The sequence below is a fragment of the Lepisma saccharinum genome, chromosome 20, assembly GCF_977018435.1.
Source record: "Lepisma saccharinum chromosome 20, izLepSacc3.1, whole genome shotgun sequence".
Lineage (NCBI taxonomy): Eukaryota > Metazoa > Arthropoda > Insecta > Zygentoma > Lepismatidae > Lepisma > Lepisma saccharinum.
The window spans coordinates 25433755-25505843 of NC_139248.1; the positions used below are offsets into that span (position 1 = coordinate 25433755).

A 72089-nucleotide genomic window follows, 5' to 3' on the forward strand; every position below is an offset into this window, starting at 1 on the left:
CCTCGTATTGAAGCTTGACTACTGCTTATATCTTCTATGAGAAAATTAGGGTAAGGAAACTTGTATTTAAGGTGCTTTTCATACTAAATGACGTTAACTTTTATAATGCAATTTTCTAGTATTATCACTCATTGTGACATCTAATTGCCTGAGGAGTTTCGTTGTGTGCGCAGAACACCAAGTCAGCAGAGTTTAGTCGCCCTCATAATTAGATTCTCTGCAATGCATCTAAGAGTTTCTTGTTATGGAATATGTACACAGTGGGTTAAACTTCTCCAATACGAGTGAAAATAGAAAATAGTTAGGCAAGGTTGACTCAACGGTTCATATCGTTGAAATAAGGAACAAAAGGCTGTCCCGAAGACTTTTGTCGGGACAACGGTGCGCTTTAACGAAAAACGGGACGTTCCCGTATTTTACGGGATGTCTGGCTGATTCCAAAGAAATAACATAGGGTGGAATTAGCTAAAAGTTTGCTCCAACCAGGAATTAAATACTACAGAAATTATTTTTTGTAGGAATGTCCCCCAATGTTAGGACAACTCAAATCCAAAATGCCAAAGAATGGAAGCTTGGGGAAATCATTCTACATACGAGGATCGGTCGATAATTATCTGCACTTTTGCTTTTTCTTTGGGTTGGCCCCACTTGTTTCTCCGCGGGCATGTCAATGGAGTGTACATTGGTAATTTATTTAATTAATTTAGTGACCAAGGAAATAGAGAAGAAAGGTGAAGAAGACACAATGAACTGGAATGGGGGACTGAAGATAAGCAAAGAATGGAAGAAGGTGTTAGAAAGAGTGGAAAGGACAAGAGAGAAAGAGGAGAGAAGAAGGAAAAAGAGCGTGAGATAAAGAGTTCAACTAATTCTAGATGAAAGAAAATATGTTTAACCCTTTAGTTGAAAGTACAGTTGACAAGGGAAAGCCACCGGCTAGAATGTTCCAGAACAACTTTCTAATAGTCTGGAGGGGAGTAATGTTTGTGTATATATATATATTGTCCTGTTTTTGTACCTTGTTACATTTGTACTTGGTGCAGAGTCTGAAGAAGACCTTGCTAGAAGGTTGAAACGTTACGTTTAGTTTATAAAATAAATTTCTGCCTTGGTCACCATATTGAGTTTTTCATATCATGGAAACAAGGCTTAAGAGCCCGTATCACCGCTGGTGATGATACCTAAAAAATAGGTTCTTGCATCGACCTTCTGTGCTCGAACAGTCAAGTGTGTGGCATTTAAATTTTACTGAGTTAAAGATCAAATATGAAGTTAGTTATGTCGCGCAGCCTTTTTTTAAATATATTATTTATTACGTAGTTTTCCTGATCTCAATTTCGTAAAATTCACTTGCTCGCCAATTGTATGTAATAACTTAAATCAACATTTTAAAGCGCAAGAAAGCTTCAACTGTTCTTCTACAGCAAAGAAATGAAACTGATCTTACATAATTTTCTTTAGAATATCTGTAGTTTGTCGACGTACAGAGCAATGTATGTAAATTTTAACTTCGACTTTTCTCAGCTGGTCGCGCTAGCCTTTCCCCCTCTGTACCGCTCGCGCTCAACCCCGCCCCCCTCCACAATCATCCGCCGTCCCTTTTTTCTTTCACAATCAGCCAGTCTTCCAAGAAAACCGCATGCTGAGAGCTAGGAAAAGAAAAAAGAATGCAGGGAAAGGTTTTGGGGGAGAATCATTGGTTTGGGCGATGCTTGTAAACAGTTCTTCACTACGCTATATCCTAATACTAAATCACGATGGGGTTGTAGTGCAATGACAACAGTGAAGAACGGGGGATTTCCCCAGTATATTGTTCACAAATGGGAAGGGCTGGTTGCACAGACTCAAGTACACCTTTACAAAAGGTTTGCCTGCAAAAAGAAAAATTGTGCCAAATTATAACTTTTTTTTTTGTGAGAACACAAAAGTTCATTACCAAGGGATTTTTTTTAGGGGGAAGGTGACTTTACTCAAAGTTTTTAGGTAAATATTGTGTAAATTCTATCTGGTGGTGGATTATCAACCAGCCACGCAAATGAATAACTTTTTAGCTGTCGATCATAAATAAGTTCAATGAACGTTCATTGTCAGTTTGAGATATTTCTGAGGGTCAATGGTAAAAAATACTTGATGATGTGTTATGGAAATAGTGCTATTTTTAAACATTTTGAACGTCCGTTCAACTTAATTTCGAATTTGGCTCCTTTCATGATTTGTAAGTAGGGGGATAAAATATATTTACTTAATACTTTACTAAGTTATTTTATCACCAATTATATATATATATATATATATATATATATATATATATATATATTACAGTCAGAACCAAAGAGGTCACAACATAAGATAGTTCTGTGTCATCATATACAAAAATACTTTTAGGCATAGGTCTTATGTAAAATAAAATACATTAATTCTATGTTGTTTTTTCTTTTCAAAAGACATTATTTAGTTGAGTAATATGACAGACTTACTATTGATAATGACCATACAAAACACACCATAAAAATTTCATTCACTTTCAACTTTCTGGGGCCGGCCACCGTGGGGGAGTGGTTAGCACATCGCGCTACGACGCCAGGGGTCCCGGGTTCGAATTCCGGCTTGGCCGTGGATGTTTGTGAGTGTCCATTCATCAATTTCATCATATCATCACTTATTCCCTTCTTCGCAAATTGGCCAAAAGTGGCACAAAAAGCGAATTAAAATAAAGCAAATCAATCAACTTTCTGGATATACGACAAATAACACTATTTCTGTATAAGGAATTTTAGGCGTGCTCAGATCCTCCGATTATGGGGAGCAAGGGCCTTGATAAGAGTTCAGCTGCGAAATAAAGTCTTCATTCCATCTCACTGTTTTTATTACATTGATGGGAACAAAACAGGGTCGTGTGTGTCCCGACGTACCTGAAATCACTTTATTAGATGAATTTCAACTTCAGTGGCACCATTGTTCTCTGCTGGCGTTTTATTTTCCATCTCTGCCGTTCAAAGACTAATGTACGTATAAACGTGGTTTAGTACCGCAAATTCAAAAGAACTACACATAATTTATTCATGTGCAATATATGGGCAATTTATTCTGCAGACACATACAGATAATACAACTAAAGAATAAAATATGTGGAGGTGTTAATAAGAAATTTGCTAGTGGGAGAGTCCAATTACATAGGAAGTAATACACTACCCTTTCCTTACGTAGTTACTTGGAACTTTCGTAGGTTTGAAAATAGTATATACTTGTATTTCTATAAAAGCATAATGTTGTTTAAGAACTGTTATTAGATTCCTCTGCACTAAATTTCTAAGTGAGGCTATTAAGGGGCAACTTCTCCCACCCCCCCCCCCCATTTACTCATCGTATGCAAAGAGTGTGAATACTTTTTTGCTGAAATGGGAAAATGAACTACAGCAAGAAACTAATAAAATACGTCTGTTTTTATGAACAGCTGCAGAATTATCTACAAACTTGTTGAAATTCACAGTTTTGCTAGCTTGTACTCATTGGACGAAATACATACAGCCAGGGACGGTGCTACAAGGAGGTTAGGGGGGATGAAACCCCAACAACAGATCTAAGCTCCCTGTAGCCCCCAGATTTTTATAGTACGGTAGACGCCTTTCGATCGAAAATTAAAGAAGTAGAAGCTATCTTACGTAATATTTTCCATTATAAAACTTCCCTTAGGGCAAGGCCATTGCAATGTTCAAGTACATTTCCTGCTTTTATAAGATCGCAAGATTATTACAACGTGTTGTACGTAAAATCGTGGTTGGAGGTGGCAGCTGCAGATCTGTATGGATCAACAACGGACATTGATTATTTAATACGTACTAAGTAATTGTTAAATCACAAGTCTCCAAACTTGCCAAAAAAAATTTGCAGATACTCTGCTGCCTATCTGGTAGGTGGATGTGTTCAGTGGCTGTGGGATTGCTGTTTGGTTGTTGGAGGGTCAAACGATGATAATACGATGCCTACGAAGTTAAATGATAACAATTATTATCCTATGTAAATCATGTCACTATTTTTGGAACGAGTGTTAAAAATTAATTTTTATAAGTTGGAGGATGTTACCAATTGTGTTGTGAAGGTAACACTGAGAGAACAAACATATTTTCAGTGCAAATTCACCTAGGAGACAAAAGCATTGACTATCAATATCATTGACATAAATCAATGGATACAGTTGCAGCTCTCGCACTGGGCAGATGTGATTAGTAGTGAAAATAACTACCAATAGTTTTATATATGTTTCACATCTGATTCTTCTCCATGGAATAGAAATTGGCCACTCGGCATAAATTATTTTCCAACGTCATAAATAATAATTTATTAACATGAAGACCTAGGCTTACAAGGAATAAAACTGCCCAAGCTTGCTGATTTTTGCACTAAATTGCAATGTTTAGTTGCACAAAGGCTAATCGGGACAAAACCTACAGCCTATAGTGGAATCCGAGCCACTTAATTAAATGTCCCTAACCGTGGATCGAACTCGTGACCCGTCGATTACAAAGCATAATTATTACCGCTAACCGAGGCGGGAAAGTTCACTTATAATCTTTCTAATTATTAACATTTAAGAGTTAGTTTCTTTAGTCTTTTTAATTCCTTAATGTCGTATTTTTGCCTCTCGGATGTTTTCAATAACGATGTAAGGATTGAGAAAACATCGCTGACAATTATGTTCATTGCAAATACTCGAATGAGAAACTACAATCAGAAAAGCTGCCCCCCGTGGCGTGGCGGAGTGATTCAGTTCTTTTTCACATGCATGCTCGGATCCGGAGAGAGAGTTCGCAACTATGAATAAGAGGAGTGTACAGTTAACAGAATGAAGCAAATCTGGAAACTAGTAAGCTGCGTGAAAACTGACATACGTATATTTCAGGATAACTATGATAGATATGAACAAGAAACTGTATTAGCCTTATCTGCGGATGTTTGAAAAGTCCTGTAGTAAATTCACAAATTCGTCGTTCCGGTTCAATATGAGTAATATGCATTGGCTGTAAATAGTTTTAATTGTATCAAAAATGCTAAAAGTACACATTTTACTAACAACACGACTTTCCCAATGATTCCAAATGGCTAACTTGGATTGATATTCATGTGCATTAGCACTGGCCTCCGTGATGAAGTGGTTAGCACATCCGGGAGTTCGAATCCCGGCATGGATGCTCTTTGTGGGTGTCCGTTCATCAGTTTCATCATACAATTCATCCTCAGGCGGAGCACAAAGCACGACGCCTTAGGTTGTAAGACACGTTTTTATTATGTTAAGAAAAGAAAGAACATCAAAATCATCCCACTTAGGATAATCCACCAACTGCAGAAAACACAAAAGAATGTTTTGTACTGGCTCCAGTGCTTTCCCGAGTTGTTTACACAAGGAGAGTGCCTCGCATTATCCTACTCGCTCCAGCTAATCGCCTGTCTACTCGACCAGGCTTAAGAAAATCATGCAGTTTTATACAAAATCTAGACATTCCAGTTCCGAGCACAGCCGAAGCAGGCTCGAAGCCCACCCGATCTCAAATCGGTCACGTTGCCGCTATGGATGATGGTAAACCATTGCCTGTAATTCCGAGTCGGACGTCGTTAGAAGCTTTCTCTTTGCTCGATTTTCTACTTCATTTATTCTTTACATTCTCATGTGTAAGGTATGTGTTATATATAGACGCATTCTTCGAAATCTCATCTTTACATTGATGTAGGATGCGCTTCACAATTTTGCTTCATAACTGCTGTCACAATTCTTAAAGCTAACCCTTCCGATGGAAAATTCAGAGGCTCGGGATAGGAAAAAAGCACGTGCTATATTTGTTTGGACTCATGACGCCACACAAATATGTTCCATTGACCTTGTGATCTTGGATCAATATTGGAGGTCCAGTTCAACCTCCACAACTGAAATAGTAAGTTTGCTTAAATATATTAGCCACTATTAGTAGGGTGAATGTCAGCCACTTTTCCTTGAATCTTGAGCTGGTGCAGCCAAGAAGATGGCCATTGTGGCTGAAGCCCCATCCACCGCAAACTACAAACCTGAACAATTAAACAGTTCCTCACAAGACGGTATTTTTTTTTTCAATATCTGTCTATGTATTTAAAACCTAATTGTTTTCTTGTATCAGGCAACAAATGCAAAAGATCATGCACTACATACATGGCTGCATAAAGCGTCCCCCTCCCCTCCTCCAAGAAAGAGTCCTGATTGCGCCACTGCGTTGACGTCTAGAAAATATTTCCAGTTTATCAGAGATTGAGACCATCCTGATTTATTTTCAAGAAGCTACTACACTGATACATAAGTCGATGACCAAAAAAGTGGTGGGGTACAATTTTATTTCTTGTACAACTATTGGGGAGGGAACTAGCTAACTATTGTACGTGCGTCCTCCTCTGACATTATCAATAGTATATGCGCTACAGTATTTTCGATAACTTTTGTCACATAGGAGCCACCAATGTTTTATTTGCGGAGGGCACAGAAAACTGCGATACGCCAAGGCTAATTTCATTACGTCTGTACAACACATTTTTGCTTCATACTGTACAATATGATTCTACAATGGATCAACAAAATATTTTGAAAATAAACAATAGATAATAGCTATGTTTAATGAATTTATTCCTTCAACCTGCAGCGTTCTGATCATATCACAAAAATATTATAGCAGTGTGACGTCATTGGTCTATTAACAGCCATAAGGAAGAGATTTTTCTAGGGTATCTGAAGCTGTTTATGGGCTGACACAAATTGAATGGGAAATTGTCCCCCTTATGGCTATTGGCAGTGAAGAAATCAGCTATTGAACACTTATTGTTATGTCTGTGGTGATGCGGTGCTACCCAAAGACGATGAAGAGAACAAGACACCTCGATTATCGAATACCCCATATATCGAAGGGTATCACATGTGCAGTGCTTTCATTTCTCGTCAAGCGCAAAACTACTTCCAAGTAGTCCAAAGTAGGCTGCTTACGATTGGCTCTATCTAACCTTATAAATGTGATTGGTTTGTACACTTTTTTCTTCAAATGGTGTCTACGGGAGAGGTGGTTAATATCGCCATTGCTGCGCTTACTTACGTCGTATGTTAACACGCATGGCAGATTGACAATTTCATGTTTCTTTTGCTTGAAACGTGTTTCAAAACAGCTCGAAACAAATGCCTTACAATAACAGGACTTCCGGACGAGAACGAGTCCATTCATCCATTCTTCTCGAAGATTTATTAGCAATGTATTTGCACGAAGGAAGAACAACGCTTAACAGAGACATCTGTTGGGCTACTGCTAAACTACTAGACTGCTGCATAGGATGCTTCTGGAGGCCGGTTGAGGAGTCTTGTTCTCCACCGTCTTTGATGCTACAAGAAGAGAATTAACCGAGCACAACCAGAACCACCATCTTCGTCGAATTCACTTCTTGACAGTTTGCAAGGCTGTAGGAATTCGACAAATACAAGCACAAAACTAGATATTAATACAGAGGAGTCGTCACACGTATTTGAGTTAAGAATCAATTTAAACAGTTAACATCTAGGCTTATCCTCCTACATCACTCAAACTTATGACACGTGTATTGCTCTTAATTTTGCACTCGTTTTTAATTAACCCTTGAGGATAGGCAAGATTTATCACACAACCAGTTTGCGTTACTTTTGTTAATGAAGCATGTATCAAGCAGGTGTCCTCACGTGATATCTGATACCAGAAACCGTAGCCAATCACGCGCGACTGAGGGAATTCTGGGTACCCATAATTCCTTCGGCAGCGTCAGTTTGTGCTGTGATGCCGTACAGGTTGGACGCGTGTTCCTAAAGTCCGATGTTAAGACTCCCCGAACGCTTAACTCTGTAGTTGTGCATTTAGCATTGCTTCAAGCGTTTTCAACCTTCGACAATTACGACTTTGCTCCTTTGCCCTCGTGTCTTCTCCAAATCGTTTCCGGTTCAACCACTCAAAGAGAAACACAAGAACTGACACTACCTCACCAGCCATCAGCAGTAAGAATGCACCAGCAACGTGCAAGAGCTTTATCGGCCGTGGCTTTCCCGTGTCTTGATCTCTGAATGTGAAGGGAAGGAAGAGTTTTCTGTTCATGAACTAACGAAACGTCTCCTTGTCCCATTGAACAACAACACCGGAATCACGGAGCCACATAATAACGCCGTTGAACTTTTCAGCAACAGGAGAAGCTCTTTCGTACATGACACTCACATGGAAGTTCATGACGTCATCTTTCATGAGGTACAGTTCGCTGAGAATGCTCTCGGGAAGGTCTATGGTGCAGATGTGCTTATAGTAGTACCTTTCCACCAACATAGCCATCTTGTGGTCTCTCACAAGGCGCAGAACCTCGTCTAAATCCGTCATTTCGAAATATCTGTCCTCAATTTTCTTAATATGTTCGTCATTGGTGCCGTAGAAGACGGCAACCCAGGACAAGTCCCGAATCCCGTATCTCAGTCCTGAGTCTGCAAAGTCCTCCAAGGTTTCTATTGCTTTCTCGAAGAGAGGAAAGGTCAAGAACGATACGAGGTTGCAATTGTAAGCAGTGATCAACAACATAGATGCAATGGACAGCCAAATAATCATCATTCTCACTGAAGACAGAGTTGGCTCTGCAACACTCAGACCCACGAGAATACTGACAGAATTCATCAGCTGATAAATGTAGCTAGAATCCTCGGCTCTCTCCTGAACAGAAAGGAGCTTCAATATAATCCAGTGTAAAACGTAAAGAACGACGGACATGGCAAGACAGTAAAAGAAAATGGCGATCCACATTGACGTCGTAAACGGATTCAAGACGGACGATAGGTTTTCTCTGAGTCTTGGCTTCGGGGTGAGAAACGTTATGCCTGATTGTGCATAGTCTACAGACAGTTCCATGATGACATTATGAAATTCTGTGATGTAGGCGCAAGGTATCCCAGCATGCACTTCTCCCTTGAAGACAGACCCAACCACACCAACTGATGAACCGTTTTCTAACACTGCACCGAAACCATAATTGTCAATTTTGACATTCCAGGTGAAGTTGTGTTTAATTGCAACTTCGCGAGCTACCCTGAAATCCCTTCCTTCAATTAGATCTCCTTGCACTATGGTCACGTGACTGTGATCCACGAATCCCAAGCCCATGGACAACCCACCCAGGTTATCCAGTTTGTCTTCGACCTCAAAACGATCCGACAGCTTCTCCTTCCAAGTTGCCACAGTCAGCAACTTTCCTGGATATAAATTATTGGCCACCTCAAATGTGTATAGTTTGTATGTGAATACTTCACGCATCTCATCAATTTGCTCTCTTGTTAAGATGAACGTATAAGGAGAGAATTTCAAAAAGTCTCTGTCGATTCCATGAACTAGATGTTCGTGACCTTCTGCCAAAACAATCAGATATTTCCTGATTTCCCTTTGAAATGCACGCCGAATCGCACTGTAGAGGTTTTTAGTGATTGTACCAATTTCTAGAGTTGCTATTACAAAATGTCTACAACCCAAATCCATATTCCTAATGAACAAATTGTCCTCGACATTGATTTCGAGTACACGAGAGGCTTGAATCCATGCCACGGACCCGTTTTGAAATGTGTAGCCACTTCCATTTTGCAAAGGGGAGTCGGCATCTTCAATCACAACTACGCAATAGTCGCTCCAGAAGTATTCTCTGATTACGGCTTCAATGTTTTTTTCAAAATTCCGATCTGCTTTTGTAGTAATAGACGAGATGTAGTTAAGTACTGCTCCTCCATGTTGGACCATAGAGATGAGGAAAAGAAGTTGCAGTCTCATTCCCACAACTAGAAAAGTCAATAAACTATATGTAAGAATGTTACAGATATGTTCAATAATAATAATTTATTAATTATTATTTATTAATTATAATTTTTAAATAATAATAATTATTATTATTCAATGGTAATTATTATATTACTGCAGTTAGCAGCGACAACACAACTTCCGATTATTAGTTTTTAGGCTATGGTTACCAATTAAACTACAACTTTTATGTCTCTACTATTCTAGGGTTTCCAGATATTTCATGAAAAAGGACGGGGCACTTATTTTTCAAGGATACGATGCACAATACGTATTTCTTCTAACGGAACGTGTTATACCTCGTATTGAAGCTTGACTACTGCTTATATCTTCTATGAGAAAATTAGGGTAAGGAAACTTGTATTTAAGGTGCTTTTCATACTAAATGACGTTAACTTTTATAATGCAATTTTCTAGTATTATCACTCATTGTGACATCTAATTGCCTGAGGAGTTTCGTTGTGTGCGCAGAACACCAAGTCAGCAGAGTTTAGTCGCCCTCATAATTAGATTCTCTGCAATGCATCTAAGAGTTTCTTGTTATGGAATATGTACACAGTGGGTTAAACTTCTCCAATACGAGTGAAAACAGAAAATAGTTAGGCAAGGTTGACTCAACGGTTCATATCGTTGAAATAAGGAACAAAAGGCTGTCCCGAAGACTTTTGTCGGGACAACGGGGCGCTTTAACGAAAAACGGGACGTTCCCGTATTTTACGGGATGTCTGGCTGATTCCAAAGAAATAACATAGGGTGGAATTAGCTAAAAGTTTGCTCCAACCAGGAATTAAATACTACAGAAATTATTTTTTGTAGGAATGTCCCCCAATGTTAGGACAACTCAAATCCAAAATGCCAAAGAATGGAAGCTTGGGGAAATCATTCTACATACGAGGATCGGTCGATAATTATCTGCACTTTTGCTTTTTCTTTGGGTTGGCCCCACTTGTTTCTCCGCGGGCATGTCAATGGAGTGTACATTGGTAATTTATTTAATTAATTTAGTGACCAAGGAAATAGAGAAGAAAGGTGAAGAAGACACAATGAACTGGAATGGGGGACTGAAGATAAGCAAAGAATGGAAGAAGGTGTTAGAAAGAGTGGAAAGGACAAGAGAGAAAGAGGAGAGAAGAAGGAAAAAGAGCGTGAGATAAAGAGTTCAACTAATTCTAGATGAAAGAAAATATGTTTAGCCTTTTAGGTGAAAGTACAGTTGACAAGGGAAAGCCACCGGCTAGAATGTTCCAGAACAACTTTCTAATAGTCTGGAGGGGAGTAATGTTTGTGTATATATATATATTGTCCTGTTTTTGTACCTTGTTACATTTGTACTTGGTGCAGAGTCTGAAGAAGACCTTGCTAGAAGGTTGAAACGTTACGTTTAGTTTATAAAATAAATTTCTGCCTTGGTCACCATATTGAGTTTTTCATATCATGGAAACAAGGCTTAAGAGCCCGTATCACCGCTGGTGATGATACCTAAAAAATAGGTTCTTGCATCGACCTTCTGTGCTCGAACAGTCAAGTGTGTGGCATTTAAATTTTACTGAGTTAAAGATCAAATATGAAGTTAGTTATGTCGCGCAGCCTTTTTTAAATATATTATTTATTACGTAGTTTTCCTGATCTCAATTTCGTAAAATTCACTTGCTCGCCAATTGTATGTAATAACTTAAATCAACATTTTAAAGCGCAAGAAAGCTTCAACTGTTCTTCTACAGCAAAGATATGAAACTGATCTTACATAATTTTCTTTAGAATATCTGTAGTTTGTCGACGTACAGAGCAATGTATGTAAATTTTAACTTCGACTTTTCTCAGCTGGTCGCGCTAGCCGTTTCCCCTTCTGTACCGCTCGCGCTCAACCCCGCCCCCCTCCACAATCATCCGCCGTCCCTTTTTTCTTTCACAATCAGCCAGTCTTCCAAGAAAACCGCATGCTGAGAGCTAGGAAAAGAAAAAAGAATGCAGGGAAAGGTTTTGGGGGAGAATCAATGGTTTGGGCGATGCTTGTAAACAGTTCTTCACTACGCTATATCCTAATACTAAATCACGATGGGGTTGTAGTGCAATGACAACAGTGAAGAACGGGGGATTTCCCCAGTATATTGTTCACAAATGGGAAGGGCTGGTTGCACAGACTCAAGTACACCTTTACAAAAGGTTTGCCTGCAAAAAGAAAAATTGTGCCAAATTATAACTTTTTTTTTGTGAGAACACAAAAGTTCATTACCAAGGGATTTTTTTTAGGGGGAAGGTGACTTTACTCAAAGTTTTTAGGTAAATATTGTGTAAATTCTATCTGGTGGTGGATTATCAACCAGCCACGCAAATGAATAACTTTTTAGCTGTCGATCATAAATAAGTTCAATGAACGTTCATTGTCAGTTTGAGATATTTCTGAGGGTCAATGGTAAAAAATACTTGATGATGTGTTATGGAAATAGTGCTATTTTTAAACATTTTGAACGTCCGTTCAACTTAATTTCGAATTTGGCTCCTTTCATGATTTGTAAGTAGGGGCATAAAATATATTTACTTAATACTTTACTAAGTTATTTTATCACCAATTACATATATATATATATATTACAGTCAGAACCAAAGAGGTCACAACAAAAGATAGTTCTGTGTCATCATATACAAAAATACTTTTAGGCATAGGTCTTATGTAAAATAAAATACATTAATTATATGTTGTTTTTTTCTCTTCAAAAGACATTATTTAGTTGAATAATATGACAGACTTACTATTGATAATGACCATACAAAACACACCATAAAAATTTCATTCACTTTCAACTTTCTGGGGCCGGCCACCGTGGGGGAGTGGTTAGCACATCGCGCTACGACGCCAGGGGTCCCGGGTTCGAATTCCGGCTTGGCCGCGGATGTTTGTGAGTGTCCATTCATCAATTTCATCATATCATCACTTATTCCCTTCTTCGCAAATTGGCCAAAAGTGGCACAAAAAGCGAATTAAAATAAAGCAAATCAATCAACTTTCTGGATATACGACAAATAACACTATTTCTGTATAAGGAATTTTAGGCGTGCTCAGATCCTCCGATTATGGGGAGCAAGGGCCTTGATAAGAGTTCAGCTGCGAAATAAAGTCTTCATTCCATCTCACTGTTTTTATTACATTGATGGGAACAAAACAGGGTCGTGTGTGTCCCGACGTACCTGAAATCACTTTATTAGATGAATTTCAACTTCAGTGGCACCATTGTTCTCTGCTGGCGTTTTATTTTCCATCTCTGCCGTTCAAAGACTAATGTACGTATAAACGTGGTTTAGTACCGCAAATTCAAAAGAACTACACATAATTTATTCATGTGCAATATATGGGCAATTTATTCTGCAGACACATACAGATAATACAACTAAAGAATAAAATATGTGGAGGTGTTAATAAGAAATTTGCTAGTGGGAGAGTCCAATTACATAGGAAGTAATACACTACCCTTTCCTTACGTAGTTACTTGGAACTTTCGTAGGTTTGAAAATAGTATATACTTGTATTTCTATAAAAGCATAATGTTGTTTAAGAACTGTTATTAGATTCCTCTGCACTAAATTTCTAAGTGAGGCTATTAAGGGGCAACTTCTCCCTTCCCCCCCCCCCCATTTACTCATCGTATGCAAAGAGTGTGAATACTTTTTTGCTGAAATGGGAAAATGAACTACAGCAAGAAACTAATAAAATACGTCTGTTTTTATGAACAGCTGCAGAATTATCTACAAACTTGTTGAAATTCACAGTTTTGCTAGCTTGTACTCATTGGACGAAATACATACAGCCAGGGACGGTGCTACAAGGAGGTTAGGGGGGATGAAACCCCAACAACAGATCTAAGCTCCCTGTAGCCCCCAGATTTTTATAGTACGGTAGACGCCTTTCGATCGAAAATTAAAGAAGTAGAAGCTATCTTACGTAATATTTTCCATTATAAAACTTCCCTTAGGGCAAGGCCATTGCAATGTTCAAGTACATTTCCTGCTTTTATAAGATCGCAAGATTATTACAACGTGTTGTACGTAAAATCGTGGTTGGAGGTGGCAGCTGCAGATCTGTATGGATCAACAACGGACATTGATTATTTAATACGTACTAAGTAATTGTTAAATCACAAGTCTCCAAACTTGCCAAAAAAAATTTGCAGATACTCTGCTGCCTATCTGGTAGGTGGATGTGTTCAGTGGCTGTGGGATTGCTGTTTGGTTGTTGGAGGGTCAAACGATGATAATACGATGCCTACGAAGTTAAATGATAACAATTATTATCCTATGTAAATCATGTCACTATTTTTGGAACGAGTGTTAAAAATTAATTTTTATAAGTTGGAGGATGTTACCAATTGTGTTGTGAAGGTAACACTGAGAGAACAAACATATTTTCAGTGCAAATTCACCTAGGAGACAAAAGCATTGACTATCAATATCATTGACATAAATCAATGGATACAGTTGCAGCTCTCGCACTGGGCAGATGTGATTAGTAGTGAAAATAACTACCAATAGTTTTATATATGTTTCACATCTGATTCTTCTCCATGGAATAGAAATTGGCCACTCGGCATAAATTATTTTCCAACGTCATAAATAATAATTTATTAACATGAAGACCTAGGCTTACAAGGAATAAAACTGCCCAAGCTTGCTGATTTTTGCACTAAATTGCAATGTTTAGTTGCACAAAGGCTAATCGGGACAAAACCTACAGCCTATAGTGGAATCCGAGCCACTTAATTAAATGTCCCTAACCGTGGATCGAACTCGTGACCCGTCGATTACAAAGCATAATTATTACCGCTAACCGAGGCGGGAAAGTTCACTTATAATCTTTCTAATTATTAACATTTAAGAGTTAGTTTCTTTAGTCTTTTTAATTCCTTAATGTCGTATTTTTGCCTCTCGGATGTTTTCAATAACGATGTAAGGATTGAGAAAACATCGCTGACAATTATGTTCATTGCAAATACTCGAATGAGAAACTACAATCAGAAAAGCTGCCCCCCGTGGCGTGGCGGAGTGATTCAGTTCTTTTTCACATGCATGCTCGGATCCGGAGAGAGAGTTCGCAACTATGAATAAGAGGAGTGTACAGTTAACAGAATGAAGCAAATCTGGAAACTAGTAAGCTGCGTGAAAACTGACATACGTATATTTCAGGATAACTATGATAGATATGAACAAGAAACTGTATTAGCCTTATCTGCGGATGTTTGAAAAGTCCTGTAGTAAATTCACAAATTCGTCGTTCCGGTTCAATATGAGTAATATGCATTGGCTGTAAATAGCTTTAATTGTATCAAAAATGCTAAAAGTACACATTTTACTAACTACACGACTTTCCCAATGATTCCAAATGGCTAACTTGGATTGATATTCATGTGCATTAGCACTGGCCTCCGTGATGAAGTGGTTAGCACATCCGGGAGTTCGAATCCCGGCATGGATGCTCTTTGTGGGTGTCCGTTCATCAGTTTCATCATACAATTCATCCTCAGGCGGAGCACAAAGCACGACGCCTTAGGTTGTAAGACACGTTTTTATTATGTTAAGAAAAGAAAGAACATCAAAATCATCTCACTTAGGATAATCCACCAACTGCAGAAAACACAAAAGAATGTTTTGTACTGGTTCCAGTGCTTTCCCGAGTTGTTTACACAAGGAGAGTGCCTCGCATTATCCTACTCGCTCCAGCTAATCGCCTGTCTACTCGACCAGGCTTAAGAAAATCATGCAGTTTTATACAAAATCTAGACATTCCAGTTCCGAGCACAGCCGAAGCAGGCTCGAAGCCCACCCGATCTCAAATCGGTCACGTTGCCGCTATGGATGATGGTAAACCATTGCCTGTAATTCCGAGTCGGACGTCGTTAGAAGCTTTCTCTTTGCTCGATTTTCTACTTCATTTATTCTTTACATTCTCATGTGTAAGGTATGTGTTATATATAGACGCATTCTTCGAAATCTCATCTTTACATTGATGTAGGATGCGCTTCACAATTTTGCTTCATAACTGCTGTCACAATTCTTAAAGCTAACCCTTCCGATGGAAAATTCAGAGGCTCGGGATAGGAAAAAAGCACGTGCTATATTTGTTTGGACTCATGACGCCACACAAATATGTTCCATTGACCTTGTGATCTTGGATCAATATTGGAGGTCCAGTTCAACCTCCACAACTGAAATAGTAAGTTTGCTTAAATATATTAGCCACTATTAGTAGGGTGAATGTCAGCCACTTTCCCTTGAATCTTGAGCTGGTGCAGCCAAGAAGATGGCCATTGTGGCTGAAGCCCCATCCACCGCAAACTACAAACCTGAACAATTAAACAGTTCCTCACAAGACGGTATTTTTTTTTCAATATCTGTCTATGTATTTAAAACCTAATTGTTTTCTTGTATCAGGCAACAAATGCGAAAGATCATGCACTACATACATGGCTGCATAAAGCGTCCCCCTCCCCTCCTCCAAGAAAGAGTCCTGATTGCGCCACTGCGTTGACGTCTAGAAAATATTTCCAGTTTATCAGAGATTGAGACCATCCTGATTTATTTTCAAGAAGCTACTACACTGATACATAAGTCGATGACCAAAAAAGTGGTGGGGTACAATTTTATTTCTTGTACAACTATTGGGGAGGGAACTAGCTAACTATTGTACGTGCGTCCTCCTCTGACATTATCAATAGTATATGCGCTACAGTATTTTCGATAACTTTTGTCACATAGGAGCCACCAATGTTTTATTTGCGGAGGGCACAGAAAACTGCGATACGCCAAGGCTAATTTCATTACGTCTGTACAACACATTTTTGCTTCATACTGTACAATATGATTCTACAATGGATCAACAAAATATTTTGAAAATAAACAATAGATAATAGCTATGTTTAATGAATTTATTCCTTCAACCTGTAGCGTTCTGATCATATCACAAAAAAATTATAGCAGTGTGACGTCATTGGTCTATTACCAGCCATAAGGAAGAGATTTTTCTAGGGTATCTGAAGCTGTTTATGGGCTGACACAAATTGAATGGGAAATTGTCCCCCTTATGGCTATTGGCAGTGAAGAAATCAGCTATTGAACACTTATTGTTATGTCTGTGGTGATGCGGTGCTACCCAAAGACGATGAAGAGAACAAGACACCTCGATTATCGAATACCCCATATATCGAAGGGTATCACATGTGCAGTGCTTTCATTTCTCGTCAAGCGCAAAACTACTTCCAAGTAGTCCAAAGTAGGCTGCTTACGATTGGCTCTATCTAACCTTATAAATGTGATTGGTTTGTACACTTTTTTCTTCAAATGGTGTCTACGGGAGAGGTGGTTAATATCGCCATTGCTGCGCTTACTTACGTCGTATGTTAACACGCATGGCAGATTGACAATTTCATGTTTCTTTTGCTTGAAACGTGTTTCAAAACAGCTCGAAACAAATGCCTTACAATAACAGGACTTCCGGACGAGAACGAGTCCATTCATCCATTCTTCTCGAAGATTTATTAGCAATGTATTTGCACGAAGGAAGAACAACGCTTAACAGAGACATCTGTTGGGCTACTGCTAAACTACTAGACTGCTGCATAGGATGCTTCTGGAGGCCGGTTGAGGAGTCTTGTTCTCCACCGTCTTTGATGCTACAAGAAGAGAATTAACCGAGCACAACCAGAACCACCATCTTCGTCGAATTCACTTCTTGACAGTTTGCAAGGCTGTAGGAATTCGACAAATACAAGCACAAAACTAGATATTAATACAGAGGAGTCGTCACACGTATTTGAGTTAAGAATCAATTTAAACAGTTAACATCTAGGCTTATCCTCCTACATCACTCAAACTTATGACACGTGTATTGCTCTTAATTTTGCACTCGTTTTTAATTAACCCTTGAGGATAGGCAAGATTTATCACACAACCAGTTTGCGTTACTTTTGTTAATGAAGCATGTATCAAGCAGGTGTCCTCACGTGATATCTGATACCAGAAACCGTAGCCAATCACGCGCGACTGAGGGAATTCTGGGTACCCATAATTCCTTCGGCAGCGTCAGTTTGTGCTGTGATGCCGTACAGGTTGGACGCGTGTTCCTAAAGTCCGATGTTAAGACTCCCCGAACGCTTAACTCTGTAGTTGTGCATTTAGCATTGCTTCAAGCGTTTTCAACCTTCGACAATTACGACTTTGCTCCTTTGCCCTCGTGTCTTCTCCAAATCGTTTCCGGTTCAACCACTCAAAGAGAAACACAAGAACTGACACTACCTCACCAGCCATCAGCAGTAAGAATGCACCAGCAACGTGCAAGAGCTTTATCGGCCGTGGCTTTCCCGTGTCTTGATCTCTGAATGTGAAGGGAAGGAAGAGTTTTCTGTTCATGAACTAACGAAACGTCTCCTTGTCCCATTGAACAACAACACCGGAATCACGGAGCCACATAATAACGCCGTTGAACTTTTCAGCAACAGGAGAAGCTCTTTCGTACATGACACTCACATGGAAGTTCATGACGTCATCTTTCATGAGGTACAGTTCGCTGAGAATGCTCTCGGGAAGGTCTATGGTGCAGATGTGCTTATAGTAGTACCTTTCCACCAACATAGCCATCTTGTGGTCTCTCACAAGGCGCAGAACCTCGTCTAAATCCGTCATTTCGAAATATCTGTCCTCAATTTTCTTAATATGTTCGTCATTGGTGCCGTAGAAGACGGCAACCCAGGACAAGTCCCGAATCCCGTATCTCAGTCCTGAGTCTGCAAAGTCCTCCAAGGTTTCTATTGCTTTCTCGAAGAGAGGAAAGGTCAAGAACGATACGAGGTTGCAATTGTAAGCAGTGATCAACAACATAGATGCAATGGACAGCCAAATAATCATCATTCTCACTGAAGACAGAGTTGGCTCTGCAACACTCAGACCCACGAGAATACTGACAGAATTCATCAGCTGATAAATGTAGCTAGAATCCTCGGCTCTCTCCTGAACAGAAAGGAGCTTCAATATAATCCAGTGTAAAACGTAAAGAACGACGGACATGGCAAGACAGTAAAAGAAAATGGCGATCCACATTGACGTCGTAAACGGATTCAAGACGGACGATAGGTTTTCTCTGAGTCTTGGCTTCGGGGTGAGAAACGTTATGCCTGATTGTGCATAGTCTACAGACAGTTCCATGATGACATTATGAAATTCTGTGATGTAGGCGCAAGGTATCCCAGCATGCACTTCTCCCTTGAAGACAGACCCAACCACACCAACTGATGAACCGTTTTCTAACACTGCACCGAAACCATAATTGTCAATTTTGACATTCCAGGTGAAGTTGTGTTTAATTGCAACTTCGCGAGCTACCCTGAAATCCCTTCCTTCAATTAGATCTCCTTGCACTATGGTCACGTGACTGTGATCCACGAATCCCAAGCCCATGGACAACCCACCCAGGTTATCCAGTTTGTCTTCGACCTCAAAACGATCCGACAGCTTCTCCTTCCAAGTTGCCACAGTCAGCAACTTTCCTGGATATAAATTATTGGCCACCTCAAATGTGTATAGTTTGTATGTGAATACTTCACGCATCTCATCAATTTGCTCTCTTGTTAAGATGAACGTATAAGGAGAGAATTTCAAAAAGTCTCTGTCGATTCCATGAACTAGATGTTCGTGACCTTCTGCCAAAACAATCAGATATTTCCTGATTTCCCTTTGAAATGCACGCCGAATCGCACTGTAGAGGTTTTTAGTGATTGTACCAATTTCTAGAGTTGCTATTACAAAATGTCTACAACCCAAATCCATATTCCTAATGAACAAATTGTCCTCGACATTGATTTCGAGTACACGAGAGGCTTGAATCCATGCCACGGACCCGTTTTGAAATGTGTAGCCACTTCCATTTTGCAAAGGGGAGTCGGCATCTTCAATCACAACTACGCAATAGTCGCTCCAGAAGTATTCTCTGATTACGGCTTCAATGTTTTTTTCAAAATTCCGATCTGCTTTTGTAGTAATAGACGAGATGTAGTTAAGTACTGCTCCTCCATGTTGGACCATAGAGATGAGGAAAAGAAGTTGCAGTCTCATTCCCACAACTAGAAAAGTCAATAAACTATATGTAAGAATGTTACAGATATGTTCAATAATAATAATTTATTAATTATTATTTATTAATTATAATTTATAAATAATAATAATTATTATTATTCAATGGTAATTATTATATTACTGCAGTTAGCAGCGACAACACAACTTCCGATTATTAGTTTTTAGGCTATGGTTACCAATTAAACTACAACTTTTATGTCTCTACTATTCTAGGGTTTCCAGATATTTCATGAAAAAGGACGGGGCACTTATTTTTCAAGGATACGATGCACAATACGTATTTCTTCTAACGGAACGTGTTATACCTCGTATTGAAGCTTGACTACTGCTTATATCTTCTATGAGAAAATTAGGGTAAGGAAACTTGTATTTAAGGTGCTTTTCATACTAAATGACGTTAACTTTTATAATGCAATTTTCTAGTATTATCACTCATTGTGACATCTAATTGCCTGAGGAGTTTCGTTGTGTGCGCAGAACACCAAGTCAGCAGAGTTTAGTCGCCCTCATAATTAGATTCTCTGCAATGCATCTAAGAGTTTCTTGTTATGGAATATGTACACAGTGGGTTAAACTTCTCCAATACGAGTGAAAACAGAAAATAGTTAGGCAAGGTTGACTCAACGGTTCATATCGTTGAAATAAGGAACAAAAGGCTGTCCCGAAGACTTTTGTCGGGACAACGGGGCGCTTTAACGAAAAACGGGACGTTCCCGTATTTTACGGGATGTCTGGCTGATTCCAAAGAAATAACATAGGGTGGAATTAGCTAAAAGTTTGCTCCAACCAGGAATTAAATACTACAGAAATTATTTTTTGTAGGAATGTCCCCCAATGTTAGGACAACTCAAATCCAAAATGCCAAAGAATGGAAGCTTGGGGAAATCATTCTACATACGAGGATCGGTCGATAATTATCTGCACTTTTGCTTTTTCTTTGGGTTGGCCCCACTTGTTTCTCCGCGGGCATGTCAATGGAGTGTACATTGGTAATTTATTTAATTAATTTAGTGACCAAGGAAATAGAGAAGAAAGGTGAAGAAGACACAATGAACTGGAATGGGGGACTGAAGATAAGCAAAGAATGGAAGAAGGTGTTAGAAAGAGTGGAAAGGACAAGAGAGAAAGAGGAGAGAAGAAGGAAAAAGAGCGTGAGATAAAGAGTTCAACTAATTCTAGATGAAAGAAAATATGTTTAGCCTTTTAGGTGAAAGTACAGTTGACAAGGGAAAGCCACCGGCTCGAATGTTCCAGAACAACTTTCTAATAGTCTGGAGGGGAGTAATGTTTGTGTATATATATATATTGTCCTGTTTTTGTACCTTGTTACATTTGTACTTGGTGCAGAGTCTGAAGAAGACCTTGCTAGAAGGTTGAAACGTTACGTTTAGTTTATAAAATAAATTTCTGCCTTGGTCACCATATTGAGTTTTTCATATCATGGAAACAAGGCTTAAGAGCCCGTATCACCGCTGGTGATGATACCTAAAAAATAGGTTCTTGCATCGACCTTCTGTGCTCGAACAGTCAAGTGTGTGGCATTTAAATTTTACTGAGTTAAAGATCAAATATGAAGTTAGTTATGTCGCGCAGCCTTTTTTTAAATATATTATTTATTACGTAGTTTTCCTGATCTCAATTTCGTAAAATTCACTTGCTCGCCAATTGTATGTAATAACTTAAATCAACATTTTAAAGCGCAAGAAAGCTTCAACTGTTCTTCTACAGCAAAGATATGAAACTGATCTTACATAATTTTCTTTAGAATATCTGTAGTTTGTCGACGTACAGAGCAATGTATGTAAATTTTAACTTCGACTTTTCTCAGCTGGTCGCGCTAGCCGTTTCCCCTTCTGTACCGCTCGCGCTCAACCCCGCCCCCCTCCACAATCATCCGCCGTCCCTTTTTTCTTTCACAATCAGCCAGTCTTCCAAGAAAACCGCATGCTGAGAGCTAGGAAAAGAAAAAAGAATGCAGGGAAAGGTTTTGGGGGAGAATCAATGGTTTGGGCGATGCTTGTAAACAGTTCTTCACTACGCTATATCCTAATACTAAATCACGATGGGGTTGTAGTGCAATGACAACAGTGAAGAACGGGGGATTTCCCCAGTATATTGTTCACAAATGGGAAGGGCTGGTTGCACAGACTCAAGTACACCTTTACAAAAGGTTTGCCTGCAAAAAGAAAAATTGTGCCAAATTATAACTTTTTTTTTGTGAGAACACAAAAGTTCATTACCAAGGGATTTTTTTTAGGGGGAAGGTGACTTTACTCAAAGTTTTTAGGTAAATATTGTGTAAATTCTATCTGGTGGTGGATTATCAACCAGCCACGCAAATGAATAACTTTTTAGCTGTCGATCATAAATAAGTTCAATGAACGTTCATTGTCAGTTTGAGATATTTCTGAGGGTCAATGGTAAAAAATACTTGATGATGTGTTATGGAAATAGTGCTATTTTTAAACATTTTGAACGTCCGTTCAACTTAATTTCGAATTTGGCTCCTTTCATGATTTGTAAGTAGGGGCATAAAATATATTTACTTAATACTTTACTAAGTTATTTTATCACCAATTACATATATATATATATATTACAGTCAGAACCAAAGAGGTCACAACAAAAGATAGTTCTGTGTCATCATATACAAAAATACTTTTAGGCATAGGTCTTATGTAAAATAAAATACATTAATTATATGTTGTTTTTTTCTCTTCAAAAGACATTATTTAGTTGAATAATATGACAGACTTACTATTGATAATGACCATACAAAACACACCATAAAAATTTCATTCACTTTCAACTTTCTGGGGCCGGCCACCGTGGGGGAGTGGTTAGCACATCGCGCTACGACGCCAGGGGTCCCGGGTTCGAATTCCGGCTTGGCCGCGGATGTTTGTGAGTGTCCATTCATCAATTTCATCATATCATCACTTATTCCCTTCTTCGCAAATTGGCCAAAAGTGGCACAAAAAGCGAATTAAAATAAAGCAAATCAATCAACTTTCTGGATATACGACAAATAACACTATTTCTGTATAAGGAATTTTAGGCGTGCTCAGATCCTCCGATTATGGGGAGCAAGGGCCTTGATAAGAGTTCAGCTGCGAAATAAAGTCTTCATTCCATCTCACTGTTTTTATTACATTGATGGGAACAAAACAGGGTCGTGTGTGTCCCGACGTACCTGAAATCACTTTATTAGATGAATTTCAACTTCAGTGGCACCATTGTTCTCTGCTGGCGTTTTATTTTCCATCTCTGCCGTTCAAAGACTAATGTACGTATAAACGTGGTTTAGTACCGCAAATTCAAAAGAACTACACATAATTTATTCATGTGCAATATATGGGCAATTTATTCTGCAGACACATACAGATAATACAACTAAAGAATAAAATATGTGGAGGTGTTAATAAGAAATTTGCTAGTGGGAGAGTCCAATTACATAGGAAGTAATACACTACCCTTTCCTTACGTAGTTACTTGGAACTTTCGTAGGTTTGAAAATAGTATATACTTGTATTTCTATAAAAGCATAATGTTGTTTAAGAACTGTTATTAGATTCCTCTGCACTAAATTTCTAAGTGAGGCTATTAAGGGGCAACTTCTCCCTTCCCCCCCCCCCCATTTACTCATCGTATGCAAAGAGTGTGAATACTTTTTTGCTGAAATGGGAAAATGAACTACAGCAAGAAACTAATAAAATACGTCTGTTTTTATGAACAGCTGCAGAATTATCTACAAACTTGTTGAAATTCACAGTTTTGCTAGCTTGTACTCATTGGACGAAATACATACAGCCAGGGACGGTGCTACAAGGAGGTTAGGGGGGATGAAACCCCAACAACAGATCTAAGCTCCCTGTAGCCCCCAGATTTTTATAGTACGGTAGACGCCTTTCGATCGAAAATTAAAGAAGTAGAAGCTATCTTACGTAATATTTTCCATTATAAAACTTCCCTTAGGGCAAGGCCATTGCAATGTTCAAGTACATTTCCTGCTTTTATAAGATCGCAAGATTATTACAACGTGTTGTACGTAAAATCGTGGTTGGAGGTGGCAGCTGCAGATCTGTATGGATCAACAACGGACATTGATTATTTAATACGTACTAAGTAATTGTTAAATCACAAGTCTCCAAACTTGCCAAAAAAAATTTGCAGATACTCTGCTGCCTATCTGGTAGGTGGATGTGTTCAGTGGCTGTGGGATTGCTGTTTGGTTGTTGGAGGGTCAAACGATGATAATACGATGCCTACGAAGTTAAATGATAACAATTATTATCCTATGTAAATCATGTCACTATTTTTGGAACGAGTGTTAAAAATTAATTTTTATAAGTTGGAGGATGTTACCAATTGTGTTGTGAAGGTAACACTGAGAGAACAAACATATTTTCAGTGCAAATTCACCTAGGAGACAAAAGCATTGACTATCAATATCATTGACATAAATCAATGGATACAGTTGCAGCTCTCGCACTGGGCAGATGTGATTAGTAGTGAAAATAACTACCAATAGTTTTATATATGTTTCACATCTGATTCTTCTCCATGGAATAGAAATTGGCCACTCGGCATAAATTATTTTCCAACGTCATAAATAATAATTTATTAACATGAAGACCTAGGCTTACAAGGAATAAAACTGCCCAAGCTTGCTGATTTTTGCACTAAATTGCAATGTTTAGTTGCACAAAGGCTAATCGGGACAAAACCTACAGCCTATAGTGGAATCCGAGCCACTTAATTAAATGTCCCTAACCGTGGATCGAACTCGTGACCCGTCGATTACAAAGCATAATTATTACCGCTAACCGAGGCGGGAAAGTTCACTTATAATCTTTCTAATTATTAACATTTAAGAGTTAGTTTCTTTAGTCTTTTTAATTCCTTAATGTCGTATTTTTGCCTCTCGGATGTTTTCAATAACGATGTAAGGATTGAGAAAACATCGCTGACAATTATGTTCATTGCAAATACTCGAATGAGAAACTACAATCAGAAAAGCTGCCCCCCGTGGCGTGGCGGAGTGATTCAGTTCTTTTTCACATGCATGCTCGGATCCGGAGAGAGAGTTCGCAACTATGAATAAGAGGAGTGTACAGTTAACAGAATGAAGCAAATCTGGAAACTAGTAAGCTGCGTGAAAACTGACATACGTATATTTCAGGATAACTATGATAGATATGAACAAGAAACTGTATTAGCCTTATCTGCGGATGTTTGAAAAGTCCTGTAGTAAATTCACAAATTCGTCGTTCCGGTTCAATATGAGTAATATGCATTGGCTGTAAATAGCTTTAATTGTATCAAAAATGCTAAAAGTACACATTTTACTAACTACACGACTTTCCCAATGATTCCAAATGGCTAACTTGGATTGATATTCATGTGCATTAGCACTGGCCTCCGTGATGAAGTGGTTAGCACATCCGGGAGTTCGAATCCCGGCATGGATGCTCTTTGTGGGTGTCCGTTCATCAGTTTCATCATACAATTCATCCTCAGGCGGAGCACAAAGCACGACGCCTTAGGTTGTAAGACACGTTTTTATTATGTTAAGAAAAGAAAGAACATCAAAATCATCTCACTTAGGATAATCCACCAACTGCAGAAAACACAAAAGAATGTTTTGTACTGGTTCCAGTGCTTTCCCGAGTTGTTTACACAAGGAGAGTGCCTCGCATTATCCTACTCGCTCCAGCTAATCGCCTGTCTACTCGACCAGGCTTAAGAAAATCATGCAGTTTTATACAAAATCTAGACATTCCAGTTCCGAGCACAGCCGAAGCAGGCTCGAAGCCCACCCGATCTCAAATCGGTCACGTTGCCGCTATGGATGATGGTAAACCATTGCCTGTAATTCCGAGTCGGACGTCGTTAGAAGCTTTCTCTTTGCTCGATTTTCTACTTCATTTATTCTTTACATTCTCATGTGTAAGGTATGTGTTATATATAGACGCATTCTTCGAAATCTCATCTTTACATTGATGTAGGATGCGCTTCACAATTTTGCTTCATAACTGCTGTCACAATTCTTAAAGCTAACCCTTCCGATGGAAAATTCAGAGGCTCGGGATAGGAAAAAAGCACGTGCTATATTTGTTTGGACTCATGACGCCACACAAATATGTTCCATTGACCTTGTGATCTTGGATCAATATTGGAGGTCCAGTTCAACCTCCACAACTGAAATAGTAAGTTTGCTTAAATATATTAGCCACTATTAGTAGGGTGAATGTCAGCCACTTTCCCTTGAATCTTGAGCTGGTGCAGCCAAGAAGATGGCCATTGTGGCTGAAGCCCCATCCACCGCAAACTACAAACCTGAACAATTAAACAGTTCCTCACAAGACGGTATTTTTTTTTCAATATCTGTCTATGTATTTAAAACCTAATTGTTTTCTTGTATCAGGCAACAAATGCGAAAGATCATGCACTACATACATGGCTGCATAAAGCGTCCCCCTCCCCTCCTCCAAGAAAGAGTCCTGATTGCGCCACTGCGTTGACGTCTAGAAAATATTTCCAGTTTATCAGAGATTGAGACCATCCTGATTTATTTTCAAGAAGCTACTACACTGATACATAAGTCGATGACCAAAAAAGTGGTGGGGTACAATTTTATTTCTTGTACAACTATTGGGGAGGGAACTAGCTAACTATTGTACGTGCGTCCTCCTCTGACATTATCAATAGTATATGCGCTACAGTATTTTCGATAACTTTTGTCACATAGGAGCCACCAATGTTTTATTTGCGGAGGGCACAGAAAACTGCGATACGCCAAGGCTAATTTCATTACGTCTGTACAACACATTTTTGCTTCATACTGTACAATATGATTCTACAATGGATCAACAAAATATTTTGAAAATAAACAATAGATAATAGCTATGTTTAATGAATTTATTCCTTCAACCTGTAGCGTTCTGATCATATCACAAAAAAATTATAGCAGTGTGACGTCATTGGTCTATTACCAGCCATAAGGAAGAGATTTTTCTAGGGTATCTGAAGCTGTTTATGGGCTGACACAAATTGAATGGGAAATTGTCCCCCTTATGGCTATTGGCAGTGAAGAAATCAGCTATTGAACACTTATTGTTATGTCTGTGGTGATGCGGTGCTACCCAAAGACGATGAAGAGAACAAGACACCTCGATTATCGAATACCCCATATATCGAAGGGTATCACATGTGCAGTGCTTTCATTTCTCGTCAAGCGCAAAACTACTTCCAAGTAGTCCAAAGTAGGCTGCTTACGATTGGCTCTATCTAACCTTATAAATGTGATTGGTTTGTACACTTTTTTCTTCAAATGGTGTCTACGGGAGAGGTGGTTAATATCGCCATTGCTGCGCTTACTTACGTCGTATGTTAACACGCATGGCAGATTGACAATTTCATGTTTCTTTTGCTTGAAACGTGTTTCAAAACAGCTCGAAACAAATGCCTTACAATAACAGGACTTCCGGACGAGAACGAGTCCATTCATCCATTCTTCTCGAAGATTTATTAGCAATGTATTTGCACGAAGGAAGAACAACGCTTAACAGAGACATCTGTTGGGCTACTGCTAAACTACTAGACTGCTGCATAGGATGCTTCTGGAGGCCGGTTGAGGAGTCTTGTTCTCCACCGTCTTTGATGCTACAAGAAGAGAATTAACCGAGCACAACCAGAACCACCATCTTCGTCGAATTCACTTCTTGACAGTTTGCAAGGCTGTAGGAATTCGACAAATACAAGCACAAAACTAGATATTAATACAGAGGAGTCGTCACACGTATTTGAGTTAAGAATCAATTTAAACAGTTAACATCTAGGCTTATCCTCCTACATCACTCAAACTTATGACACGTGTATTGCTCTTAATTTTGCACTCGTTTTTAATTAACCCTTGAGGATAGGCAAGATTTATCACACAACCAGTTTGCGTTACTTTTGTTAATGAAGCATGTATCAAGCAGGTGTCCTCACGTGATATCTGATACCAGAAACCGTAGCCAATCACGCGCGACTGAGGGAATTCTGGGTACCCATAATTCCTTCGGCAGCGTCAGTTTGTGCTGTGATGCCGTACAGGTTGGACGCGTGTTCCTAAAGTCCGATGTTAAGACTCCCCGAACGCTTAACTCTGTAGTTGTGCATTTAGCATTGCTTCAAGCGTTTTCAACCTTCGACAATTACGACTTTGCTCCTTTGCCCTCGTGTCTTCTCCAAATCGTTTCCGGTTCAACCACTCAAAGAGAAACACAAGAACTGACACTACCTCACCAGCCATCAGCAGTAAGAATGCACCAGCAACGTGCAAGAGCTTTATCGGCCGTGGCTTTCCCGTGTCTTGATCTCTGAATGTGAAGGGAAGGAAGAGTTTTCTGTCCATGAACTCACGAAACGTCTCCTTGTCCCATTGAACAACAACACCGGAATCACGGAGCCACATAATAACGCCGTTGAACTTTTCAGCAACAGGAGAAGCTCTTTCGTACATGACACTCACATGGAAGTTCATGACGTCATCTTTCATGAGGTACAGTTCGCTGAGAATGCTCTCGGGAAGGTCTATGGTGCAGATGTGCTTATAGTAGTACCTTTCCACCAACATAGCCATCTTGTGGTCTCTCACAAGGCGCAGAACCTCGTCTAAATCCGTCATTTCGAAATATCTGTCCTCAATTTTCTTAATATGTTCGTCATTGGTGCCGTAGAAGAAGGCAACCCAGGACAAGTCCCGAATCCCGTATCTCAGTCCTGAGTCTGCAAAGTCCTCCAAGGTGTCTATTGCTTTCTCGAAGAGAGGAAAGGTCAAGAACGATACGAGGTTGCAATTGTAAGCAGTGATCAACAACATAGATGCAATGGACAGCCAAATAATCATCATTCTCACTGAAGACAGAGTTGGCTCTGCAACACTCAGACCCACGAGAATACTGACAGAATTCATCAGCTGATAAATGTAGCTAGAATCCTCGGCTCTCTCCTGAACAGAAAGGAGCTTCAATATAATCCAGTGTAAAACGTAAAGAACGACGGACATGGCAAGACAGTAAAAGAAAATGGCGATCCACATTGACGTCGTAAACGGATTCAAGACGGACGATAGGTTTTCTCTGAGTCTTGGCTTCGGGGTGAGAAACGTTATGCCTGATTGTGCATAGTCTACAGACAGATCCATGATGACATTATGAAATTCTGTGATGTAGGCGCAAGGTATCCCAGCATGCACTTCTCCCTTGAAGACAGACCCAACCACACCAACTGATGAACCGTTTTCTAACACTGCACCGAAACCATAATTGTCAATTTTGACATTCCAGGTGAAGTTGTGTTTAATTGCAACTTCGCGAGCTACCCTGAAATCCCTTCCTTCAATTAGATCTCCTTGCACTATGGTCACGTGACTGTGATCCACGAATCCCAAGCCCATGGACAACCCACCCAGGTTATCCAGTTTGTCTTCGACCTCAAAACGATCCGACAGCTTCTCCTTCCAAGTTGCCACAGTCAGCAACTTTCCTGGATATAAATTATTGGCCACCTCAAATGTGTATAGTTTGTATGTGAATACTTCACGCATCTCATCAATTTGCTCTCTTGTTAAGATGAACGTATAAGGAGAGAATTTCAAAAAGTCTCTGTCGATTCCATGAACTAGATGTTCGTGACCTTCTGCCAAAACAATCAGATATTTCCTGATTTCCCTTTGAAATGCACGCCGAATCGCACTGTAGAGGTTTTTAGTGATTGTACCAATTTCTAGAGTTGCTATTACAAAATGTCTACAACCCAAATCCATATTCCTAATGAACAAATTGTCCTCGACATTGATTTCGAGTACACGAGAGGCTTGAATCCATGCCACGGACCCGTTTTGAAATGTGTAGCCACTTCCATTTTGCAAAGGGGAGTCGGCATCTTCAATCACAACTACGCAATAGTCGCTCCAGAAGTATTCTCTGATTACGGCTTCAATGTTTTTTTCAAAATTCCGATCTGCTTTTGTAGTAATAGACGAGATGTAGTTAAGTACTGCTCCTCCATGTTGGACCATAGAGATGAGGAAAAGAAGTTGCGGTCTCATTCCCACAACTAGAAAAGTCAATAAACTATATGTAAGAATGTTACAGATATGTTCAATAATAATAATTTATTAATTATTATTTATTAATTATAATTTTTAAATAATAATAATTATTATTATTCAATGGTAATTATTATATTACTGCAGTTAGCAGCGACAACACAACTTCCGATTATTAGTTTTTAGGCTATGGTTACCAATTAAACTACAAGTTTTATGTCTCTACTATTCTAGGGTTTCCAGATATTTCATGAAAAAGGACGGGACACTTATTTTTCAAGGATACGATGCACAATACGTATTTCTTCTAACGGAACGTGTTATACCTCGTATTGAAGCTTGACTACTGCTTATATCTTCTATGAGAAAATTAGGGTAAGGAAACTTGTATTTAAGGTGCTTTTCATACTAAATGACGTTAACTTTTATAATGCAATTTTCTAGTATTATCACTCATTGTGACATCTAATTGCCTGAGGAGTTTCGTTGTGTGCGCAGAACACCAAGTCAGCAGAGTTTAGTCGCCCTCATAATTAGATTCTCTGCAATGCATCTAAGAGTTTCTTGTTATGGAATATGTACACAGTGGGTTAAACTTCTCCAATACGAGTGAAAACAGAAAATAGTTAGGCAAGGTTGACTCAACGGTTCATGTCGTTGAAATAAGGAACAAAAGGCTGTCCCGAAGACTTTTGTCGGGACAACGGTGCGCTTTAACGAAAAACGGGACGTTCCCGTATTTTACGGGATGTCTGGCTGATTCCAAAGAAATAACATAGGGTGGAATTAGCTAAAAGTTTGCTCCAACCAGGAATTAAATACTACAGAAATTATTTTTTGTAGGAATGTCCCCCAATGTTAGGACAACTCAAATCCAAAATGCCAAAGAATGGAAGCTTGGGGAAATCATTCTACATACGAGGATCGGTCGATAATTATCTGCACTTTTGCTTTTTCTTTGGGTTGGCCCCACTTGTTTCTCCGCGGGCATGTCAATGGAGTGTACATTGGTAATTTATTTAATTAATTTAGTGACCAAGGAAATAGAGAAGAAAGGTGAAGAAGACACAATGAACTGGAATGGGGGACTGAAGATAAGCAAAGAATGGAAGAAGGTGTTAGAAAGAGTGGAAAGGACAAGAGAGAAAGAGGAGAGAAGAAGGAAAAAGAGCGTGAGATAAAGAGTTCAACTAATTCTAGATGAAAGAAAATATGTTTAGCCTTTTAGGTGAAAGTACAGTTGACAAGGGAAAGCCACCGGCTAGAATGTTCCAGAACAACTTTCTAATAGTCTGGAGGGGAGTAATGTTTGTGTATATATATATATATTGTCCTGTTTTTGTACCTTGTTACATTTGTACTTGGTGCAGAGTCTGAAGAAGACCTTGCTAGAAGGTTGAAACGTTACGTTTAGTTTATAAAATAAATTTCTGCCTTGGTCACCATATTGAGTTTTTCATATCATGGAAACAAGGCTTAAGAGCCCGTATCACCGCTGGTGATGATACCTAAAAAATAGGTTCTTGCATCGACCTTCTGTGCTCGAACAGTCAAGTGTGTGGCATTTAAATTTTACTGAGTTAAAGATCAAATATGAAGTTAGTTATGTCGCGCAGCCTTTTTTTAAATATATTATTTATTACGTAGTTTTCCTGATCTCAATTTCGTAAAATTCACTTGCTCGCCAATTGTATGTAATAACTTAAATCAACATTTTAAAGCGCAAGAAAGCTTCAACTGTTCTTCTACAGCAAAGAAATGAAACTGATCTTACATAATTTTCTTTAGAATATCTGTAGTTTGTCGACGTACAGAGCAATGTATGTAAATTTTAACTTCGACTTTTCTCAGCTGGTCGCGCTAGCCGTTTCCCCTTCTGTACCGCTCGCGCTCAACCCCGCCCCCCTCCACAATCATCCGCCGTCCCTTTTTTCTTTCACAATCAGCCAGTCTTCCAAGAAAACCGCATGCTGAGAGCTAGGAAAAGAAAAAAGAATGCAGGGAAAGGTTTTGGGGGAGAATCAATGGTTTGGGCGATGCTTGTAAACAGTTCTTCACTACGCTATATCCTAATACTAAATCACGATGGGGTTGTAGTGCAATGACAACAGTGAAGAACGGGGGATTTCCCCAGTATATTGTTCACAAATGGGAAGGGCTGGTTGCACAGACTCAAGTACACCTTTACAAAAGGTTTGCCTGCAAAAAGAAAAATTGTGCCAAATTATAACTTTTTTTTTGTGAGAACACAAAAGTTCATTACCAAGGGATTTTTTTTAGGGGGAAGGTGACTTTACTCAAAGTTTTTAGGTAAATATTGTGTAAATTCTATCTGGTGGTGGATTATCAACCAGCCACGCAAATGAATAACTTTTTAGCTGTCGATCATAAATAAGTTCAATGAACGTTCATTGTCAGTTTGAGATATTTCTGAGGGTCAATGGTAAAAAATACTTGATGATGTGTTATGGAAATAGTGCTATTTTTAAACATTTTGAACGTCCGTTCAACTTAATTTCGAATTTGGCTCCTTTCATGATTTGTAAGTAGGGGCATAAAATATATTTACTTAATACTTTACTAAGTTATTTTATCACCAATTACATATATATATATATATATTTTACAGTCAGAACCAAGGAGGTCACAACATAAGATAGTTCTGTGTCATCATATACAAAAATACTTTTAGGCATAGGTCTTATGTAAAATAAAATACATTAATTATATGTTGTTTTTTTCTCTTCAAAAGACATTATTTAGTTGAATAATATGACAGACTTACTATTGATAATGACCATACAAAACACACCATAAAAATTTCATTCACTTTCAACTTTCTGGGGCCGGCCACCGTGGGGGAGTGGTTAGCACATCGCGCTACGACGCCAGGGGTCCCGGGTTCGAATTCCGGCTTGGCCGCGGATGTTTGTGAGTGTCCATTCATCAATTTCATCATATCATCACTTATTCCCTTCTTCGCAAATTGGCCAAAAGTGGCACAAAAAGCGAATTAAAATAAAGCAAATCAATCAACTTTCTGGATATACGACAAATAACACTATTTCTGTATAAGGAATTTTAGGCGTGCTCAGATCCTCCGATTATGGGGAGCAAGGGCCTTGATAAGAGTTCAGCTGCGAAATAAAGTCTTCATTCCATCTCACTGTTTTTATTACATTGATGGGAACAAAACAGGGTCGTGTGTGTCCCGACGTACCTGAAATCACTTTATTAGATGAATTTCAACTTCAGTGGCACCATTGTTCTCTGCTGGCGTTTTATTTTCCATCTCTGCCGTTCAAAGACTAATGTACGTATAAACGTGGTTTAGTACCGCAAATTCAAAAGAACTACACATAATTTATTCATGTGCAATATATGGGCAATTTATTCTGCAGACACATACAGATAATACAACTAAAGAATAAAATATGTGGAGGTGTTAATAAGAAATTTGCTAGTGGGAGAGTCCAATTACATAGGAAGTAATACACTACCCTTTCCTTACGTAGTTACTTGGAACTTTCGTAGGTTTGAAAATAGTATATACTTGTATTTCTATAAAAGCATAATGTTGTTTAAGAACTGTTATTAGATTCCTCTGCACTAAATTTCTAAGTGAGGCTATTAAGGGGCAACTTCTCCCTTCCCCCCCCCCCCCATTTACTCATCGTATGCAAAGAGTGTGAATACTTTTTTGCTGAAATGGGAAAATGAACTACAGCAAGAAACTAATAAAATACGTCTGTTTTTATGAACAGCTGCAGAATTATCTACAAACTTGTTGAAATTCACAGTTTTGCTAGCTTGTACTCATTGGACGAAATACATACAGCCAGGGACGGTGCTACAAGGAGGTTAGGGGGGATGAAACCCCAACAACAGATCTAAGCTCCCTGTAGCCCCCAGATTTTTATAGTACGGTAGACGCCTTTCGATCGAAAATTAAAGAAGTAGAAGCTATCTTACGTAATATTTTCCATTATAAAACTTCCCTTAGGGCAAGGCCATTGCAATGTTCAAGTACATTTCCTGCTTTTATAAGATCGCAAGATTATTACAACGTGTTGTACGTAAAATCGTGGTTGGAGGTGGCAGCTGCAGATCTGTATGGATCAACAACGGACATTGATTATTTAATACGTACTAAGTAATTGTTAAATCACAAGTCTCCAAACTTGCCAAAAAAAATTTGCAGATACTCTGCTGCCTATCTGGTAGGTGGATGTGTTCAGTGGCTGTGGGATTGCTGTTTGGTTGTTGGAGGGTCAAACGATGATAATACGATGCCTACGAAGTTAAATGATAACAATTATTATCCTATGTAAATCATGTCACTATTTTTGGAACGAGTGTTAAAAATTAATTTTTATAAGTTGGAGGATGTTACCAATTGTGTTGTGAAGGTAACACTGAGAGAACAAACATATTTTCAGTGCAAATTCACCTAGGAGACAAAAGCATTGACTATCAATATCATTGACATAAATCAATGGATACAGTTGCAGCTCTCGCACTGGGCAGATGTGATTAGTAGTGAAAATAACTACCAATAGTTTTATATATGTTTCACATCTGATTCTTCTCCATGGAATAGAAATTGGCCACTCGGCATAAATTATTTTCCAACGTCATAAATAATAATTTATTAACATGAAGACCTAGGCTTACAAGGAATAAAACTGCCCAAGCTTGCTGATTTTTGCACTAAATTGCAATGTTTAGTTGCACAAAGGCTAATCGGGACAAAACCTACAGCCTATAGTGGAATCCGAGCCACTTAATTAAATGTCCCTAACCGTGGATCGAACTCGTGACCCGTCGATTACAAAGCATAATTATTACCGCTAACCGAGGCGGGAAAGTTCACTTATAATCTTTCTAATTATTAACATTTAAGAGTTAGTTTCTTTAGTCTTTTTAATTCCTTAATGTCGTATTTTTGCCTCTCGGATGTTTTCAATAACGATGTAAGGATTGAGAAAACATCGCTGACAATTATGTTCATTGCAAATACTCGAATGAGAAACTACAATCAGAAAAGCTGCCCCCCGTGGCGTGGCGGAGTGATTCAGTTCTTTTTCACATGCATGCTCGGATCCGGAGAGAGAGTTCGCAACTATGAATAAGAGGAGTGTACAGTTAACAGAATGAAGCAAATCTGGAAACTAGTAAGCTGCGTGAAAACTGACATACGTATATTTCAGGATAACTATGATAGATATGAACAAGAAACTGTATTAGCCTTATCTGCGGATGTTTGAAAAGTCCTGTAGTAAATTCACAAATTCGTCGTTCCGGTTCAATATGAGTAATATGCATTGGCTGTAAATAGTTTTAATTGTATAAAAAATGCTAAAAGTACACATTTTACTAACAACACGACTTTCCCAATGATTCCAAATGGCTAACTTGGATTGATATTCATGTGCATTAGCACTGGCCTCCGTGATGAAGTGGTTAGCACATCCGGGAGTTCGAATCCCGGCATGGATGCTCTTTGTGGGTGTCCGTTCATCAGTTTCATCATACAATTCATCCTCAGGCGGAGCACAAAGCACGACGCCTTAGGTTGTAAGACACGTTTTTATTATGTTAAGAAAAGAAAGAACATCAAAATCATCTCACTTAGGATAATCCACCAACTGCAGAAAACACAAAAGAATGTTTTGTACTGGCTCCAGTGCTTTCCCGAGTTGTTTACACAAGGAGAGTGCCTCGCATTATCCTACTCGCTCCAGCTAATCGCCTGTCTACTCGACCAGGCTTAAGAAAATCATGCAGTTTTATACAAAATCTAGACATTCCAGTTCCGAGCACAGCCGAAGCAGGCTCGAAGCCCACCCGATCTCAAATCGGTCACGTTGCCGCTATGGATGATGGTAAACCATTGCCTGTAATTCCGAGTCGGACGTCGTTAGAAGCTTTCTCTTTGCTCGATTTTCTACTTCATTTATTCTTTACATTCTCATGTGTAAGGTATGTGTTATATATAGACGCATTCTTCGAAATCTCATCTTTACATTGATGTAGGATGCGCTTCACAATTTTGCTTCATAACTGCTGTCACAATTCTTAAAGCTAACCCTTCCGATGGAAAATTCAGAGGCTCGGGATAGGAAAAAAGCACGTGCTATATTTGTTTGGACTCATGACGCCACACAAATATGTTCCATTGACCTTGTGATCTTGGATCAATATTGGAGGTCCAGTTCAACCTCCACAACTGAAATAGTAAGTTTGCTTAAATATATTAGCCACTATTAGTAGGGTGAATGTCAGCCACTTTCCCTTGAATCTTGAGCTGGTGCAGCCAAGAAGATGGCCATTGTGGCTGAAGCCCCATCCACCGCAAACTACAAACCTGAACAATTAAACAGTTCCTCACAAGACGGTATTTTTTTTTTCAATATCTGTCTATGTATTTAAAACCTAATTGTTTTCTTGTATCAGGCAACAAATGCGAAAGATCATGCACTACATACATGGCTGCATAAAGGGTCCCCCTCCCCTCCTCCAAGAAAGAGTCCTGATTGCGCCACTGCGTTGACGTCTAGAAAATATTTCCAGTTTATCAGAGATTGAGACCATCCTGATTTATTTTCAAGAAGCTACTACACTGATACATAAGTCGATGACCAAAAAAGTGGTGGGGTACAATTTTATTTCTTGTACAACTATTGGGGAGGGAACTAGCTAACTATTGTACGTGCGTCCTCCTCTGACATTATCAATAGTATATGCGCTACAGTATTTTCGATAACTTTTGTCACATAGGAGCCACCAATGTTTTATTTGCGGAGGGCACAGAAAACTGCGATACGCCAAGGCTAATTTCATTACGTCTGTACAACACATTTTTGCTTCATACTGTACAATATGATTCTACAATGGATCAACAAAATATTTTGAAAATAAACAATAGATAATAGCTATGTTTAATGAATTTATTCCTTCAACCTGTAGCGTTCTGATCATATCACAAAAAAAATTATAGCAGTGTGACGTCATTGGTCTATTACCAGCCATAAGGAAGAGATTTTTCTAGGGTATCTGAAGCTGTTTATGGGCTGACACAAATTGAATGGGAAATTGTCCCCCTTATGGCTATTGGCAGTGAAGAAATCAGCTATTGAACACTTATTGTTATGTCTGTGGTGATGCGGTGCTACCCAAAGACGATGAAGAGAACAAGACACCTCGATTATCGAATACCCCATATATCGAAGGGTATCACATGTGCAGTGCTTTCATTTCTCGTCAAGCGCAAAACTACTTCCAAGTAGTCCAAAGTAGGCTGCTTACGATTGGCTCTATCTAACCTTATAAATGTGATTGGTTTGTACACTTTTTTCTTCAAATGGTGTCTACGGGAGAGGTGGTTAATATCGCCATTGCTGCGCTTACTTACGTCGTATGTTAACACGCATGGCAGATTGACAATTTCATGTTTCTTTTGCTTGAAACGTGTTTCAAAACAGCTCGAAACAAATGCCTTACAATAACAGGACTTCCGGACGAGAACGAGTCCATTCATCCATTCTTCTCGAAGATTTATTAGCAATGTATTTGCACGAAGGAAGAACAACGCTTAACAGAGACATCTGTTGGGCTACTGCTAAACTACTAGACTGCTGCATAGGATGCTTCTGGAGGCCGGTTGAGGAGTCTTGTTCTCCACCGTCTTTGATGCTACAAGAAGAGAATTAACCGAGCACAACCAGAACCACCATCTTCGTCGAATTCACTTCTTGACAGTTTGCAAGGCTGTAGGAATTCGACAAATACAAGCACAAAACTAGATATTAATACAGAGGAGTCGTCACACGTATTTGAGTTAAGAATCAATTTAAACAGTTAACATCTAGGCTTATCCTCCTACATCACTCAAACTTATGACACGTGTATTGCTCTTAATTTTGCACTCGTTTTTAATTAACCCTTGAGGATAGGCAAGATTTATCACACAACCAGTTTGCGTTACTTTTGTTAATGAAGCATGTATCAAGCAGGTGTCCTCACGTGATATCTGATACCAGAAACCGTAGCCAATCACGCGCGACTGAGGGAATTCTGGGTACCCATAATTCCTTCGGCAGCGTCAGTTTGTGCTGTGATGCCGTACAGGTTGGACGCGTGTTCCTAAAGTCCGATGTTAAGACTCCCCGAACGCTTAACTCTGTAGTTGTGCATTTAGCATTGCTTCAAGCGTTTTCAACCTTCGACAATTACGACTTTGCTCCTTTGCCCTCGTGTCTTCTCCAAATCGTTTCCGGTTCAACCACTCAAAGAGAAACACAAGAACTGACACTACCTCACCAGCCATCAGCAGTAAGAATGCACCAGCAACGTGCAAGAGCTTTATCGGCCGTGGCTTTCCCGTGTCTTGATCTCTGAATGTGAAGGGAAGGAAGAGTTTTCTGTCCATGAACTCACGAAACGTCTCCTTGTCCCATTGAACAACAACACCGGAATCACGGAGCCACATAATAACGCCGTTGAACTTTTCAGCAACAGGAGAAGCTCTTTCGTACATGACACTCACATGGAAGTTCATGACGTCATCTTTCATGAGGTACAGTTCGCTGAGAATGCTCTCGGGAAGGTCTATGGTGCAGATGTGCTTATAGTAGTACCTTTCCACCAACATAGCCATCTTGTGGTCTCTCACAAGGCGCAGAACCTCGTCTAAATCCGTCATTTCGAAATATCTGTCCTCAATTTTCTTAATATGTTCGTCATTGGTGCCGTAGAAGACGGCAACCCAGGACAAGTCCCGAATCCCGTATCTCAGTCCTGAGTCTGCAAAGTCCTCCAAGGTGTCTATTGCTTTCTCGAAGAGAGGAAAGGTCAAGAACGATACGAGGTTGCAATTGTAAGCAGTGATCAACAACATAGATGCAATGGACAGCCAAATAATCATCATTCTCACTGAAGACAGAGTTGGCTCTGCAACACTCAGACCCACGAGAATACTGACAGAATTCATCAGCTGATAAATGTAGCTAGAATCCTCGGCTCTCTCCTGAACAGAAAGGAGCTTCAATATAATCCAGTGTAAAACGTAAAGAACGACGGACATGGCAAGACAGTAAAAGAAAATGGCGATCCACATTGACGTCGTAAACGGATTCAAGACGGACGATAGGTTTTCTCTGAGTCTTGGCTTCGGGGTGAGAAACGTTATGCCTGATTGTGCATAGTCTACAGACAGTTCCATGATGACATTATGAAATTCTGTGATGTAGGCGCAAGGTATCCCAGCATGCACTTCTCCCTTGAAGACAGACCCAACCACACCAACTGATGAACCGTTTTCTAACACTGCACCGAAACCATAATTGTCAATTTTGACATTCCAGGTGAAGTTGTGTTTAATTGCAACTTCGCGAGCTACCCTGAAATCCCTTCCTTCAATTAGATCTCCTTGCACTATGGTCACGTGACTGTGATCCACGAATCCCAAGCCCATGGACAACCCACCCAGGTTATCCAGTTTGTCTTCGACCTCAAAACGATCCGACAGCTTCTCCTTCCAAGTTGCCACAGTCAGCAACTTTCCTGGATATAAATTATTGGCCACCTCAAATGTGTATAGTTTGTATGTGAATACTTCACGCATCTCATCAATTTGCTCTCTTGTTAAGATGAACGTATAAGGAGAGAATTTCAAAAAGTCTCTGTCGATTCCATGAACTAGATGTTCGTGACCTTCTGCCAAAACAATCAGATATTTCCTGATTTCCCTTTGAAATGCACGCCGAATCGCACTGTAGAGGTTTTTAGTGATTGTACCAATTTCTAGAGTTGCTATTACAAAATGTCTACAACCCAAATCCATATTCCTAATGAACAAATTGTCCTCGACATTGATTTCGAGTACACGAGAGGCTTGAATCCATGCCACGGACCCGTTTTGAAATGTGTAGCCACTTCCATTTTGCAAAGGGGAGTCGGCATCTTCAATCACAACTACGCAATAGTCGCTCCAGAAGTATTCTCTGATTACGGCTTCAATGTTTTTTTCAAAATTCCGATCTGCTTTTGTAGTAATAGACGAGATGTAGTTAAGTACTGCTCCTCCATGTTGGACCATAGAGATGAGGAAAAGAAGTTGCAGTCTCATTCCCACAACTAGAAAAGTCAATAAACTATATGTAAGAATGTTACAGATATGTTCAATAATAATAATTTATTAATTATTATTTATTAATTATAATTTTTAAATAATAATAATTATTATTATTCAATGGTAATTATTATATTACTGCAGTTAGCAGCGACAACACAACTTCCGATTATTAGTTTTTAGGCTATGGTTACCAATTAAACTACAACTTTTATGTCTCTACTATTCTAGGGTTTCCAGATATTTCATGAAAAAGGACGGGACACTTATTTTTCAAGGATACGATGCACAATACGTATTTCTTCTAACGGAACGTGTTATACCTCGTATTGAAGCTTGACTACTGCTTATATCTTCTATGAGAAAATTAGGGTAAGGAAACTTGTATTTAAGGTGCTTTTCATACTAAATGACGTTAACTTTTATAATGCAATTTTCTAGTATTATCACTCATTGTGACATCTAATTGCCTGAGGAGTTTCGTTGTGTGCGCAGAACACCAAGTCAGCAGAGTTTAGTCGCCCTCATAATTAGATTCTCTGCAATGCATCTAAGAGTTTCTTGTTATGGAATATGTACACAGTGGGTTAAACTTCTCCAATACGAGTGAAAACAGAAAATAGTTAGGCAAGGTTGACTCAACGGTTCATATCGTTGAAATAAGGAACAAAAGGCTGTCCCGAAGACTTTTGTCGGGACAACGGTGCGCTTTAACGAAAAACGGGACGTTCCCGTATTTTACGGGATGTCTGGCTGATTCCAAAGAAATAACATAGGGTGGAATTAGCTAAAAGTTTGCTCCAACCAGGAATTAAATACTACAGAAATTATTTTTTGTAGGAATGTCCCCCAATGTTAGGACAACTCAAATCCAAAATGCCAAAGAATGGAAGCTTGGGGAAATCATTCTACATACGAGGATCGGTCGATAATTATCTGCACTTTTGCTTTTTCTTTGGGTTGGCCCCACTTGTTTCTCCGCGGGCATGTCAATGGAGTGTACATTGGTAATTTATTTAATTAATTTAGTGACCAAGGAAATAGAGAAGAAAGGTGAAGAAGACACAATGAACTGGAATGGGGGACTGAAGATAAGCAAAGAATGGAAGAAGGTGTTAGAAAGAGTGGAAAGGACAAGAGAGAAAGAGGAGAGAAGAAGGAAAAAGAGCGTGAGATAAAGAGTTCAACTAATTCTAGATGAAAGAAAATATGTTTAGCCTTTTAGGTGAAAGTACAGTTGACAAGGGAAAGCCACCGGCTAGAATGTTCCAGAACAACTTTCTAATAGTCTGGAGGGGAGTAATGTTTGTGTATATATATATATTGTCCTGTTTTTGTACCTTGTTACATTTGTACTTGGTGCAGAGTCTGAAGAAGACCTTGCTAGAAGGTTGAAACGTTACGTTTAGTTTATAAAATAAATTTCTGCCTTGGTCACCATATTGAGTTTTTCATATCATGGAAACAAGGCTTAAGAGCCCGTATCACCGCTGGTGATGATACCTAAAAAATAGGTTCTTGCATCGACCTTCTGTGCTCGAACAGTCAAGTGTGTGGCATTTAAATTTTACTGAGTTAAAGATCAAATATGAAGTTAGTTATGTCGCGCAGCCTTTTTTTAAATATATTATTTATTACGTAGTTTTCCTGATCTCAATTTCGTAAAATTCACTTGCTCGCCAATTGTATGTAATAACTTAAATCAACATTTTAAAGCGCAAGAAAGCTTCAACTGTTCTTCTACAGCAAAGAAATGAAACTGATCTTACATAATTTTCTTTAGAATATCTGTAGTTTGTCGACGTACAGAGCAATGTATGTAAATTTTAACTTCGACTTTTCTCAGCTGGTCGCGCTAGCCGTTTCCCCCTCTGTACCGCTCGCGCTCAACCCCGCCCCCCTCCACAATCATCCGCCGTCCCTTTTTTCTTTCACAATCAGCCAGTCTTCCAAGAAAACCGCATGCTGAGAGCTAGGAAAAGAAAAAAGAATGCAGGGAAAGGTTTTGGGGGAGAATCAATGGTTTGGGCGATGCTTGTAAACAGTTCTTCACTACGCTATATCCTAATACTAAATCACGATGGGGTTGTAGTGCAATGACAACAGTGAAGAACGGGGGATTTCCCCAGTATATTGTTCACAAATGGGAAGGGCTGGTTGCACAGACTCAAGTACACCTTTACAAAAGGTTTGCCTGCAAAAAGAAAAATTGTGCCAAATTATAACTTTTTTTTTGTGAGAACACAAAAGTTCATTACCAAGGGATTTTTTTTAGGGGGAAGGTGACTTTACTCAAAGTTTTTAGGTAAATATTGTGTAAATTCTATCTGGTGGTGGATTATCAACCAGCCACGCAAATGAATAACTTTTTAGCTGTCGATCATAAATAAGTTCAATGAACGTTCATTGTCAGTTTGAGATATTTCTGAGGGTCAATGGTAAAAAATACTTGATGATGTGTTATGGAAATAGTGCTATTTTTAAACATTTTGAACGTCCGTTCAACTTAATTTCGAATTTGGCTCCTTTCATGATTTGTAAGTAGGGGCATAAAATATATTTACTTAATACTTTACTAAGTTATTTTATCACCAATTACATATATATATATATATATTTTACAGTCAGAACCAAGGAGGTCACAACATAAGATAGTTCTGTGTCATCATATACAAAAATACTTTTAGGCATAGGTCTTATGTAAAATAAAATACATTAATTATATGTTGTTTTTTTCTCTTCAAAAGACATTATTTAGTTGAATAATATGACAGACTTACTATTGATAATGACCATACAAAACACACCATAAAAATTTCATTCACTTTCAACTTTCTGGGGCCGGCCACCGTGGGGGAGTGGTTAGCACATCGCGCTACGACGCCAGGGGTCCCGGGTTCGAATTCCGGCTTGGCCGCGGATGTTTGTGAGTGTCCATTCATCAATTTCATCATATCATCACTTATTCCCTTCTTCGCAAATTGGCCAAAAGTGTCACAAAAAGCGAATTAAAATAAAGCAAATCAATCAACTTTCTGGATATACGACAAATAACACTATTTCTGTATAAGGAATTTTAGGCGTGCTCAGATCCTCCGATTATGGGGAGCAAGGGCCTTGATAAGAGTTCAGCTGCGAAATAAAGTCTTCATTCCATCTCACTGTTTTTATTACATTGATGGGAACAAAACAGGGTCGTGTGTGTCCCGACGTACCTGAAATCACTTTATTAGATGAATTTCAACTTCAGTGGCACCATTGTTCTCTGCTGGCGTTTTATTTTCCATCTCTGCCGTTCAAAGACTAATGTACGTATAAACGTGGTTTAGTACCGCAAATTCAAAAGAACTACACATAATTTATTCATGTGCAATATATGGGCAATTTATTCTGCAGACACATACAGATAATACAACTAAAGAATAAAATATGTGGAGGTGTTAATAAGAAATTTGCTAGTGGGAGAGTCCAATTACATAGGAAGTAATACACTACCCTTTCCTTACGTAGTTACTTGGAACTTTCGTAGGTTTGAAAATAGTATATACTTGTATTTCTATAAAAGCATAATGTTGTTTAAGAACTGTTATTAGATTCCTCTGCACTAAATTTCTAAGTGAGGCTATTAAGGGGCAACTTCTCCCTTCCCCCCCCCCCCCCATTTACTCATCGTATGCAAAGAGTGTGAATACTTTTTTGCTGAAATGGGAAAATGAACTACAGCAAGAAACTAATAAAATACGTCTGTTTTTATGAACAGCTGCAGAATTATCTACAAACTTGTTGAAATTCACAGTTTTGCTAGCTTGTACTCATTGGACGAAATACATACAGCCAGGGACGGTGCTACAAGGAGGTTAGGGGGGATGAAACCCCAACAACAGATCTAAGCTCCCTGTAGCCCCCAGATTTTTATAGTACGGTAGACGCCTTTCGATCGAAAATTAAAGAAGTAGAAGCTATCTTACGTAATATTTTCCATTATAAAACTTCCCTTAGGGCAAGGCCATTGCAATGTTCAAGTACATTTCCTGCTTTTATAAGATCGCAAGATTATTACAACGTGTTGTACGTAAAATCGTGGTTGGAGGTGGCAGCTGCAGATCTGTATGGATCAACAACGGACATTGATTATTTAATACGTACTAAGTAATTGTTAAATCACAAGTCTCCAAACTTGCCAAAAAAAATTTGCAGATACTCTGCTGCCTATCTGGTAGGTGGATGTGTTCAGTGGCTGTGGGATTGCTGTTTGGTTGTTGGAGGGTCAAACGATGATAATACGATGCCTACGAAGTTAAATGATAACAATTATTATCCTATGTAAATCATGTCACTATTTTTGGAACGAGTGTTAAAAATTAATTTTTATAAGTTGGAGGATGTTACCAATTGTGTTGTGAAGGTAACACTGAGAGAACAAACATATTTTCAGTGCAAATTCACCTAGGAGACAAAAGCATTGACTATCAATATCATTGACATAAATCAATGGATACAGTTGCAGCTCTCGCACTGGGCAGATGTGATTAGTAGTGAAAATAACTACCAATAGTTTTATATATGTTTCACATCTGATTCTTCTCCATGGAATAGAAATTGGCCACTCGGCATAAATTATTTTCCAACGTCATAAATAATAATTTATTAACATGAAGACCTAGGCTTACAAGGAATAAAACTGCCCAAGCTTGCTGATTTTTGCACTAAATTGCAATGTTTAGTTGCACAAAGGCTAATCGGGACAAAACCTACAGCCTATAGTGGAATCCGAGCCACTTAATTAAATGTCCCTAACCGTGGATCGAACTCGTGACCCGTCGATTACAAAGCATAATTATTACCGCTAACCGAGGCGGGAAAGTTCACTTATAATATTTCTAATTATTAACATTTAAGAGTTAGTTTCTTTAGTCTTTTTAATTCCTTAATGTCGTATTTTTGCCTCTCGGATGTTTTCAATAACGATGTAAGGATTGAGAAAACATCGCTGACAATTATGTTCATTGCAAATACTCGAATGAGAAACTACAATCAGAAAAGCTGCCCCCCGTGGCGTGGCGGAGTGATTCAGTTCTTTTTCACATGCATGCTCGGATCCGGAGAGAGAGTTCGCAACTATGAATAAGAGGAGTGTACAGTTAACAGAATGAAGCAAATCTGGAAACTAGTAAGCTGCGTGAAAACTGACATACGTATATTTCAGGATAACTATGATAGATATGAACAAGAAACTGTATTAGCCTTATCTGCGGATGTTTGAAAAGTCCTGTAGTAAATTCACAAATTCGTCGTTCCGGTTCAATATGAGTAATATGCATTGGCTGTAAATAGTTTTAATTGTATAAAAAATGCTAAAAGTACACATTTTACTAACAACACGACTTTCCCAATGATTCCAAATGGCTAACTTGGATTGATATTCATGTGCATTAGCACTGGCCTCCGTGATGAAGTGGTTAGCACATCCGGGAGTTCGAATCCCGGCATGGATGCTCTTTGTGGGTGTCCGTTCATCAGTTTCATCATACAATTCATCCTCAGGCGGAGCACAAAGCACGACGCCTTAGGTTGTAAGACACGTTTTTATTATGTTAAGAAAAGAAAGAACATCAAAATCATCTCACTTAGGATAATCCACCAACTGCAGAAAACACAAAAGAATGTTTTGTACTGGCTCCAGTGCTTTCCCGAGTTGTTTACACAAGGAGAGTGCCTCGCATTATCCTACTCGCTCAAGCTAATCGCCTGTCTACTCGACCAGGCTTAAGAAAATCATGCAGTTTTATACAAAATCTAGACATTCCAGTTCCGAGCACAGCCGAAGCAGGCTCGAAGCCCACCCGATCTCAAATCGGTCACGTTGCCGCTATGGATGATGGTAAACCATTGCCTGTAATTCCGAGTCGGACGTCGTTAGAAGCTTTCTCTTTGCTCGATTTTCTACTTCATTTATTCTTTACATTCTCATGTGTAAGGTATGTGTTATATATAGACGCATTCTTCGAAATCTCATCTTTACATTGATGTAGGATGCGCTTCACAATTTTGCTTCATAACTGCTGTCACAATTCTTAAAGCTAACCCTTCCGATGGAAAATTCAGAGGCTCGGGATAGGAAAAAAGCACGTGCTATATTTGTTTGGACTCATGACGCCACACAAATATGTTCCATTGACCTTGTGATCTTGGATCAATATTGGAGGTCCAGTTCAACCTCCACAACTGAAATAGTAAGTTTGCTTAAATATATTAGCCACTATTAGTAGGGTGAATGTCAGCCACTTTCCCTTGAATCTTGAGCTGGTGCAGCCAAGAAGATGGCCATTGTGGCTGAAGCCCCATCCACCGCAAACTACAAACCTGAACAATTAAACAGTTCCTCACAAGACGGTATTTTTTTTTTCAATATCTGTCTATGTATTTAAAACCTAATTGTTTTCTTGTATCAGGCAACAAATGCGAAAGATCATGCACTACATACATGGCTGCATAAAGCGTCCCCCTCCCCTCCTCCAAGAAAGAGTCCTGATTGCGCCACTGCGTTGACGTCTAGAAAATATTTCCAGTTTATCAGAGATTGAGACCATCCTGATTTATTTTCAAGAAGCTACTACACTGATACATAAGTCGATGACCAAAAAAGTGGTGGGGTACAATTTTATTTCTTGTACAACTATTGGGGAGGGAACTAGCTAACTATTGTACGTGCGTCCTCCTCTGACATTATCAATAGTATATGCGCTACAGTATTTTCGATAACTTTTGTCACATAGGAGCCACCAATGTTTTATTTGCGGAGGGCACAGAAAACTGCGATACGCCAAGGCTAATTTCATTACGTCTGTACAACACATTTTTGCTTCATACTGTACAATATGATTCTACAATGGATCAACAAAATATTTTGAAAATAAACAATAGATAATAGCTATGTTTAATGAATTTATTCCTTCAACCTGTAGCGTTCTGATCATATCACAAAAAAATTATAGCAGTGTGACGTCATTGGTCTATTACCAGCCATAAGGAAGAGATTTTTCTAGGGTATCTGAAGCTGTTTATGGGCTGACACAAATTGAATGGGAAATTGTCCCCCTTATGGCTATTGGCAGTGAAGAAATCAGCTATTGAACACTTATTGTTATGTCTGTGGTGATGCGGTGCTACCCAAAGACGATGAAGAGAACAAGACACCTCGATTATCGAATACCCCATATATCGAAGGGTATCACATGTGCAGTGCTTTCATTTCTCGTCAAGCGCAAAACTTCTTCCAAGTAGTCCAAAGTAGGCTGCTTACGATTGGCTCTATCTAACCTTATAAATGTGATTGGTTTGTACACTTTTTTCTTCAAATGGTGTCTACGGGAGAGGTGGTTAATATCGCCATTGCTGCGCTTACTTACGTCGTATGTTAACACGCATGGCAGATTGACAATTTCATGTTTCTTTTGCTTGAAACGTGTTTCAAAACAGCTCGAAACAAATGCCTTACAATAACAGGACTTCCGGACGAGAACGAGTCCATTCATCCATTCTTCTCGAAGATTTATTAGCAATGTATTTGCACGAAGGAAGAACAACGCTTAACAGAGACATCTGTTGGGCTACTGCTAAACTACTAGACTGCTGCATAGGATGCTTCTGGAGGCCGGTTGAGGAGTCTTGTTCTCCACCGTCTTTGATGCTACAAGAAGAGAATTAACCGAGCACAACCAGAACCACCATCTTCGTCGAATTCACTTCTTGACAGTTTGCAAGGCTGTAGGAATTCGACAAATACAAGCACAAAACTAGATATTAATACAGAGGAGTCGTCACACGTATTTGAGTTAAGAATCAATTTAAACAGTTAACATCTAGGCTTATCCTCCTACATCACTCAAACTTATGACACGTGTATTGCTCTTAATTTTGCACTCGTTTTTAATTAACCCTTGAGGATAGGCAAGATTTATCACACAACCAGTTTGCGTTACTTTTGTTAATGAAGCATGTATCAAGCAGGTGTCCTCACGTGATATCTGATACCAGAAACCGTAGCCAATCACGCGCGACTGAGGGAATTCTGGGTACCCATAATTCCTTCGGCAGCGTCAGTTTGTGCTGTGATGCCGTACAGGTTGGACGCGTGTTCCTAAAGTCCGATGTTAAGACTCCCCGAACGCTTAACTCTGTAGTTGTGCATTTAGCATTGCTTCAAGCGTTTTCAACCTTCGACAATTACGACTTTGCTCCTTTGCCCTCGTGTCTTCTCCAAATCGTTTCCGGTTCAACCACTCAAAGAGAAACACAAGAACTGACACTACCTCACCAGCCATCAGCAGTAAGAATGCACCAGCAACGTGCAAGAGCTTTATCGGCCGTGGCTTTCCCGTGTCTTGATCTCTGAATGTGAAGGGAAGGAAGAGTTTTCTGTCCATGAACTCACGAAACGTCTCCTTGTCCCATTGAACAACAACACCGGAATCACGGAGCCACATAATAACGCCGTTGAACTTTTCAGCAACAGGAGAAGCTCTTTCGTACATGACACTCACATGGAAGTTCATGACGTCATCTTTCATGAGGTACAGTTCGCTGAGAATGCTCTCGGGAAGGTCTATGATGCAGATGTGCTTATAGTAGTACCTTTCCACCAACATAGCCATCTTGTGGTCTCTCACAAGGCGCAGAACCTCGTCTAAATCCGTCATTTCGAAATATCTGTCCTCAATTTTCTTAATATGTTCGTCATTGGTGCCGTAGAAGACGGCAACCCAGGACAAGTCCCGAATCCCGTATCTCAGTCCTGAGTCTGCAAAGTCCTCCAAGGTTTCTATTGCTTTCTCGAAGAGAGGAAAGGTCAAGAACGATACGAGGTTGCAATTGTAAGCAGTGATCAACAACATAGATGCAATGGACAGCCAAATAATCATCATTCTCACTGAAGACAGAGTTGGCTCTGCAACACTCAGACCCACGAGAATACTGACAGAATTCATCAGCTGATAAATGTAGCTAGAATCCTCGGCTCTCTCCTGAACAGAAAGGAGCTTCAATATAATCCAGTGTAAAACGTAAAGAACGACGGACATGGCAAGACAGTAAAAGAAAATGGCGATCCACATTGACGTCGTAAACGGATTCAAGACGGACGATAGGTTTTCTCTGAGTCTTGGCTTCGGGGTGAGAAACGTTATGCCTGATTGTGCATAGTCTACAGACAGTTCCATGATGACATTATGAAATTCTGTGATGTAGGCGCAAGGTATCCCAGCATGCACTTCTCCCTTGAAGACAGACCCAACCACACCAACTGATGAACCGTTTTCTAACACTGCACCGAAACCATAATTGTCAATTTTGACATTCCAGGTGAAGTTGTGTTTAATTGCAACTTCGCGAGCTACCCTGAAATCCCTTCCTTCAATTAGATCTCCTTGCACTATGGTCACGTGACTGTGATCCACGAATCCCAAGCCCATGGACAACCCACCCAGGTTATCCAGTTTGTCTTCGACCTCAAAACGATCCGACAGCTTCTCCTTCCAAGTTGCCACAGTCAGCAACTTTCCTGGATATAAATTATTGGCCACCTCAAATGTGTATAGTTTGTATGTGAATACTTCACGCATCTCATCAATTTGCTCTCTTGTTAAGATGAACGTATAAGGAGAGAATTTCAAAAAGTCTCTGTCGATTCCATGAACTAGATGTTCGTGACCTTCTGCCAAAACAATCAGATATTTCCTGATTTCCCTTTGAAATGCACGCCGAATCGCACTGTAGAGGTTTTTAGTGATTGTACCAATTTCTAGAGTTGCTATTACAAAATGTCTACAACCCAAATCCATATTCCTAATGAACAAATTGTCCTCGACATTGATTTCGAGTACACGAGAGGCTTGAATCCATGCCACGGACCCGTTTTGAAATGTGTAGCCACTTCCATTTTGCAAAGGGGAGTCGGCATCTTCAATCACAACTACGCAATAGTCGCTCCAGAAGTATTCTCTGATTACGGCTTCAATGTTTTTTTCAAAATTCCGATCTGCTTTTGTAGTAATAGACGAGATGTAGTTAAGTACTGCTCCTCCATGTTGGACCATAGAGATGAGGAAAAGAAGTTGCAGTCTCATTCCCACAACTAGAAAAGTCAATAAACTATATGTAAGAATGTTACAGATATGTTCAATAATAATAATTTATTAATTATTATTTATTAATTATAATTTATAAATAATAATAATTATTATTATTCAATGGTAATTATTATATTACTGCAGTTAGCAGCGACAACACAACTTCCGATTATTAGTTTTTAGGCTATGGTTACCAATTAAACTACAACTTTTATGTCTCTACTATTCTAGGGTTTCCAGATATTTCATGAAAAAGGACGGGGCACTTATTTTTCAAGGATACGATGCACAATACGTATTTCTTCTAACGGAACGTGTTATACCTCGTATTGAAGCTTGACTACTGCTTATATCTTCTATGAGAAAATTAGGGTAAGGAAACTTGTATTTAAGGTGCTTTTCATACTAAATGACGTTAACTTTTATAATGCAATTTTCTAGTATTATCACTCATTGTGACATCTAATTGCCTGAGGAGTTTCGTTGTGTGCGCAGAACACCAAGTCAGCAGAGTTTAGTCGCCCTCATAATTAGATTCTCTGCAATGCATCTAAGAGTTTCTTGTTATGGAATATGTACACAGTGGGTTAAACTTCTCCAATACGAGTGAAAACAGAAAATAGTTAGGCAAGGTTGACTCAACGGTTCATATCGTTGAAATAAGGAACAAAAGGCTGTCCCGAAGACTTTTGTCGGGACAACGGGGCGCTTTAACGAAAAACGGGACGTTCCCGTATTTTACGGGATGTCTGGCTGATTCCAAAGAAATAACATAAGGTGGAATTAGCTAAAAGTTTGCTCCAACCAGGAATTAAATACTACAGAAATTATTTTTTGTAGGAATGTCCCCCAATGTTAGGACAACTCAAATCCAAAATGCCAAAGAATGGAAGCTTGGGGAAATCATTCTACATACGAGGATCGGTCGATAATTATCTGCACTTTTGCTTTTTCTTTGGGTTGGCCCCACTTGTTTCTCCGCGGGCATGTCAATGGAGTGTACATTGGTAATTTATTTAATTAATTTAGTGACCAAGGAAATAGAGAAGAAAGGTGAAGAAGACACAATGAACTGGAATGGGGGACTGAAGATAAGCAAAGAATGGAAGAAGGTGTTAGAAAGAGTGGAAAGGACAAGAGAGAAAGAGGAGAGAAGAAGGAAAAAGAGCGTGAGATAAAGAGTTCAACTAATTCTAGATGAAAGAAAATATGTTTAGCCTTTTAGGTGAAAGTACAGTTGACAAGGGAAAGCCACCGGCTAGAATGTTCCAGAACAACTTTCTAATAGTCTGGAGGGGAGTCATGTTTGTGTATATATATATATTGTCCTGTTTTTGTACCTTGTTACATTTGTACTTGGTGCAGAGTCTGAAGAAGACCTTGCTAGAAGGTTGAAACGTTACGTTTAGTTTATAAAATAAATTTCTGCCTTGGTCAGCATATTGAGTTTTTCATATCATGGAAACAAGGCTTAAGAGCCCGTATCACCGCTGGTGATGATACCTAAAAAATAGGTTCTTGCATCGACCTTCTGTGCTCGAACAGTCAAGTGTGTGGCATTTAAATTTTACTGAGTTAAAGATCAAATATGAAGTTAGTTATGTCGCGCAGCCTTTTTTTAAATATATTATTTATTACGTAGTTTTCCTGATCTCAATTTCGTAAAATTCACTTGCTCGCCAATTGTATGTAATAACTTAAATCAACATTTTAAAGCGCAAGAAAGCTTCAACTGTTCTTCTACAGCAAAGAAATGAAACTGATCTTACATAATTTTCTTTAGAATATCTGTAGTTTGTCGACGTACAGAGCAATGTATGTAAATTTTAACTTCGACTTTTCTCAGCTGGTCGCGCTAGCCGTTTCCCCCTCTGTACCGCTCGCGCTCAACCCCGCCCCCCTCCACAATCATCCGCCGTCCCTTTTTTCTTTCACAATCAGCCAGTCTTCCAAGAAAACCGCATGCTGAGAGCTAGGAAAAGAAAAAAGAATGCAGGGAAAGGTTTTGGGGGAGAATCAATGGTTTGGGCGATGCTTGTAAACAGTTCTTCACTACGCTATATCCTAATACTAAATCACGATGGGGTTGTAGTGCAATGACAACAGTGAAGAACGGGGGATTTCCCCAGTATATTGTTCACAAATGGGAAGGGCTGGTTGCACAGACTCAAGTACACCTTTACAAAAGGTTTGCCTGCAAAAAGAAAAATTGTGCCAAATTATAACTTTTTTTTTGTGAGAACACAAAAGTTCATTACCAAGGGATTTTTTTTAGGGGGAAGGTGACTTTACTCAAAGTTTTTAGGTAAATATTGTGTAAATTCTATCTGGTGGTGGATTATCAACCAGCCACGCAAATGAATAACTTTTTAGCTGTCGATCATAAATAAGTTCAATGAACGTTCATTGTCAGTTTGAGATATTTCTGAGGGTCAATGGTAAAAAATACTTGATGATGTGTTATGGAAATAGTGCTATTTTTAAACATTTTGAACGTCCGTTCAACTTAATTTCGAATTTGGCTCCTTTCATGATTTGTAAGTAGGCGGATAAAATATATTTACTTAATACTTTACTAAGTTATTTTATCACCAATTACATATATATATATATATATATATATATATATATATATATTACAGTCAGAACCAAAGAGGTCACAACATAAGATAGTTCTGTGTCATCATATACAAAAATACTTTTAGGCATAGGTCTTATGTAAAATAAAATACATTAATTATATGTTGTTTTTTCTTTTCAAAAGACATTATTTAGTTGAGTAATATGACAGACTTACTATTGATAATGACCATACAAAACACACCATAAAAATTTCATTCACTTTCAACTTTCTGGGGCCGGCCACCGTGGGGGAGTGGTTAGCACATCGCGCTACGACGCCAGGGGTCCCGGGTTCGAATTCCGGCTTGGCCGTGGATGTTTGTGAGTGTCCATTCATCAATTTCATCATATCATCACTTATTCCCTTCTTCGCAAATTGGCCAAAAGTGGCACAAAAAGCGAATTAAAATAAAGCAAATCAATCAACTTTCTGGATATACGACAAATAACACTATTTCTGTATAAGGAATTTTAGGCGTGCTCAGATCCTCCGATTATGGGGAGCAAGGGCCTTGATAAGAGTTCAGCTGCGAAATAAAGCCTTCATTCCATCTCACTGTTTTTATTACATTGATGGGAACAAAACAGGGTCGTGTGTGTCCCGACGTACCTGAAATCACTTTATTAGATGAATTTCAACTTCAGTGGCACCATTGTTCTCTGCTGGCGTTTTATTTTCCATCTCTGCCGTTCAAAGACTAATGTACGTATAAACGTGGTTTAGTACCGCAAATTCAAAAGAACTACACATAATTTATTCATGTGCAATATATGGGCAATTTATTCTGCAGACACATACAGATAATACAACTAAAGAATAAAATATGTGGAGGTGTTAATAAGAAATTTGCTAGTGGGAGAGTTCAATTACATAGGAAGTAATACACTACCCTTTCCTTACGTAGTTACTTGGAACTTTCGTAGGTTTGAAAATAGTATATACTTGTATTTCTATAAAAGCATAATGTTGTTTAAGAACTGTTATTAGATTCCTCTGCACAAAATTTCTAAGTGAGGCTATTAAGGGGCAACTTCTCCCTTCCCCCCCCCCCCCATTTACTCATCGTATGCAAAGAGTGTGAATACTTTTTTGCTGAAATGGGAAAATGAACTACAGCAAGAAACTAATAAAATACGTCTGTTTTTATGAACAGCTGCAGAATTATCTACAAACTTGTTGAAATTCACAGTTTTGCTAGCTTGTACTCATTGGACGAAATACATACAGCCAGGGACGGTGCTACAAGGAGGTTAGGGGGGATGAAACCCCAACAACAGATCTAAGCTCCCTGTAGCCCCCAGATTTTTATAGTACGGTAGACGCCTTTCGATCGAAAATTAAAGAAGTAGAAGCTATCTTACGTAATATTTTCCATTATAAAACTTCCCTTAGGGCAAGGCCATTGCAATGTTCAAGTACATTTCCTGCTTTTATAAGATCGCAAGATTATTACAACGTGTTGTACGTAAAATCGTGGTTGGAGGTGGCAGCTGCAGATCTGTATGGATCAACAACGGACATTGATTATTTAATACGTACTAAGTAATTGTTAAATCACAAGTCTCCAAACTTGCCAAAAAAAATTTGCAGATACTCTGCTGCCTATCTGGTAGGTGGATGTGTTCAGTGGCTGTGGGATTGCTGTTTGGTTGTTGGAGGGTCAAACGATGATAATACGATGCCTACGAAGTTAAATGATAACAATTATTATCCTATGTAAATCATGTCACTATTTTTGGAACGAGTGTTAAAAATTAATTTTTATAAGTTGGAGGATGTTACCAATTGTGTTGTGAAGGTAACACTGAGAGAACAAACATATTTTCAGTGCAAATTCACCTAGGAGACAAAAGCATTGACTATCAATATCATTGACATAAATCAATGGATACAGTTGCAGCTCTCGCACTGGGCAGATGTGATTAGTAGTGAAAATAACTACCAATAGTTTTATATATGTTTCACATCTGATTCTTCTCCATGGAATAGAAATTGGCCACTCGGCATAAATTATTTTCCAACGTCATAAATAATAATTTATTAACATGAAGACCTAGGCTTACAAGGAATAAAACTGCCCAAGCTTGCTGATTTTTGCACTAAATTGCAATGTTTAGTTGCACAAAGGCTAATCGGGACAAAACCTACAGCCTATAGTGGAATCCGAGCCACTTAATTAAATGTCCCTAACCGTGGATCGAACTCGTGACCCGTCGATTACAAAGCATAATTATTACCGCTAACCGAGGCGGGAAAGTTCACTTATAATCTTTCTAATTATTAACATTTAAGAGTTAGTTTCTTTAGTCTTTTTAATTCCTTAATGTCGTATTTTTGCCTCTCGGATGTTTTCAATAACGATGTAAGGATTGAGAAAACATCGCTGACAATTATGTTCATTGCAAATACTCGAATGAGAAACTACAATCAGAAAAGCTGCCCCCCGTGGCGTGGCGGAGTGATTCAGTTCTTTTTCACATGCATGCTCGGATCCGGAGAGAGAGTTCGCAACTATGAATAAGAGGAGTGTACAGTTAACAGAATGAAGCAAATCTGGAAACTAGTAAGCTGCGTGAAAACTGACATACGTATATTTCAGGATAACTATGATAGATATGAACAAGAAACTGTATTAGCCTTATCTGCGGATGTTTGAAAAGTCCTGTAGTAAATTCACAAATTCGTCGTTCCGGTTCAATATGAGTAATATGCATTGGCTGTAAATAGTTTTAATTGTATAAAAAATGCTAAAAGTACACATTTTACTAACAACACGACTTTCCCAATGATTCCAAATGGCTAACTTGGATTGATATTCATGTGCATTAGCACTGGCCTCCGTGATGAAGTGGTTAGCACATCCGGGAGTTCGAATCCCGGCATGGATGCTCTTTGTGGGTGTCCGTTCATCAGTTTCATCATACAATTCATCCTCAGGCGGAGCACAAAGCACGACGCCTTAGGTTGTAAGACACGTTTTTATTATGTTAAGAAAAGAAAGAACATCAAAATCATCTCACTTAGGATAATCCACCAACTGCAGAAAACACAAAAGAATGTTTTGTACTGGCTCCAGTGCTTTCCCGAGTTGTTTACACAAGGAGAGTGCCTCGCATTATCCTACTCGCTCCAGCTAATCGCCTGTCTACTCGACCAGGCTTAAGAAAATCATGCAGTTTTATACAAAATCTAGACATTCCAGTTCCGAGCACAGCCGAAGCAGGCTCGAAGCCCACCCGATCTCAAATCGGTCACGTTGCCGCTATGGATGATGGTAAACCATTGCCTGTAATTCCGAGTCGGACGTCGTTAGAAGCTTTCTCTTTGCTCGATTTTCTACTTCATTTATTCTTTACATTCTCATGTGTAAGGTATGTGTTATATATAGACGCATTCTTCGAAATCTCATCTTTACATTGATGTAGGATGCGCTTCACAATTTTGCTTCATAACTGCTGTCACAATTCTTAAAGCTAACCCTTCCGATGGAAAATTCAGAGGCTCGGGATACGAAAAAAGCACGTGCTATATTTGTTTGGACTCATGACGCCACACAAATATGTTCCATTGACCTTGTGATCTTGGATCAATATTGGAGGTCCAGTTCAACCTCCACAACTGAAATAGTAAGTTTGCTTAAATATATTAGCCACTATTAGTAGGGTGAATGTCAGCCACTTTCCCTTGAATCTTGAGCTGGTGCAGCCAAGAAGATGGCCATTGTGGCTGAAGCCCCATCCACCGCAAACTACAAACCTGAACAATTAAACAGTTCCTCACAAGACGGTATTTTTTTTTCAATATCTGTCTATGTATTTAAAACCTAATTGTTTTCTTGTATCAGGCAACAAATGCGAAAGATCATGCACTACATACATGGCTGCATAAAGCGTCCCCCTCCCCTCCTCCAAGAAAGAGTCCTGATTGCGCCACTGCGTTGACGTCTAGAAAATATTTCCAGTTTATCAGAGATTGAGACCATCCTGATTTATTTTCAAGAAGCTACTACACTGATACATAAGTCGATGACCAAAAAAGTGGTGGGGTACAATTTTATTTCTTGTACAACTATTGGGGAGGGAACTAGCTAACTATTGTACGTGCGTCCTCCTCTGACATTATCAATAGTATATGCGCTACAGTATTTTCGATAACTTTTGTCACATAGGAGCCACCAATGTTTTATTTGCGGAGGGCACAGAAAACTGCGATACGCCAAGGCTAATTTCATTACGTCTGTACAACACATTTTTGCTTCATACTGTACAATATGATTCTACAATGGATCAACAAAATATTTTGAAAATAAACAATAGATAATAGCTATGTTTAATGAATTTATTCCTTCAACCTGTAGCGTTCTGATCATATCACAAAAAAATTATAGCAGTGTGACGTCATTGGTCTATTACCAGCCATAAGGAAGAGATTTTTCTAGGGTATCTGAAGCTGTTTATGGGCTGACACAAATTGAATGGGAAATTGTCCCCCTTATGGCTATTGGCAGTGAAGAAATCAGCTATTGAACACTTATTGTTATGTCTGTGGTGATGCGGTGCTACCCAAAGACGATGAAGAGAACAAGACACCTCGATTATCGAATACCCCATATATCGAAGGGTATCACATGTGCAGTGCTTTCATTTCTCGTCAAGCGCAAAACTACTTCCAAGTAGTCCAAAGTAGGCTGCTTACGATTGGCTCTATCTAACCTTATAAATGTGATTGGTTTGTACACTTTTTTCTTCAAATGGTGTCTACGGGAGAGGTGGTTAATATCGCCATTGCTGCGCTTACTTACGTCGTATGTTAACACGCATGGCAGATTGACAATTTCATGTTTCTTTTGCTTGAAACGTGTTTCAAAACAGCTCGAAACAAATGCCTTACAATAACAGGACTTCCGGACGAGAACGAGTCCATTCATCCATTCTTCTCGAAGATTTATTAGCAATGTATTTGCACGAAGGAAGAACAACGCTTAACAGAGACATCTGTTGGGCTACTGCTAAACTACTAGACTGCTGCATAGGATGCTTCTGGAGGCCGGTTGAGGAGTCTTGTTCTCCACCGTCTTTGATGCTACAAGAAGAGAATTAACCGAGCACAACCAGAACCACCATCTTCGTCGAATTCACTTCTTGACAGTTTGCAAGGCTGTAGGAATTCGACAAATACAAGCACAAAACTAGATATTAATACAGAGGAGTCGTCACACGTATTTGAGTTAAGAATCAATTTAAACAGTTAACATCTAGGCTTATCCTCCTACATCACTCAAACTTATGACACGTGTATTGCTCTTAATTTTGCACTCGTTTTTAATTAACCCTTGAGGATAGGCAAGATTTATCACACAACCAGTTTGCGTTACTTTTGTTAATGAAGCATGTATCAAGCAGGTGTCCTCACGTGATATCTGATACCAGAAACCGTAGCCAATCACGCGCGACTGAGGGAATTCTGGGTACCCATAATTCCTTCGGCAGCGTCAGTTTGTGCTGTGATGCCGTACAGGTTGGACGCGTGTTCCTAAAGTCCGATGTTAAGACTCCCCGAACGCTTAACTCTGTAGTTGTGCATTTAGCATTGCTTCAAGCGTTTTCAACCTTCGACAATTACGACTTTGCTCCTTTGCCCTCGTGTCTTCTCCAAATCGTTTCCGGTTCAACCACTCAAAGAGAAACACAAGAACTGACACTACCTCACCAGCCATCAGCAGTAAGAATGCACCAGCAACGTGCAAGAGCTTTATCGGCCGTGGCTTTCCCGTGTCTTGATCTCTGAATGTGAAGGGAAGGAAGAGTTTTCTGTCCATGAACTCACGAAACGTCTCCTTGTCCCATTGAACAACAACACCGGAATCACGGAGCCACATAATAACGCCGTTGAACTTTTCAGCAACAGGAGAAGCTCTTTCGTACATGACACTCACATGGAAGTTCATGACGTCATCTTTCATGAGGTACAGTTCGCTGAGAATGCTCTCGGGAAGGTCTATGATGCAGATGTGCTTATAGTAGTACCTTTCCACCAACATAGCCATCTTGTGGTCTCTCACAAGGCGCAGAACCTCGTCTAAATCCGTCATTTCGAAATATCTGTCCTCAATTTTCTTAATATGTTCGTCATTGGTGCCGTAGAAGACGGCAACCCAGGACAAGTCCCGAATCCCGTATCTCAGTCCTGAGTCTGCAAAGTCCTCCAAGGTGTCTATTGCTTTCTCGAAGAGAGGAAAGGTCAAGAACGATACGAGGTTGCAATTGTAAGCAGTGATCAACAACATAGATGCAATGGACAGCCAAATAATCATCATTCTCACTGAAGACAGAGTTGGCTCTGCAACACTCAGACCCACGAGAATACTGACAGAATTCATCAGCTGATAAATGTAGCTAGAATCCTCGGCTCTCTCCTGAACAGAAAGGAGCTTCAATATAATCCAGTGTAAAACGTAAAGAACGACGGACATGGCAAGACAGTAAAAGAAAATGGCGATCCACATTGACGTCGTAAACGGATTCAAGACGGACGATAGGTTTTCTCTGAGTCTTGGCTTCGGGGTGAGAAACGTTATGCCTGATTGTGCATAGTCTACAGACAGTTCCATGATGACATTATGAAATTCTGTGATGTAGGCGCAAGGTATCCCAGCATGCACTTCTCCCTTGAAGACAGACCCAACCACACCAACTGATGAACCGTTTTCTAACACTGCACCGAAACCATAATTGTCAATTTTGACATTCCAGGTGAAGTTGTGTTTAATTGCAACTTCGCGAGCTACCCTGAAATCCCTTCCTTCAATTAGATCTCCTTGCACTATGGTCACGTGACTGTGATCCACGAATCCCAAGCCCATGGACAACCCACCCAGGTTATCCAGTTTGTCTTCGACCTCAAAACGATCCGACAGCTTCTCCTTCCAAGTTGCCACAGTCAGCAACTTTCCTGGATATAAATTATTGGCCACCTCAAATGTGTATAGTTTGTATGTGAATACTTCACGCATCTCATCAATTTGCTCTCTTGTTAAGATGAACGTATAAGGAGAGAATTTCAAAAAGTCTCTGTCGATTCCATGAACTAGATGTTCGTGACCTTCTGCCAAAACAATCAGATATTTCCTGATTTCCCTTTGAAATGCACGCCGAATCGCACTGTAGAGGTTTTTAGTGATTGTACCAATTTCTAGAGTTGCTATTACAAAATGTCTACAACCCAAATCCATATTCCTAATGAACAAATTGTCCTCGACATTGATTTCGAGTACACGAGAGGCTTGAATCCATGCCACGGACCCGTTTTGAAATGTGTAGCCACTTCCATTTTGCAAAGGGGAGTCGGCATCTTCAATCACAACTACGCAATAGTCGCTCCAGAAGTATTCTCTGATTACGGCTTCAATGTTTTTTTCAAAATTCCGATCTGCTTTTGTAGTAATAGACGAGATGTAGTTAAGTACTGCTCCTCCATGTTGGACCATAGAGATGAGGAAAAGAAGTTGCAGTCTCATTCCCACAACTAGAAAAGTCAATAAACTATATGTAAGAATGTTACAGATATGTTCAATAATAATAATTTATTAATTATTATTTATTAATTATAATTTTTAAATAATAATAATTATTATTATTCAATGGTAATTATTATATTACTGCAGTTAGCAGCGACAACACAACTTCCGATTATTAGTTTTTAGGCTATGGTTACCAATTAAACTACAACTTTTATGTCTCTACTATTCTAGGGTTTCCAGATATTTCATGAAAAAGGACGGGACACTTATTTTTCAAGGATACGATGCACAATACGTATTTCTTCTAACGGAACGTGTTATACCTCGTATTGAAGCTTGACTACTGCTTATATCTTCTATGAGAAAATTAGGGTAAGGAAACTTGTATTTAAGGTGCTTTTCATACTAAATGACGTTAACTTTTATAATGCAATTTTCTAGTATTATCACTCATTGTGACATCTAATTGCCTGAGGAGTTTCGTTGTGTGCGCAGAACACCAAGTCAGCAGAGTTTAGTCGCCCTCATAATTAGATTCTCTGCAATGCATCTAAGAGTTTCTTGTTATGGAATATGTACACAGTGGGTTAAACTTCTCCAATACGAGTGAAAACAGAAAATAGTTAGGCAAGGTTGACTCAACGGTTCATATCGTTGAAATAAGGAACAAAAGGCTGTCCCGAAGACTTTTGTCGGGACAACGGGGCGCTTTAACGAAAAACGGGACGTTCCCGTATTTTACGGGATTTCTGGCTGATTCCAAAGAAATAACATAGGGTGGAATTAGCTAAAAGTTTGCTCCAACCAGGAATTAAATACTACAGAAATTATTTTTTGTAGGAATGTCCCCCAATGTTAGGACAACTCAAATCCAAAATGCCAAAGAATGGAAGCTTGGGGAAATCATTCTACATACGAGGATCGGTCGATAATTATCTGCACTTTTGCTTTTTCTTTGGGTTGGCCCCACTTGTTTCTCCGCGGGCATGTCAATGGAGTGTACATTGGTAATTTATTTAATTAATTTAGTGACCAAGGAAATAGAGAAGAAAGGTGAAGAAGACACAATGAACTGGAATGGGGGACTGAAGATAAGCAAAGAATGGAAGAAGGTGTTAGAAAGAGTGGAAAGGACAAGAGAGAAAGAGGAGAGAAGAAGGAAAAAGAGCGTGAGATAAAGAGTTCAACTAATTCTAGATGAAAGAAAATATGTTTAGCCTTTTAGGTGAAAGTACAGTTGACAAGGGAAAGCCACCGGCTAGAATGTTCCAGAACAACTTTCTAATAGTCTGGAGGGGAGTAATGTTTGTGTATATATATATATTGTCCTGTTTTTGTACCTTGTTACATTTGTACTTGGTGCAGAGTCTGAAGAAGACCTTGCTAGAAGGTTGAAACGTTACGTTTAGTTTATAAAATAAATTTCTGCCTTGGTCAGCATATTGAGTTTTTCATATCATGGAAACAAGGCTTAAGAGCCCGTATCACCGCTGGTGATGATACCTAAAAAATAGGTTCTTGCATCGACCTTCTGTGCTCGAACAGTCAAGTGTGTGGCATTTAAATTTTACTGAGTTAAAGATCAAATATGAAGTTAGTTATGTCGCGCAGCCTTTTTTTAAATATATTATTTATTACGTAGTTTTCCTGATCTCAATTTCGTAAAATTCACTTGCTCGCCAATTGTATGTAATAACTTAAATCAACATTTTAAAGCGCAAGAAAGCTTCAACTGTTCTTCTACAGCAAAGAAATGAAACTGATCTTACATAATTTTCTTTAGAATATCTGTAGTTTGTCGACGTACAGAGCAATGTATGTAAATTTTAACTTCGACTTTTCTCAGCTGGTCGCGCTAGCCGTTTCCCCTTCTGTACCGCTCGCGCTCAACCCCGCCCCCCTCCACAATCATCCGCCGTCCCTTTTTTCTTTCACAATCAGCCAGTCTTCCAAGAAAACCGCATGCTGAGAGCTAGGAAAAGAAAAAAGAATGCAGGGAAAGGTTTTGGGGGAGAATCAATGGTTTGGGCGATGCTTGTAAACAGTTCTTCACTACGCTATATCCTAATACTAAATCACGATGGGGTTGTAGTGCAATGACAACAGTGAAGAACGGGGGATTTCCCCAGTATATTGTTCACAAATGGGAAGGGCTGGTTGCACAGACTCAAGTACACCTTTACAAAAGGTTTGCCTGCAAAAAGAAAAATTGTGCCAAATTATAACTTTTTTTTTGTGAGAACACAAAAGTTCATTACCAAGGGATTTTTTTTAGGGGGAAGGTGACTTTACTCAAAGTTTTTAGGTAAATATTGTGTAAATTCTATCTGGTGGTGGATTATCAACCAGCCACGCAAATGAATAACTTTTTAGCTGTCGATCATAAATAAGTTCAATGAACGTTCATTGTCAGTTTGAGATATTTCTGAGGGTCAATGGTAAAAAATACTTGATGATGTGTTATGGAAATAGTGCTATTTTTAAACATTTTGAACGTCCGTTCAACTTAATTTCGAATTTGGCTCCTTTCATGATTTGTAAGTAGGGGGATAAAATATATTTACTTAATACTTTACTAAGTTATTTTATCACCAATTACATATATATATATATATATTTTACAGTCAGAACCAAGGAGGTCACAACATAAGATAGTTCTGTGTCATCATATACAAAAATACTTTTAGGCATAGGTCTTATGTAAAATAAAATACATTAATTATATGTTGTTTTTTTCTCTTCAAAAGACATTATTTAGTTGAATAATATGACAGACTTACTATTGATAATGACCATACAAAACACACCATAAAAATTTCATTCACTTTCAACTTTCTGGGGCCGGCCACCGTGGGGGAGTGGTTAGCACATCGCGCTACGACGCCAGGGGTCCCGGGTTCGAATTCCGGCTTGGCCGTGGATGTTTGTGAGTGTCCATTCATCAATTTCATCATATCATCACTTATTCCCTTCTTCGCAAATTGGCCAAAAGTGGCACAAAAAGCGAATTAAAATAAAGCAAATCAATCAACTTTCTGGATATACGACAAATAACACTATTTCTGTATAAGGAATTTTAGGCGTGCTCAGATCCTCCGATTATGGGGAGCAAGGGCCTTGATAAGAGTTCAGCTGCGAAATAAAGTCTTCATTCCATCTCACTGTTTTTATTACATTGATGGGAACAAAACAGGGTCGTGTGTGTCCCGACGTACCTGAAATCACTTTATTAGATGAATTTCAACTTCAGTGGCACCATTGTTCTCTGCTGGCGTTTTATTTTCCATCTCTGCCGTTCAAAGACTAATGTACGTATAAACGTGGTTTAGTACCGCAAATTCAAAAGAACTACACATAATTTATTCATGTGCAATATATGGGCAATTTATTCTGCAGACACATACAGATAATACAACTAAAGAATAAAATATGTGGAGGTGTTAATAAGAAATTTGCTAGTGGGAGAGTCCAATTACATAGGAAGTAATACACTACCCTTTCCTTACGTAGTTACTTGGAACTTTCGTAGGTTTGAAAATAGTATATACTTGTATTTCTATAAAAGCATAATGTTGTTTAAGAACTGTTATTAGATTCCTCTGCACTAAATTTCTAAGTGAGGCTATTAAGGGGCAACTTCTCCCTTCCCCCCCCCCCATTTACTCATCGTATGCAAAGAGTGTGAATACTTTTTTGCTGAAATGGGAAAATGAACTACAGCAAGAAACTAATAAAATACGTCTGTTTTTATGAACAGCTGCAGAATTATCTACAAACTTGTTGAAATTCACAGTTTTGCTAGCTTGTACTCATTGGACGAAATACATACAGCCAGGGACGGTGCTACAAGGAGGTTAGGGGGGATGAAACCCCAACAACAGATCTAAGCTTCCTGTAGCCCCCAGATTTTTATAGTACGGTAGACGCCTTTCGATCGAAAATTAAAGAAGTAGAAGCTATCTTACGTAATATTTTCCATTATAAAACTTCCCTTAGGGCAAGGCCATTGCAATGTTCAAGTACATTTCCTGCTTTTATAAGATCGCAAGATTATTACAACGTGTTGTACGTAAAATCGTGGTTGGAGGTGGCAGCTGCAGATCTGTATGGATCAACAACGGACATTGATTATTTAATACGTACTAAGTAATTGTTAAATCACAAGTCTCCAAACTTGCCAAAAAAAATTTGCAGATACTCTGCTGCCTATCTGGTAGGTGGATGTGTTCAGTGGCTGTGGGATTGCTGTTTGATTGTTGGAGGGTCAAACGATGATAATACGATGCCTACGAAGTTAAATGATAACAATTATTATCCTATGTAAATCATGTCACTATTTTTGGAACGAGTGTTAAAAATTAATTTTTATAAGTTGGAGGATGTTACCAATTGTGTTGTGAAGGTAACACTGAGAGAACAAACATATTTTCAGTGCAAATTCACCTAGGAGACAAAAGCATTGACTATCAATATCATTGACATAAATCAATGGATACAGTTGCAGCTCTCGCACTGGGCAGATGTGATTAGTAGTGAAAATAACTACCAATAGTTTTATATATGTTTCACATCTGATTCTTCTCCATGGAATAGAAATTGGCCACTCGGCATAAATTATTTTCCAACGTCATAAATAATAATTTATTAACATGAAGACCTAGGCTTACAAGGAATAAAACTGCCCAAGCTTGCTGATTTTTGCACTAAATTGCAATGTTTAGTTGCACAAAGGCTAATCGGGACAAAACCTACAGCCTATAGTGGAATCCGAGCCACTTAATTAAATGTCCCTAACCGTGGATCGAACTCGTGACCCGTCGATTACAAAGCATAATTATTACCGCTAACCGAGGCGGGAAAGTTCACTTATAATCTTTCTAATTATTAACATTTAAGAGTTAGTTTCTTTAGTCTTTTTAATTCCTTAATGTCGTATTTTTGCCTCTCGGATGTTTTCAATAACGATGTAAGGATTGAGAAAACATCGCTGACAATTATGTTCATTGCAAATACTCGAATGAGAAACTACAATCAGAAAAGCTGCCCCCCGTGGCGTGGCGGAGTGATTCAGTTCTTTTTCACATGCATGCTCGGATCCGGAGAGAGAGTTCGCAACTATGAATAAGAGGAGTGTACAGTTAACAGAATGAAGCAAATCTGGAAACTAGTAAGCTGCGTGAAAACTGACATACGTATATTTCAGGATAACTATGATAGATATGAACAAGAAACTGTATTAGCCTTATCTGCGGATGTTTGAAAAGTCCTGTAGTAAATTCACAAATTCGTCGTTCCGGTTCAATATGAGTAATATGCATTGGCTGTAAATAGTTTTAATTGTATCAAAAATGCTAAAAGTACACATTTTACTAACTACACGACTTTCCCAATGATTCCAAATGGCTAACTTGGATTGATATTCATGTGCATTAGCACTGGCCTCCGTGATGAAGTGGTTAGCACATCCGGGAGTTCGAATCCCGGCATGGATGCTCTTTGTGGGTGTCCGTTCATCAGTTTCATCATACAATTCATCCTCAGGCGGAGCACAAAGCATGACGCCTTAGGTTGTAAGACACGTTTTTATTATGTTAAGAAAAGAAAGAACATCAAAATCATCTCACTTAGGATAATCCACCAACTGCAGAAAACACAAAAGAATGTTTTGTACTGGCTCCAGTGCTTTCCCGAGTTGTTTACACAAGGAGAGTGCCTCGCATTATCCTACTCGCTCCAGCTAATCGCCTGTCTACTCGACCAGGCTTAAGAAAATCATGCAGTTTTATACAAAATCTAGACATTCCAGTTCCGAGCACAGCCGAAGCAGGCTCGAAGCCCACCCGATCTCAAATCGGTCACGTTGCCGCTATGGATGATGGTAAACCATTGCCTGTAATTCCGAGTCGGACGTCGTTAGAAGCTTTCTCTTTGCTCGATTTTCTACTTCATTTATTCTTTACATTCTCATGTGTAAGGTATGTGTTATATATAGACGCATTCTTCGAAATCTCATCTTTACATTGATGTAGGATGCGCTTCACAATTTTGCTTCATAACTGCTGTCACAATTCTTAAAGCTAACCCTTCCGATGGAAAATTCAGAGGCTCGGGATAGGAAAAAAGCACGTGCTATATTTGTTTGGACTCATGACGCCACACAAATATGTTCCATTGACCTTGTGATCTTGGATCAATATTGGAGAGTAGTGGTATTAACGGTACTATAAACCCACGAAAGTATGAACCCCCCTCCAGCAGATTTGCTTACACTTAAAACTTGCTCAACATGCCCATATGAGCTTTTTGCTCTAGTGTGGAACTCTTGCCTAATCCAAGATTTTTGTAAAAATGCCCTCATGGATTCCATGAGAAAGTATGACCCCCCTCAGATTGATTTGCCTATACTTATAAAAGGCACTTCTGTGAGATTGTTGTCCATAAACCTGTCAAAAATATGCCCCTCTTGGGGCCACACTTAAAACTAGGCCACCCATACATACATACATACATATTTACTTCTGGTTTAAGTTCAATTGGATACCAGGTTCACTAATATTAAAACAATGTAATTCTTCTAGAATTGCTCCGTGACTCTCTCATTTCTTACATCATAAACATATGATTTTTCTCCTATGAGAATGACACTACATATGGTGTCATCGGGTAATGCCTCGTGGAATTCACAGATAATTTTAATGTTTGTTCTGTCATTCACCACAACCTTTTTCCTTTTTGAAGTGTTAATTACAAACATGGGTCTCTGTGTTTTGAATTCATCTGGTGTGTAATACATGTCAGTATTGCCTGTAGTGACACGTTTGAATGCCGTAAAAGCCTCATATAATTTGAGGAAATCACCCTTGGACATGTCTAAATTGTAATTTTCTCTAGGAAAAACCTCATTTCTGCCATTTTTAAGATATATGTTCTTGATGTTGCAGCTATCAAATTTACTTGAATTTTTTTCCTGATTATTGTGTCTCCCAGTCTGAAACAGTACCACTACAAAATCAGGCATGTCATATTGAATACTGGAAAATGAATTTGTGGCATCAAATTCATAATAGGTACCAGATGCAGGCTTCTGTACGCATTGATATGTGTAAAATTGCAGAGGAATCTGTGGATTTTTTAGGATATCTGCTTTGTATTTAAGAGCATAGCTGGCCTCATATTCAACAACTGGGATTCTTAACTCCATAGTCTGAATAATGCACTTGCCTGCATCTGGTAGGGTATTAGGCAGAGCTTCTCCTGTAGAGTTTATTGTACTGTACCTCATCAAAGCATTATTATCATTGGCAGCTCTTCTAAATGTAATTCTTAAACCACCCTTCCACATGATATCTTTGTAATCTGAGAAGAATCCTGGCAACAGGCGCATGGGGAACAGCACAGTGTGGTTTTTAGATAATATTTTATCACCAGCTTCAAATCCACCGATTCTGTAGTAAGAAGCCTCGGTCTTGGATAATTTTAATGTGGCCAAAGCTGTGGAGGTAATGCCGGGATAATCCACTCTGTTTATAACAACACCATGCTTTCTGATCTCAATTTCAGAGAATAGATGCGGCACAAAATTATCTACAAGTCTTATATTTGAATTTGCCGGATAATCTGTTCCATCGAGCTTTACAACATCAAATTTGATGTATAAATCTGCTCTGTGGGGGTGTATAAAGCCATCCCCTACATCAAGATCAACCTCAATTTCTGTGTTGGGTTGATTTAAATTTGCAAATGTCCTCCTGTTTGGGGGGAATGATTGTAGCTCATAACTCTCAATATTTTCCATTGTATGTATTTTTATTTAAATGTTAATCTCTATGATTGCAGTTGTTGTGGCTCCAGCAAAATCAACTAATTCCTATTTTTCATTAGTGACCATCAACTCAATGTAATCTATTCTATTATGGCACACAGGAAAATATAATGTTGGGGATGGATTGTAGATGATGGGCTCCATGAATTCGGAATTAGGTTTGAATGTTGCAATGATGCCAGTTTGTTTGTGAGTGCCTATCCCATTTGATTTGGTAATCATACCCTCAGCCACATTACAGTGAATATTCAGAGTCTCTATGGCTAAGAATTTGGGTATATTCATAGCAGTGTGTTTGATGCCCGGTTCAAGTTTTGTGTTGTTCTCAAATCCTAACAGTTCTCCTATAGTACCCAGATCCACTGTTTCTGTAGCAGATACAATCTCTACTCTGTGAGTGACAGAATTTTGACTTAAAACTATACCTCTGGGTAATTGAGCATTTAGAGTGGACAGATTATACTGCCCTGGAGTGATAACAATTTTTTGATCCCCTACTGCAATTGTGTTGTTGTGGTGAGTAATATTAGGTATCAAGTACATGCCGTAAAATGCTCTGAGAGCTATTGTTTTGGGATACACTATATCATCATGTAATTTGAGTTTCAATATTGAATTTTGGCTGGTGAGATGGAATACCCCCATGATGTTTTAAATACCACAAGGCCTTTTGAAAATCTTCAATTGATGGTTTATTTATTTGAGACATATATCTGAGAACAGATAAACACAAATGTCCGCAATTAACATCTTTGAAGTTTTGAACACGGGCATTATTGTAATAAAGATTAACTGAATTTAGATATTTTATTAAATTTTCAGGTGGAACACCTCCAAATGAATCAAAAACAAATGCCTTATTTTTTAAATATTTAAGATAACAGATCCAGTGAGTGCCTTGATTTTTGTACTCATCCAAATTAACAATGCCACACTCTTTGTTGAGTGGTTGTTCCGGTAAAGAATCAGACATGTACACACCTCTAAAATGTTTGATGCCCAGTGGTTTGATTAAAGCTTCAATATCTTGGTTTGTAAGCGGCTCTTGTTTTTTTTAAACTTATTCATGGCTCTCTTAACACCTTTGCCTTTTTTCTCCATAGCCAGGTTATGGCGCCTCTGCTCATCTAATTCTGCCCTATTCTTCTTGGCATCTATTACTGTTTTTGCTATGGCAGCTGATCCCCCGGCCAAGCTCCCCACAGCCCCGAGAGCAGCTAAGATGGCAGGGATGGTAAATATGAATCCCCACACATGTGATTTTTTTCTTGATTGCTGTAATTTTTTTAATTGGGGGGTACTAAGCAACAATTTCATACCATGCCCTTTTGCAATACAAGAGCTTTTTTTCTTGCGCTGCTTTTTGGTCAAAAGACTGTCAATAGTTTTAAGAGATTTGAGACCTGCATAAGGTATTTGATACATAACACCCTTGGCCTTCATTGTAGGTTTATTATATATATATTCACAACCCCCACCCCAGTTTTTGTTTGGTGCTCATAGCTATGGTGGTCCCCAATGCTGCTATTTTTTCACTCAAAGAAGCATCTTTGCTTACAAATCTACCAAATGCAGCCTCTTCTAATTTCTTGTCTGCAACATGTCTCTTGTCAAGATCAGAATGTGTGTTGTATGCTATGTCATGGTCTCTACAAGCAGCATCTAAAGGATTAACACCAGGATCACCTCTGTTTAATCTATGGTCCAATTTTGTGCCTGGACCACAATACTGATAGCCTGGAATGTGTAGTTCAAATGGCAGCTTGTTTATAATGTCATTAACCAGGCCCCGGCCCTCAGAAATATTCCAAAATTTGGGGGGTAGAGTATTAATAATTTTTATAAGATATCCAATCCCCTTAGGGTCATTCACTATAAAATTAGACAATTTGGTGCTTATCATGTCCATAATTCCAACCTTTTCATTGTAAAAATTGTGGTTGCCAGCATTTTCCTCCCCAGCTATCACCAGCAACCTATCTACAAGTTTCCTGACATCATCAACCCACACAAATTCTTTAGGCAGGGTGTTGTATTGTTTGATTCCACTGCCTGTCTTCATTTGTGACCATATGGGCTTGATTAAATTATTGTATTTTGCTCCACTGCTCGACTTGACTCTTTTTTGTGTGGGATCATTGTTCTGGTATAGAGCATCTGATTTTATTAATATTTCTTTGTAATCCTCATAATCTTGATCTGTATAGCTGCCAGGCCTTTTCCTAGTTATCAGTTCCCACAATCCAGGTGTGCCGGGATATTTAACAAAAGCACCTTTTTCTCCGAGACGAGATTCTGAATAAACAATTATATCATCTCCCATAAATGTTACTTTGAAATTGCCAATTCTATGTATGATGCTCCCATCAAGCTCTGTGTCAGCATATAAGCCAAACACCTCATCTTTGTTGTCTTTAGGTGTGGTTAAATATTTTTGAGCAAGAAGACCCAATTCAATAGGATCCTGACTAGCTTCAATTCTTCTAGGAGCAACAGGACTAGGTGTATGAATGCTGGAAAGTGGGGTGATTGGATAATCTAATATGTTCCTAGCAGCTACAGGTACAAGCTCTGTGATCAAATTTTGATTTTGCTCTGTAACAGTTTTGATATTCTTACCTAAATTATTAATAGCATCAATTACAGGCTGTTCTGTTTGTTTGTGTTTTTCATAAATTCCACGGTTCTCTGATTTCCATCCCTTAAATCTTTTTACAAGATAATCTCTTAACTTAAGATCATCGATGATTGGCCTTTTCATGGTTATTTATTTATGTCTCAACGTCTAGAAAATCGTTGATTTTATTTCTGTATTTGCCACTATTGGGTGTTCTTGTCATATCAATTGTGACAAACCCATAACTGTCCTGGTTCCAGCACTTGCTGCAAAACTTAGAAAAATCATTGTAGCTCAAGTCCCCACCTACATATTCATCATGTATGTGTTTGAGGTTGGTATGATCTTGATGAAACACACATATAAAATTGCTGTTGTCTCGGATCAGCTGCTTCGGTATTTTTGAAAAAGTCTGTGCCAGGTAGAAGCAATCAATGTTTTTGTGCCGGCCCTGTGTAAAGAAATTTCTAACCTTGTTTTGATTATCCAGTATAATGTCATCAAACACAACAACAGAATTATCGAGACATTCGTGAAGTGGCTTAACATCTGGTTCAAATGTGGCTATATCCAATCCATCATATAGCTTCATCAGCTGCTGATATTTTAATTGTTCCAAGCTCTTAGAGAAAACATACAAGTGCCTGTTTTTCCAGTCTAACCAGTTGGGTGCCAATAAAAAATTATCAACCATTAGTGTAGTTTTACCACAAGCTGATGGCCCAACAATAAGACATCTAATATTATCAGGCAGCAACTTGCCATTTCTCTTATTCTGTTGTTCAGGTTCTGGCAGCCTTTTTATAACATCCCAGGTGCTCATATTATCACTTTGTCTGCATCGATCCAGCTCTGTTCTGGGAGTCCTAGCCATTTGACAAATAACTTGTTGCCTTTTCTGCGGATAATTTTTTCTATGAGATATGTGTCAGGCTGTTTAGTTTTGCTGAGTTCTTGTTCATAGAATCGGCCTTTGAGAATTTCTCCTCGATGATCCTTTATTATATATGTGTTAAGGGTCCCGGGTTTAACTTGAACCACTGTAAATAATTCGGTGCTCCAGTTTCTTGTAAAGCCTCTTTTGAATAAGTGCTTATATTTGCTGATTCTTACTTGATCCCCCACCCTGTATTTGGCCTTTCTTATTGTTGGCTGGTATCTAGGATAATAAACAGTGCTGATCAATTTTTGC

General features: G+C 38.9%; 6 protein-coding genes across 6 annotated transcripts; all 6 read right to left on the minus strand.

Moving 5' to 3' along the window:
• Positions 1–8123: 8123 nt before the first annotated feature.
• LOC146003394 (ionotropic receptor 21a-like) lies at positions 8124–9818 on the minus strand. Its single transcript, XM_083141676.1, has one exon. It carries the CDS (start codon positions 9816–9818, stop codon positions 8124–8126), a length of 1695 nt encoding a protein of 564 aa, XP_082997802.1.
• An 8424-nt stretch (positions 9819–18242) lies between these two features.
• Positions 18243–19937, minus strand: LOC146003395 (ionotropic receptor 21a-like). Its single transcript, XM_083141677.1, has one exon. It carries the CDS (start codon positions 19935–19937, stop codon positions 18243–18245), a length of 1695 nt encoding a protein of 564 aa, XP_082997803.1.
• Positions 19938–28104: 8167 nt separating this feature from the next.
• On the minus strand, positions 28105–30057 carry LOC146003396 (glutamate receptor 1-like). The gene has a single exon (XM_083141678.1). The coding sequence runs from the start codon at positions 30055–30057 to the stop codon at positions 28105–28107; it is 1953 nt and encodes a 650-aa protein (XP_082997804.1).
• An 8176-nt stretch (positions 30058–38233) lies between these two features.
• On the minus strand, positions 38234–40186 carry LOC146003397 (glutamate receptor 1-like). The gene has a single exon (XM_083141680.1). It carries the CDS (start codon positions 40184–40186, stop codon positions 38234–38236), a length of 1953 nt encoding a protein of 650 aa, XP_082997806.1.
• Positions 40187–48360: 8174 nt separating this feature from the next.
• LOC146003398 (putative glutamate receptor) lies at positions 48361–50313 on the minus strand. The gene has a single exon (XM_083141681.1). The coding sequence runs from the start codon at positions 50311–50313 to the stop codon at positions 48361–48363; it is 1953 nt and encodes a 650-aa protein (XP_082997807.1).
• Positions 50314–58502: 8189 nt separating this feature from the next.
• LOC146003399 (putative glutamate receptor) lies at positions 58503–60455 on the minus strand. Its single transcript, XM_083141682.1, has one exon. It carries the CDS (start codon positions 60453–60455, stop codon positions 58503–58505), a length of 1953 nt encoding a protein of 650 aa, XP_082997808.1.
• Positions 60456–72089: the final 11634 nt, after the last annotated feature.

What these genes read in the sequence shown, in the direction of transcription:
- LOC146003394 (XM_083141676.1), bottom strand. Translation starts at nt 9,818, where the DNA reads ATGAGACTGCAACTTCTTTTCCTCATCTCTATGGTCCAACATGGAGGA.
- LOC146003395 (XM_083141677.1), bottom strand. Translation starts at nt 19,937, where the DNA reads ATGAGACTGCAACTTCTTTTCCTCATCTCTATGGTCCAACATGGAGGA.
- LOC146003396 (XM_083141678.1), bottom strand. Translation starts at nt 30,057, where the DNA reads ATGAGACCGCAACTTCTTTTCCTCATCTCTATGGTCCAACATGGAGGA.
- LOC146003397 (XM_083141680.1), bottom strand. Translation starts at nt 40,186, where the DNA reads ATGAGACTGCAACTTCTTTTCCTCATCTCTATGGTCCAACATGGAGGA.
- LOC146003398 (XM_083141681.1), bottom strand. Translation starts at nt 50,313, where the DNA reads ATGAGACTGCAACTTCTTTTCCTCATCTCTATGGTCCAACATGGAGGA.
- LOC146003399 (XM_083141682.1), bottom strand. Translation starts at nt 60,455, where the DNA reads ATGAGACTGCAACTTCTTTTCCTCATCTCTATGGTCCAACATGGAGGA.